This window comes from Chenopodium quinoa, unplaced genomic scaffold (assembly GCF_001683475.1).
Source record: "Chenopodium quinoa cultivar QQ74 unplaced genomic scaffold, ASM168347v1, whole genome shotgun sequence".
NCBI lineage: Eukaryota > Viridiplantae > Streptophyta > Magnoliopsida > Caryophyllales > Amaranthaceae > Chenopodium > Chenopodium quinoa.
The window spans coordinates 2,359,477-2,431,164 of NW_018745003.1; the positions used below are offsets into that span (position 1 = coordinate 2,359,477).

The following is a 71,688-nucleotide window of genomic DNA, read 5'->3' on the forward strand; positions in this document are numbered from 1 at the left end:
AGGCGCCAAGCCACCTGATCAAATCTACAAAACTAATACGACCTGTCCCAACATCATAGCAGGCGTCCGACGGCATCCCTCCGGATGAAATTCGTCGCAGAGAGCAGCTCCCTTTTGGGTGGAACATTGTTCTATAAACTAATTACACGGCACCTATACGACTGTCCCCAAGGGCAACCACGTAGCCGTTTTTGAGACAAGGATAACTCTATCACTAACCAAACCAGTGGTAGCAGTTGACATCTGAGTCAGATGACCGCCTGTATTACTTGGGATAAATGCAGGGGGTACCTATTGAGTTAATAGCCAACAAACATTGGCGAATCAAGGGGTCTAGCCGGCCTACGCCGCCTGGTACCTCTACTTCTCAAACAAAAGTGACGGCGACTGAGTAACTCCAACGTTAACTCATAGTCACTCCTTCAAATTTGGTATGGAACCTAAAAGGTTTGAGTCGTCCGCCTGTTTTAAACAAACAAGGGCACTCAAACCCCTATTCCTACTAGGTAACCTATTGAGTTAATAGCCAACAAACATTGGCAAATCAAGAGGATCAGCCGGCCTCCGCCGCCTGGTACCTCTACTATTCAATCTAAAGTGTGACGAAGACTAAGTAACTCCTATGTTAACTTAATAGTCACTCAAACTTAGTATGGAGCCTAAAAGGTATGAGTCGTCCGCCTGTTTTTAACAAACAGGGACTCTCAACCACTACTCTTGCTAGGTTAACAAATTACGAGTTAAAAGCCAACATTGGCAATAAAGGGAAACAACCGGTACCCGCCGCTTGTTATCCTACTTTTTTAATTCCTTGGCGACTAGGTAATACTATTTACTTGGTCAGACCGATTGAATAAATAGTTCGAATACCGATTGAATAAATGGCCGACTGATCGTCTATCCTGGAAACAGACAACCAGTCGTCCAGGGGCATAGGCGGCGTACTTACTATTTGTACCTGTCTACAACGTTCGGCCATGTACAACAGTCGGTCTAGTGAACAATGGGATATTAGATATGGAATACTTAGACAAATTTGAATCAAAACAAAAATTTGATTAAAAATAAGCCGGTCATTAAAGACCAGCAAAATATTCAAAGCCCCGGCCCCCTGGCCGGGTAAATACAAAGCAAACGGCACGCAGGCCGTGGAAAAAATACATTAAGCTTGAGAAGGGGGCAGTTCAGTATTAGCAGCTGCCGCCTGGTCAGCACTCTTCTTGCTGGACTCGGCTTCAGCTGCACCCTCTTTTGATGCCTTACCCCCAAGTGGCACAAGCGCCACAACCGGCTCTTCCTCCTCCTCCAACGTATCTCCCAACGCCTCTTCTTCAGCAGCCGCCAGGATCTCTTGATTATATGTTTCCGAACACTGGCGGTACGTTCTTTCCCATGAGGCAAAGTCGGCATTGGGGAACAGGCGGCCCCAGGTCATGCGCTGGATTTGAGCGGAGTCTTCCACCATCTCCCGGACGAGCTCTTTCTTCTCTTGCTCGGCCTTTTCCGAGAGCTCTTGGGTAAGACTCTTCTCTTGGCTCACCAGGCGTTCTTTTACGTTGGCCAAAGATTTCTCCATGGCTTCGTAAGAGTGCATTTTTTGGCGAAGAGGTTTCAGCTCGGCCTTAAGATTTGTGACGGTCGCCTCCAGCTTGTCATTCTTCTTCTGGGCCGCCTCTAACTGAGCCCGAACAGCGGCGGTAGCCTGCGCCTGATAATAAAGAATATCAATGGTCAGTACTTCATTTTGGGCAATTTGAAACATTGCCTTATCACAGTTGGAGGCGGCCATAGCTTTTGCGGCCTTTACCTCTTTGTTTTTCCGATCAATCGGCTTGCGAAGGCTGTTAACTCGGAGCAGGGCCTAAGTACAAAAAGAAAACAGGCGTCAGTTTCCAAACAAAAAAGATAACAGGCGTCCTGGAATTCAAATACTCAAAAAAGTATACCTCAGCAAGGACCCCTGCAATCCCATCAAGGTCAAGGGTGCCGGCACCCCTGACCGCCTCCCTTTCAGATGGAGGAACTACTTTGATCATGGACTTGGCTACCTCAACCAAGTCAAGCCCCTGAGGGCCGGCTGCATCAAGCGTAAAAAAGCAAGTTAGACCTAGTCAGGAAGGAAGCAAGTGAGTTTTTACAAGTAATTGTCCATACTTCTAGGCGGCCCCGCCGGGGTTTTAGAAGAAGTGGCCGGCTGCTTCTCAGCCGCCACTGTTTTCCTGGAAGACCCAGGAGAGCTTGCAACAGTCGTCCTCCGGGCCTTGGGGTCCGGCTGTTGCGAGGAAGAAGCTCTTGGAGTGCCAGACTGAAAACAAAAAGAGTTAGTATATGCATAAGACAACTCCTAAAAGAGGAAGAGTTTTCGAAGCCTACCAAGGGTGCCCCCTTGTTGGGGGAGTCGACACAAGACTGTTGCATGAGAGAGGCCCGCAACATGGCCGCCGCAGTCTTGGATGCTGTTATTTTACTCTTGGCGTCAGCTGCAAAAAATGAACAGCAAAGTTAGTAAAATCCCAAGTAAACAAAGCGTGAAAAAACAGAGTATTTGACAGGCCGGCTACCTCTAGAGCACCGACTGGTGAGGCCACAAGCGGCCAAAAAGTACTCGTCATAGAGCCACTTGAAGCTCGGGACGCAGTTTAGGGGTACTTGCTCTCGTACCCCTGAAGTAGAGTTCACCCTAGTCTCTACTTTGAAGAGTCCTTTGTCTAGGATCTCTTTTTTAGCCTTTGGGGGAACAGGCGGCATGCTGCGGCCGCCTGCGAGAAGAGGCGGATCCCTATTCCACTTGTTAAAGCGTTGGTTCAGCTCCGTGTCCGAACCCTCGATGATAAGGAAGGTGTTCCGCCAATCCTTCCATTTGTTCGCCTTACCTCTCGTCATGAGGTAACCCCTATGGCTTGTTAATTGATACCAGCCGGTACCTCCCGACTTAGGGGTCCGGCTGAGATAGTTCATGTGGGCGAAAGCCTCAAAGCTTGGCTCCACCCCGTACATTTCGCACCCGGCCACATAGCCGAGTACGTTTACCCAAGAGTTGGGGGCTAACTGCCATAACCCCAAATCATACCCATCTAAAATCCGCTGAACAGCCGGATGTAATGGGAAGCGCAGTCCAGCTTTGATGGCCGCCACATAGCAGCCAAAGCAGCCGTCATCATAGCTGGTACCAGCCGGCCAGACGACAGTGTCTTCTGGATCCGGCACGAACAGTAAAAATTCCGGGCCCATTCTGTGGTTAGCAATAAAGCTCTCCACTTTGTCTTGCATGGTTGCGATCCGGCCCCGGGGTACCATGCAGTAGTAGGGGGCGTTTTCCTCTCTGTAAGAGGCGGACGGCTCCGCCCAATTGTCCCCCTTCTCAACTGCATGAGAAAGTCTCGCCTCTTGTAGGCGGCTGTTTCTTTCTTCTGAGCCTGGAGAACTGTGGCCAGAAGAGCTGGACTCGGACTCGTCCTCTGACGAGTCCGAAGAGGACGACTCCTCCCTTCTCCCAGAGGGGCCCGCCTCCTCTCCCTTAGAAGGAGCAGGAGGAAAATTAGACATATCAACGGTAAAATGGGAAGGGACCACCTTGGCCCCTCTCTCAGAACTGTCGGCTTGGCAGCCGCCTCGTTTTAATTCTACATCTGGCGCCTGGTCAGATGTTTCACTAATGAGCACCCTTTGGGAGGAGCCGTCTGAGTTTGAGATCATAGCAGTCTTTTTTGTTCTGGCCATCACGTTCTGCATAGACACAGATACAGTCGGACTTTGTATAAAGGGCAAAGATGGGTCCAGAAAAGGGCAGGCGACACTCCTAGTCCTAGATTCAGCCGTCCCCGGTGACCGGCTGATCACTAACTTAGGTCGTGTCGTGTGCTTCCGTGGTGCCATTTCAAAAAATAAAAAGAAAATTAAGAGTAAGAGAACTGAGTTACCTGAACGAGTGACGGTTGATGAAGTTCTGGAAATCCGGTGCAGTCGGCTTGTCATAACAGGCGGTAGGCAGAAAAGGTCCGAAATGTCAGAGCAAGTTCAGGGGTCCGAATGTTCTCGCAAAGTTCTCAAATGTGAAAATGACCGAAGTCAGCACTTCCTTATATAGGCAAAGTGAGAAGGCGAAGGGTCGCTTCCAAATTCAAAATTTGGGCGGGAAAATCTCTCGGCCGTTTGCAAGGTGACACCTGTAGCAGGCCGTCGCCTGTCACCGTGCGACACCTGTCACAGGCGACACGTGACCAGTCACGTGCCACCTGTGAGGGGCAAATGATTAGGGGATTTTTATCCACCAATCACCGTCTGACAAGTGGACCAACCAGGTTCCGCCACATGTCCTTCACGTAGGCCAATAGGAGCCTGCCACGTGTCAATCACAGATGCGTCCTCTACAGACCAATCGAGGCACGCCACGTGTCCACCCATGCCAGATGGGAAAACCGGCCAACAAGGCCCAATCCTGTCTAGAGGCCCGGTCAGCCCTAGGTTTACCCTAAACCTAGAGAGTGGCACGCTTCTCAAGACTATAAATACTTAATTAATCCTCATTAAAGGGGATCAGGAAAAACATCAAGCAATTGAGAGGCAATTGATCAAGCAACTAATCTCACCTGAAGAACGGAACAGAACAGAAACATTGCGGCACACTAATAACCGGCTAATCTCGCTAACAAAGCAGATTACCAACATTAAACACTCTCACCTAGAGAGGTCTTATTACTTTAATTTCCGTATTAATTACTCCTTAATCAGGTACTAACTTGACCGTTGGAGGCGGAGCTCTCAGGAGTCTCCGTTATTTTGCAGGTACAGGCGTCCGGTTCCAGTCTCGGAATTGTAACTCTCCCGCAGGACATCAGAAAACCCCGAAACAACTAGTTTTGTGCCCGGGCGATGCCCAGATGGTTGATAAAAGTTTAGGATAAACTTTTTGGATTGAATGTTAAATACGGTTTTATAATCCCTTTTGATAATTCAAGATATTTAGACATATCGAATTAAATTATAATTTATTAAATTGAAAGTATTTTTAACAAAACTAAAATTATTTTTCCTGATTAAAGCTTATTTTCACTGATTCTCTATTATTTTTGTATATAAATTAAATATATTATAAATGAATCTTATTTTAAAGAACTTTTTAAAACGAATTTGATGATGGAAATTGAATTGAATTATAGGATATTTTTAAAAGTTATGATTAATTTTAGTATATATGAAATATTAGAATTCTATCGATAATAAATTCCATATAACAACTTTATGTTATAAAATCTATTCAAGAATCGCTTACTTATTATCATGTGTCACAATAATACCTATTTATCGCCCATGTGGCTCGACACTTGGCGAAAAATTGGAATGCCAAGTGTCGTTGTTTTGTGGCTTGGTTGCAAAACCGACTTTATTTATTAGTGATATATGGTATTAGATCAGATTAGATTAGATTACGTAAAAATAAAAAAGAGAAATCCAAAAAGATATTTGTTAAAAGGGGAGTGGAATATTAAATAATTTTCTCCTTTCCCTACATAGGAATCTCTAAAACCGAAGCAGCTTTATCGAAGTGCTTAATTAATTAGCCTCCGCTAAACACCACTTCCGTTCTTTTTCACTTCCTCCCTCTTATTCCCTCCTTTTTCTTTTCTTCATTTTTTTTTTTTTTTTTAATTTTTATAAAAAAAAATAGAAATAAAAAATGGGGCTTTTTCAGTTTCCAAAATGTTCAAAAGATGTTGTGTGTTGTGTTGTTTTTATTCAATTCTATTCAAATGGTAATTGCACGCCTTTTATTTCAAAAAAGCTTCACTCTCTTTTTTACTTGCTCTCCTCCTTATGCTGCTAAAGCTTCTTTATCAAAAGTGACCCCCCTCCCCTCTCCTCCTGAATACAGAACTGTGTGCTTCTGGATATTCAGAAAAGCAACTTAATTATTTATACAACTAAACAAACTCACAATATTTTGTATTAGACGATTAGATTAGGAATTAGTTACTTGAAAAATGTTACTCCGTAAGTAATGTATGTTTACTTCTATATGTTAGTACATACGAAGTAAATAAGTAAGGAGTACTTCAATTCATTTTCACAGAAGTATAATGAAAGATAAATTTAGTATGTGAATATATAGTGCTAAAGTTATTATGCAACATATATTAATGTATCACGTACTAGTAATTACACCAAAACCTCGTTGATATGTAATTAATTAAGGCCTTGTTTGATAAGAGATGACTAAATAGCTTTTAAACTTCGGGGGAGCTATAGATAATTTGATTACAAAACCAACTGTTTTTTGTTGTTTGGAAATTAAAAGAAATGATTTAAAGAACTTATTGGAGTTAAATAAGCTAATGTGAAAATTCTAAATAACTCCCTTTTTTTAAAAAAAAAAATTGAGAAATTCTTGCAATAAGCTGTTTTGGTAATTGGTAATAAAACAATTGATTTAATTTAAGAATTAATCAAAGCATATATGGAGTAATACAACTAGTCAATCCTATTAATACAACAATTATGTTAGTAAAACCAAACAACACATAAAGTTTAGTCTATGCAGTTCAAATTTACGCCAAGAAACAGATAAAGTAACTAGTAATGTATTTTGCAACACAAATCATGTGTAATGTGTAACTTTCATACTCGTAGCTATTAGCGTGACTAATACAGTAATACCTGATCTGATCGTAAAACCATTTCACATGAAACCTCCTCTTCTATATTTTTTTAAAAAAAAAAAGCGTAACTTACATATACTCATAGCTATTTGCGTGACTAAGACAGTAATATCTGATCAGATCGTCAAACCTTATCACATAAACCTCCTCTTCTATGTTTTAAATTTAAAAAAAAATTATGCATAACTTACATATACTCATAACTATTTGCGTGACTAATACCTTATCTGATTGTCAAACCGTTTCACATGAAACATCCTGTTCCAGACTTCTATATTTAAAATATGAAAAAAAATAATGTAACCTCCATGATAGTGGTATAAAAAGAAATAAAGAAAGGAATCACTATTTCCAACTTCACTTGCTTCCATTTTATCCCCATAAAATTCCCTTTCACTTGGTTTCAGTGTTAGTGCTCTCTGCTACTCACTTCACTTCAATTCTCCCCACCCTAACTTCTCTAGCTTACCTTCAATTCATTCTTCCTCCATTTCTTCTTCTTCTTTTTTTTTTTCTCCCTTCGTTTTCTCAATCCCAGGTATTACTTTCTTTTACTCTCTCCTATTTTTTCCATTTTCCTCCATTTTTTTTCCTTCACTGTTTGATTTCTCCATCACTTTAATTTGCTTCTTCTCCAAGTTTCTACGGTTAGTTTTTTTGTACTTCGTTTTTTTTTTTTTTTTTTTATACAAATTATCAAATTTCTGTAATTTTAATTTCTTCAATAATACAGTTTTCAACTATTGAAAAACGCAACAATTATTATTTCTGCAAAGTATAATCCATGAATATCCACTGTTTTTTCAGATTTTCAATTTTTCTACAAAAATCAATCAATGATCAGCTATTAATTCAACGGTTTTTAAGCAAAATTTAAATTACTGCACGTATTTTTCGTGTTATTTTTTTTTGAAACAATTGTTCATATTCGATTACTGGAAATATTAATAACGGAGTATTAGATTTAAAAAAGATGATGAATAAATAAAAAAGACGTCGCAATCAAAAACACAATGTCAACTCTGATTTCTGCAAGATCTCTAATCAGTAATGGCTGCATAATACTGCTGCTGCTATAAGTCTAATACTACTAGTACCACATTTCTTAGATTTGCGCTACTTCATACATTTTCTCTCTCCTACTTTTTATCGCATTTAGTTTTCTTCCATTAACAAATTGAATCTCTGGAAATGATACGACTATTTCGACTGGAACTTCGTCGTCTAAGTAGCTGCAGTTTTTGGTGTTGTCTCTGGAAAAGATACGACTATTTCTACTGGAACTTGGTCGTCTAAGTAGCTGCAGTTTTTGATGTTGTTTCAGAGATTGGAGTAGAATATTTATCAAGCATCATCAAAAGAGGAGAAGACTATACGACGTAGTTTCCAACAGTCTAGCTACTTGTTGAGGTATTAATGCTATACGGCTCTGTTGCTGCTGTTGCTTAAGTTTATAAAGCGGAGACGTTAAATCATAGCTAAAGGTTTGTTTATTCTCTTTTTTATTACGGAGTAATATCTCGATTGATGATTGTTATTTTGTGCACGCGCGTTCACCATCTAAATTGCGACCTTTATATTATTATCGTACGTGTTAAAGTGTGTTTTAGTCATGTTAGTTGTTAATTAGTTTAAAATTTATGTGTTACTCCGTAGTCATTTACGGGGTTATTTTGGTGTTGTGGTGGTTACTCTCTTTACAAAAGATTCAAGTATTACTCCGTTTTTTTGTAGTCATTAAAATTTATTTGATGTGTTGTGGATATAATTTTATGGTTTGTTCACAATGTACTCCGTAAGCAAGTCCGGAATATACACGGTTAGACGGAGCCTAGAATTTAAAGGAGTGTACATTTTTGAGGTAATACTCTCTCCTTAAGTATTTGTTTACAAGCTTTAGAAAAAGTGAATAAATTACGGAGTAATAGAATAGTGAAATTTAGGGCTTGTTTGGTTGAAGGTAGGAATTGCAAATTTCTTGGAAATTTGATTTTTATGAAATTGAACTTTCTAGGAAATTTTAAAAAGTATTTGGTTAACCAAGGGAAGTGAAAATTCCGCTTACCTAAGTCCCCCTGGGTTATTTACTTCCTCCATTTTGTGGGAAGTGGAAATTCATGGAAATTTCTATTTTTCATAAATTTGTCAACCAAACAACTCCAAATAATTTCAATTCCTAGGAATTTCAATTTGTTAAAAGTGATTAAAAACATAGTACACCATAACAAACTGGTGAGATTTTGTTGATTAAAGATAAATACAGTACAATAGTTACCGAGTTATTGTGAATAGGATTAATATTTAGGTGCAAAAAATTTGGGTAAAACGAGACTTTTAGTTGGGGACAAAGCAAGTATTATGTGATAATGTGGTACACTAGTTCACCCCTAGAGACTGGGTAACAACTAACAACAGTCCTGTTTTTACTGCTACTACTACCTTAGATTATGTAATTTCATTTTCAAATCTGTAGCTATTTGGTATTTTCTGAAACTTAATTCTAAAATTTTGTTTGTTAGGGATTTGTCCTTTTTTAGATGGGTAATAAAATTCAAACGCTACCATATCTTTTGTAGCAGAAGAACTAGGAAGGCGTGTGCGAGGATATTCTTCTGTTTTGGCATTTATTGAGCTTATTATTTAAACGTGAGAGTGAATAAGAGGGGACAGTTATTTATTTAGAGAGAGATTGAAATGTTTGTGTGTAAACACATGTGTGGAGTGACCTTTTTTGCGTGTTCTTGTGGGTTTGGCTATTATTAGTAGCTTATGCTACGGTTTATTAAACATGCACAAGGTAAAAACTTTAAAAATAAATAAAAATAAAAAATTGGGTTATAATCATGATGCTCCTATACTCCATATTTATTTACTAAGGAGTACTCCTCAATCTCTTTTTATTTTTATTATATCGGGTTCATTTTTTTTTGAGAGTTTTATGAGTTATAATGTTATATGCTACAAACAAAAGGGAACAAAGAAAGTAGTGTTAATTTGTTTTTAAATTCACTCCCTTAGTTGCCGTAAGTTTCATGACTATTACCGTTTGTCTGTTTCTCTTTGACTACTTTGTTTTGGGTAACAGTAATGATCACGAAACCATATTTGGGCCTTTGCGGGTGATGTGGCCATGTGGGTGGGCAATATGCAACTATTGCAGCCTAGTAATTTGTTCGCGGCAAGCTTAAAATCCTAAACGGTGTTGTTGTGAAACGATGATGCAACCGAGATCTAATGTTATACCATGGGTGATACCTTAGCTTGAGCCCTTTCTTCACCACTTCTATGTGGCTCTTTGCATACCAAAAAGAAAATATGGGCCATTTTTTCATGTGAGTAGCCAAAAAGTAGGAGAGAAACACTGCATTTATATCAAATGACAAACAAACCTATGTGAAGTATGTGGAAGATCCTGGGGTAGAATTTTGTCAAGATAGTGGTGTCATATACAGTATAACATGCCAAAAAAATAAAAATGGTAGAACTAAAATAATAAAATAGCTGAGTACTGTATTTTTTTAATATTGAGGGGAAAGGGTTGAAAACTTAAAACTATCTTTTTCTGCATGCTTTGCTGCAAAGTGATTATTGTTTGTCTCACATCATACATGTAGTGGAAGAACCAAGGGTTAGAGTTATGGGCCGTCCTATACATTACTATAACTTTACTTTATGTAGCTAAAATTTAATGTGATATCTTAAATCTTCCTCAGTTACTTGATATAGGGTAACCCGTTTGTTGGAGACTTGAAATTAATACTATGTTTGGTTGTAGTAAATTCTAAGTCATGTCCTCATATTTAAGACTGGCTCATTATTATCTTTATAAAATTCTAAAGCAGAGAAGTCATTTGATCTTTGTATTTTCAATGTCAGCATGTCATCAATCATATTTGGTACCACTCCTTATGATTATAGCTTACTTAACATTGTGGCTTAACAAAGGAAGTTACAACTCTTTCAAATAGTAGATTTTGCCTAATATTTTGGCCGTTAGTGGCCCAGTTATATGTTGGTCGATCCTTGTACAAAAAAGTACCAACTCATTGTTCTGGACTTAGACAGTTAGACTACACGAGACTCATAGAGCTGATGAAGGGAGAGAAAGAGAGAGAGGGGCAGTACAATCCAAGACAGTGGGAGAGAGGGATGAGAGAGACAGCACCAACGGCCCATATAGAAAATTGGTCTCTGGACTTTTGTTTGTAGTTGCAGAACTGGGCTTCAGGCTTAAGACACCAATGACAAAATTTTATGTTGTTTGAAATCCGGGCTTGTCTGTTTTGTTAAGTGTAGGTCCACTTTAGTGGTTTAGCCCGATACGACTGAGTATTATTGTACTTCGTATTAGAGTATAGGTTGAAAGGTGCCTGACTTCATTTAGGAGGTACTCCGTAGTTGATTGTGATTTTTGATTATCTATTGCTAAGCGAAAGTTAGTAATTGGTAGGATGTTCCTGAAAGTTTAATCTTTAAAAAAAAAAAAAAAAATAGGTGATGTTTTCCAGTACTATGTATTAGTTAGTCAATTGTCATGATTGTTGAGACTGAATTTGTGTACCAGGGACTCCATTTGAATATGTATTTTTGTATTAATGTATTTGCTGTAAGCCTCTCACTGACTTCTACACATTAAACATGTGAAAGGACAATAAGTCCAAACATAATTTCATCCTACAGTGTTTACTGTTTACACTAGTATTTTTGTACAAAAAAAAAAAAAATATCTAATGGAAGGATGTTGGCCACAGACCACAGTAATATAATGATTTGTCCTAGGTTAAATCTCATCACATTTCATTCTATTGAAACATAATCCTTTTTTTTTTATTTTTTTTATAATGAAATTGAAACATTATCCTTGTTCCTGTGATAGGTAAATTTCATGCCTAAGGACCTAAGGTCCCTAATTATTTCAAACGACTTGACATATGGTTTTTTTTTTTCTCTTTTGTTCTTAGTATAGTACTCCGTAACAAATTATTATTTTAATCCCGGTGTTAAATGAATAGTGAAATTCATTTTGGTACCGAGGGAGTAACTTTTACTAGGTAGTTGACAAAATTTTCAAATACTAGTAAGTGGAATGGGGAAATCATTCTCTCCTGTCTTATGTGAAAATTTTTTCCCCACTTTACTTGATGGTCACAAACCTCAACCAAAGAATTTCCTGCAAAGGAAAAGGAAAAGGAAAAGGAAAGCAAGAAAATAGCAAACAAAGTTTAAAAAAATATAGAGAGAAGAGTCATCCCATTAAGCAAAAATAAAGCTTTAATTTAGTACACAGTGCTGACAATGCTACAGTTATTGATAACAAAAGCCAAAGGAAGAGAGCAGAAGCAGTAGAGCATCAGCTGAGGAATTGCAGATGCATTGTGTCTGGTTACTACTCAACAAAATTACACCACTACTGCCTATTGTAATTGTGGACCAAATTTATTACTTTCTCTCTCCTCAGTTATCTAAATCTCTATACAACAGACACTACCCTTTTGCCCACTGATATTCCCCTATTTGCTGTATTGCCTCCTTCCGTTTTGTCACTGTTAAACAGATATCAAATTTAAGTCCGGTAAATTTTTATCCTATACTCGGGTGTAATTTTATGTGTTCTCGTATTATCTTGCCCGTATGGTGGATGCTTAATTCGGGTGTAGTATGGACAGCCTTTGAATAATCCAAGGAAGTCTCTCCACTTCCCATACCATAGGGGACCACTAAGCCATTTGGGTTTTTGAAACCATATGATTAAATAATTACTTAATGTAATTCTTTTTGGTAAATCCCCATGGAAAGAAAAGTAAATTCTTCTTCCCACTTTTTTGACCATGGAAAATGGTGTTTTTGCACGGGAAATTCTCTCTCGTGTCCAGTTATTCCCATACATGCACTTTGTGTCACTTCTTTCGAATTATGGGTTGGGGGTAAGTTTTTGAGTAACTAATTAAATAGTAAATTGCATATTATATAGTTTTTGTGAAGTTGGGATTGACGTAGAATAACGTTTAAGAATGTTCAGAACATAATTAATAATATAGTGATATAAAAAATGTAGTTTATGTTCTGGGTTTATTTGTCTTCTTTCTACCAAACAAATCTGTGCTATTCTTTCTTATTCTGGGTCTAGTGAGAAGAAGAAGCTGGTTAGATTTGAGAAGGAGAACTGTTCTTGTTTACTGAGCAATTCTAGTTAAAAATTTCTACTTTTCTGTCAGAAATCAGGTGAATAGTGGTATAATTTCAATTACTATATTTTATATTTTCTCAAATAGGTTAGCAATTGATTTCCAGTTGAAGTAATATACTACCTCTGTTTGGATTTGGTTGTCGTGTTACTAATTCGGACTTAAATGTTTTGCACAAAGGGTTATTTTGCATGATTTGAAGGTTTGCATGTTGCCTGGTTTTTGTTTCTCCATGTTAAAAATTTTCAACTCTACTCAGAAACTGTTCAATTTTCATGTTCTTCTGTTCTTTTGGCCTTATTTTTATGGTGTAAAGTCAGTATACTAATTGCCCTAGTTGCTTTTTTCCTTTGAAACTGAAGCCATATTAATTATGGTTAAGGAAGTAATTTACTGCGCCATTTACTCAACTCTATCTTCTACCTGTAAAATTATCTATTGCATTACTTTAAATCTAGTACTTATAAGTGTTAGAAGACGCAATTTCTAAACTTGTACTTTCTTCTGGGAAACAAAATACTTATGTTACAGAAATGCCGAATCGACATATAAGAGACCCGGAGCAGAAGCATATGATCCCCAAGAAACCTGTGGAAAGCAGCTTAGTGATTTCGTTGCCATCTAACAAGTCTTCCCAGAATGCTAAAGAGAGATTGGAAGATGCTCCGAAAAATGCTAAGCGGAGGAGAGGAAGAAGAAAGACAAAAGGTGCCATTGTTGAAGATTTACCCGCTGACGGGAAACTTCAGTTGCATGCTGAGCCTCCCACATCCAACAAGGGCATTGTGTTCCAACAGAGGCCGGGTTTTGGCCAGTTGGGCACTAAGTGTGTTGTTAAGGCGAATTATTTTCTTGCTGAGTTATCGAGGTCGGATTTATGTCAATATAATGTAAGTTTAAATATCCAGATTAGGGCTGTGCTTTTTAGATGGATAGTATTCATAGTGATGAAGGAAAGTGGTTAATATTCTCTGTCAATTTTCCAGGTTACTATAACTCCTGAAGTAAAATCAAGTAAATTGAATAAAGCTGTCATGGCTGAGCTTGTGAAACTTCACAGAGAAACTAACTTGGGTGCAAAGCTTCCTGTTTATGATGGTAAGAAGAATCTTTACACTGCTGGACTACTGCCTTTTACGACGAAAGAGTTCAAGGTTACATTGCTTGAAGAGAGTGATGGGTTTGAATCAACGAGGTATGCTGATTCTTTACCTCCTGTCCTATTTCTCATGGTTGATTAATTGTGGAAGTGCTGCTAATTTGTTTACTTTTTGCTTTAGGAAAAATGAATTCGAGGTTAAAATCCAGTTTGTTGGTTTTGCTCGAATGCATGAACTACATGAGCTTCTTGCAGGTAAACAGGTTAAAGCACCTCAAGAAGCTCTCACAGTCATTGATACTGTCTTGAGGGAAATGGCCGCAAAAAGGTGTGTGCTTTCTGAAGTTAAATTATTCTGATCTAACACAAATGCACTGCTACTTTGTAATGACTTATTTTTATTTTGCCCTTTAAAATTGGGAAACATGAAGGTATTTACCATTTGGAAGATTATTCTATTCTCCTGATATTCAAAAGCCTCATCAACTTGGTGGTGGTTTACACTCATGGCGTGGCTTCTATCAGAGTGTAAGAGCCACGCAGATGGGATTGGCCCTGAATATTGGTGGGTGCATCTCTTATTTTGCATGTCTATTTAGTTTTTTCAACGAGTTATCTGCTTTATCTTTTTGGAGGCCATTGTCACACCACTATTTTGATTTTTCAGATATGTCAGCAAGCGCATTCATTGAAGCACTCCCAGTAGTTGAATTTGTAGCTCAAATATTGGGGAAGGATGTACGTTCACGACCATTGTCTGATGCAGATTCTGTTAAGGTATAGCGTTGATATCTTATTAACTGTTCCAAATTTGAGCAGGACCTCTATGGCCAGTGATTTAATGAGTTCCCTGCTAATATTTTCAGCATAAAGCACATGTTTAATATTAAGAAAACATTTGCTTATCAATCAGATTAGCTTGTATGTATAATTATTGCAACAAGCCTTCTTGATCAGACATGATATTAGTCATTAGATGCAAAAAGAAAAAAAATAAGCTGTGTATTTCAAAGTATAATATAACTATGCCAGTCCCAGACGTGTTTAAGACTACTACATTATGAAATGGATTAACTGTTGCTTGAGGATTCTAGTCAACAAATTGAAATGTCGATATGCATGAAAGGAGGCTCTAATTGGTTTAGGATATCAACATATAACATATTGATTGAAATTGAAGTTATAATTTGGTTATATGTGATGCTAACTTTCATGCATGAATATGTTCAGGTTAAAAAAGCACTTAGAGGCATCAAAGTGGAGGTTACTCACAGAGGAAATGTACGGAGGAAATATCGAGTGTCAGGATTGTCAGCACAGCCTACCAGAGAGCTAATGTATTAGCCATAATTCTCTTGTATCTTCATTATTGTCTCCTTAGCACTTTGTTCCTAGTTAAGTATATCTTCTTACCCTTTTCCTGGCAGCTTCCCAGTTGATGAGCAAATGAATATGAAGTCAGTGATTGAGTACTTCCAGGAGGTCTATGGATTTACCATTCAATATGCTCACCTCCCTTGCCTTCAAGTAGGAAATCAAAAGAAAGTAAATTATTTGCCGATGGAGGTACACCATAGCTTTAGTTAAGAACATGTTGCTTTCAGCAGCTATGTGAGTTACTGATTCTTTGTTTCTTTATGATAATAGGCATGCAAAATAGTTGGAGGACAGAGATATACGAGAAGATTGAATGAAAAACAGATAACATCTCTACTCAAAGTTACATGTAGACGACCAAGTGACCAGGAAACAGATATTTTGCAGGTCCTCAACGTAGCTCCCCCCCTTTTTTTTCTGCTTCGTAAGGCATTAACTACTGAAAATCATTTGCGTATTTTTCGTTGTACAATTATCTCCCAGAAAATTACTCTACGATGATGATCACACATATTGAGCTGAATGACGTGTAGATTACGTTGATTACATGAGTGATTTTATTGCTTTTTATTGCAGACTGTTCACCAGAATGGCTACAACCAAGATCCCCATGCACAAGAGTTCGGCATAAAGATAGATGACAAACTTGCTACGGTTGAGGCTCGTGTTCTTCCTGCTCCATGGGTTTGTATTCCAGCTCATCCTTTTTTTATTATCTATTCCATGCAATTTGACAAATTTAAACTGAATACGCATTGGAACCATTTTTGTTGTTAATAGCTGAAGTACCATGATACTGGAAAAGAGAAACAACACTTGCCTCAGCTTGGTCAGTGGAATATGCTAAACAAGGTAAGTGGTCTCTATTGTATGAAATTTCATCTATATGGATTTTATTTTTTATTTTTTATGAAGAGTTCATTAAGAGAAAGGCTGTTTGATTTGATGATATAGAAAGTGATTAATGGGAGCACTGTAAGTAACTGGGCTTGCATCAACTTCTCAAGAAGTGTACAAGAGACGGCTGCTCGTGGGTTTTGTCGTCAGTTGGTGCAGATGTGTCAAGTCTCTGGAATGGTAATGCTTCAATTGTTAATCATAAATAGACTCCATGGCTCATTCCAAAGTGGTTCTTATCTTTAAGTTCATATACTCCTGTTGACATTCCTGATTAGTTTTAGAATGCATATTTTACAAATTACCTTTCACTGTTCTGACTGTGCTAAGATTACCTAGCTGAAACTTTAGTCAGTGCTCATGACATGCATGGAATTCTATGATTACATTCATTTAAGTGAAAGATAAAATTAACTTCATAGTTTTTGACTTTTTTTCGTTCTTTGTTGGATAAAGTAGAAGCTTGATTTCTTTAGCCCTTGAGGCTTCTTGAATAAGTTGTTTGAACTGATATCATTCACTTCTACTTTTAGGAATTCAACCCTGAACCTGTAATCCCTATCCATTCTGCAAGGCCAGACCAGGTGAAGAAGGCCTTGAGATATGTATGTAATGCTGCTGCTAGCAAACTTGATGGGAAGGAGCTGGAGTTGGTTATTGCCATTCTACCGGACAATAATGGCTCTCTATATGGTACACCTTCAACGTTTTTTAGTATTATTTACATAGCTACTTTTGATCATTATTAGGTTCTCAGAACTTCACTTCTATTTTCTGTTAGAAATACTAATTTAGCTGCTTTGGATATTAAAATTTTAATTTCAAATTCACTATAATCTATCCCAGATATTTAGTTCTGATGCAAATAAATCTTTGACTGCAAAATGGTAGGACTCATGAAACATATCACTGACTAAAATTTTGTGTTTCTTCTAGGTGATTTGAAGCGAATTTGTGAGACGGATTTGGGATTGATTTCGCAATGCTGCCTAACCAAATATGTCTTGAAAGTTTCCCGGCAATACCTAGCGAATCTGTCCTTGAAAGTTAATGTAAAGGTATGCATGATATTGTATCTTATACTGCTTGAAAGCAAAGCTTTGTGTACCAAATCTTATATGAAGCTAATGTGCAGTTGGGAGGAAGAAATACAGTCCTTTTGGACGCTTTGAGCTTGAGAATTCCAATGGTTAGTGACATCCCAACAATAATTTTTGGAGCTGATGTAACTCATCCAGAAAGTGGGGAAGATACTAGCCCATCCATCGCTGCTGTAAGAAATTCATTTCTTTATTATGTAGGAAAGGTTATGTATTCATATGTTAGATCTATCTAATTGCTTTTTTACAGGTTGTAGCATCTCAAGATTGGCCAGAAGTAACAAAGTATGCTGGCATGGTATCTGCTCAGGCACACAGACAGGAAATTATACAAGATTTGTTCAAAACCTGGCAAGACCCACAACAAGGAACTGTCACTGGAGGCATGATCAGGTTTGCATTGCGAAATCTCTAAACTAAGATTAGTGATGACTCAGCTTAAGATTGTTGGTTTACATCCAGCCAATTTGTGAAGTGCAAACTACATCGAAGAGTAGAGATTCGGTAAATTATGCCTGGCAACTAATTATCCACTCTTAGCACTCCCTAACAACCCAAAGGAATTTCGCAGCTATAGATGAACACGCTCAATTTTACTTTTAAGTTGTTTATCGGATTCTAGGTACAATGACATGGACATGAACACTTGATAAATCATTTTGAACAGAAAATATGCAAAAATTGTTTGATAGCCAAGTCTTACTCTAGGGTTTGTAACAGTGTCTGGTACTAGTAGCTGACTCTTGCATTGTTTACAGAATGCAAAAGTTTTTTTTATGCTTCTTTTTTCTTCAGGTAACATGTTAGTGATGAGCATGAGATTTTTCAATAATGTAAATAACAAAAAATCCGTGATTAACTTATTATTCTAGAGGATGGGTGAAGGTGTGTTCGCCGTGTCGTTGCATAGCATATAGTAGTCAATATGATATCCAGTGCTACATGCTCTTGTTAATTTTTAAATGGTGTGTGTACTAATTCCATGTTGCTGCAGAGAACTTTTGCTATCCTTTAAGAGGGCCACTGGACAAAAGCCGCTGAGGATAATATTTTACAGGTAAGTTACCTTATCTCAATCTCTTAAACAACACTAGAAATGATGAAAGAAGATCTCGATTGTTGATCTTTTGCAAAAAGATGTCTTCAAAAAAAAAAATGGCTGATACCTTCTTAAAAACTATTTTAAATGTCTACCAATTCATCTAATCTGAATTATTACCTGAGCAGGGATGGTGTCAGTGATGGACAGTTCTATCATGTTCTATTGTATGAGCTTGATGCCATTAGAAAGGTATGCCCAAAACTAGATTATTACTCCGTACTTTATAAGCATCATAATCAATGCTTTTCCAGTGCATAACTCTTAGCTTTTTGTAGGCATGTGCATCACTGGAACCCGGCTATCAACCTCCAGTGACTTTTGTTGTGGTTCAAAAGCGTAATCATACAAGATTATTTCCAAACAATCACAATGACAAGAGAAGCACTGACAAGAGTGGGAACATCTTGCCCGGTAAAATCCAGTTCTTTTTAACCCCAACTAATCTGTTTGGCTCAATGCCGAATGATGTTTAGTAACAATAAAATCATGACATTGCAGGTACTGTGGTAGATACTAAAATATGTCATCCAACCGATTTCGACTTCTTTCTCTGCAGTCATGCTGGGATTCAGGTGAGATTTTAGGCGAGGTTAAGGATAAAGTTCCAGCTTTACGTATTTTCTTTAATAATAACAATGGATCACTCCTGATGATTTGCAGGGAACCAGCAGACCTGCACACTACCATGTTCTCTGGGATGATAACAATTTCACTGCCGATGAGATACAATCTTTAACAAACAACCTTTGTTACACGTAAGAAGACCGCCCCCCCCCCCCCCCTCTTATATTCTTATAATTAAAATAGCTCTTATGCATTCTTATTAAATTGGTATTGGTTTTGTTGCTGCAGGTATGCTCGCTGCACACGATCTGTCTCAGTTGGTAAGATGATTGATTATCTTATTTATATAAACTGATGTAATGCAATCATAAGATGCAAAATTTTATCATCCAAAATGCTGTTGTAGCATAAAATTTTGTGTGATGTGAACTGATGGTCTCTTTCTTTCTTACAGTCCCTCCAGCATATTATGCCCATCTGGCAGCTTACAGAGCTCGGTTCTACATGGAACCTGATAGTAGTGATAGTTCAGGGGGATCACATAATTCACGCGCAAACAAAGGCCAAAGCTTCCGCCCGTTGCCAGAATTGAAGGATAAGGTCAAGAATGTAATGTTTTACTGCTAAGCGTAGATTGACAGTAGATTAATCATGTGTATAGTTCCTCGTGTAATTATAGTTGTAGTGACTAGTGAATAGTGCATAACAAATTTTGATAGTTATGAGAAGCTTTTGCTAGTCCTTCAATTATGAATGTATAAGTCATATATCATAGCCTCCACCCAGAGAAAAACATTATATTGAAATCATCGGGATACAGTTCGCAAATCTCCTGAAAAGACAATTGAATGAAACCACACGAAAAGTAACGCAGGCATCACAGTTAAGGCCTTCGATAATCGATAAGAAGGTATAGATGAATGCAGCTTAGCAAAACAAGCTTATGTGAAACAAATACGTAGTATATTGATACATATGGTGAGCACACACATCTTCAAAGAATGAATAGTGAATATAGCATGAGAAGATAAATAGCTCCATCTTTATTCAAATTCCGAGTCTTGTTACCATCTTTTAACATATACTTTCACATAGGTCTAAATCATAAATTCATTATAGATTACGTATGATTAGCGATCAATGTCACCCAAAATAATCGATAATGACACAGTAGAATCAAGTGAAAATTTAACCCTACAAGATTATTGCTAAGTAGCAAACTAGTCGTTCAAAACAGATTCAAATGTTCAATATAGCACATCAATTTTGTGTAAATTAAGTTTAATACTCCATTAGTATAGTATGGAAGATACATGATTAATTCCCATGATTATTTTATCACGAAGTACGTTTTCGACCTAAAAAATAGGATTAATTCCCATGCTTATTAGCTCTTACACCTTGATCTTAAGATTCCAACTGATTAACAAAATACTAATACCAGGACATTTATTTCACCCATACAATTCACGCTTACATCTCAAATTCTAGCACTAATACAAGAATCATTTGCAATTAATATACTACCTCCGTTTCAAATAGAACATGTATAATCGTTGCATATAATATACAACGGGGGTAGTATGTAATGTACTTATTTTTTTAGTACATAAAGGGAATTATAGCTTTCCTAGTCTTTGGATATTCATCCTTAAACTTCTCCAAATACCACTTATGATTAGCCATTGCCCTTGGCACCAAATTACAAAATGTATACAAGAAAAACCCGAATCCAGCCCAAGACCAAGTCATAATAGCCCAGCCCAACCACTCAATAATCTCCCCCAAATAATTTGGGCTACTCACCAACTCAAAAAGCCCACCTCTTGGAATCTTATATCCACCACCTTGGGCCTTCAAGCCCACCAAAACCAAATCCGATTTCACATTTAACACCATACCAAAACCAAAAACCACCATTCCACCGGAAAACCGCCCCCAAAACCACTCATCCAAACCATAATCACAGTAATTCGAGATCCACCTCGTTTGAACATACGAATTCAGCAGATTAAACGAGAAAGCCATTAAAGAAACAGAGATCGGAAAATCGCTGGTGGTTTTCCGGCGAAGACGAAGAGGATAAACGACGGTGCGGTGGAAGTAGTGGAGGAGGAAGACGGCGAGGAGAGAGAACGATCGGAGGGAAGAAGCGAATTGGCCGAAAGGGTAGATTAGGAGAGAGAAAAAAATGGTGGGACTTTCCATGAGAAGCCATGAGAGCCATGAAGGGATTGTGGGGCCCCACCCTGAGCGGCGGTGACGGCCGTATGGGGCTTGGATGAAGTGGAGTGCGAGGAATGTTGGGAGGGCTATGAGGTATAGTGTGAGGAGGCAGAGGTTGTAGATTGTGGCGTCTGCCGAGGCCGAGGGCGGCGACATGATTTTATTGGTATAGAATATAACCTTATTGAATCGTCACCTCGAAAAATCAATCTACATATGTTTTGAAAGCAGAGGAGGTAATGGGGTTTTGCTGTGGTCGGATGGCGAAGATGAAGTGAGTGGGTTTAAAATGATGAGTAGAGTACGATTGGTGCAAATGTATTGGATTAATGTGTTTTCCTAAAGAAAGATGAAAAAAAAATAATTCCCCCATTCTATTAATATTGCGACAAAAATGAAATTATGCATCTTAAACACATTTTATATGCTAAATATCTATAATTGTGTAAGAGTAAAAATTATAAAAAGTTGATATTGTAAAAGTATTTTATGAAACGAATCCAATAAGATCCCACATGACTATATTTTACTTAACATATAAGGTCAAACATAGTGATGAATAGTGCAAAAAGTCAATTATTGTAGTATTAATAGAACGGAGAAAGTATTGTTTTACGTAATATAAAAAAAGGCTTTTAAAGAATTTGAACAATCTTTAATGGTAATTATACGGAGTACTAATTGTGTGACCCATTACTCCATTAGTATGTCGTTTTGAAGTTAAACAGATCGGTGAATTTCAACACTAACTTTGATCTGTTGAATTAAATGTGTTGTGTTGTGTTATTCTATCAGTTTCATAATAATAGCTACATTAGGTGTTGCATAAAGTTTTAGGAGAATTTTAGGGTGGGAATCAAAAGGTGAATTTTATAATATAAATAAAGTATAGCTAGTGTGGATATTTAATTGTTTGTAGGAGAGAAAAATAATAATAAAAAAAAATATAGTGTAAGTGGGGTTGATAGGAGAGAGAAATAATAAAACAGTAGTGAATCCTTAACAAATAAGGAAGTGTTACAATTATTATGAAACGTATATAAAAGGAAAGTGTTGCGATTATTACAAAACGGATAGTGTAATTCATTTAATTAAATGTGTCGAAAAGTCTTGATACTAACCTATTTTTTTTGTGTTCAGTTTATGTCGTGTTGTTGTTTCGTGTCAGCTTTTATCAACTATACACAAAATTGATCAAAGACCTTGTTTACTTCACCTTATTTTTGCTGAATAGAAATTATTTTTATTCAAGTGAAATTATTTTTTTTAAACTTAAATTATTCTACTAAACTTAAATTAGTTTTACTATCTGTCAATAATAATAATAAAAAGTTTTACTTAACTGAAATTATGTTCACTGTTTCTATTATATATATTTTTTAAAGTTATTGATTTTTACTGAGTTGAAATTCTTTTTATTGTATATTTTTTTTAAGGTGGAGTGAACAGGGTCAAAAGTAGGAAAAATATTGTCCAATTTTAGTTATATTTGATACTCCCTCCGTTGGTCAAACTTGACTCACATATCAATCCATGAGTTTGATCATTATTTTATATAATTGAATATTAGTTAGTTACTCTATAGTATTTTAAAATTTTACTTAATTCAATTACATACTTGTAAAAGTAGTCATCTCATTCTCATATACACAATAGTTTTTTCATTATTTATAAATATCTTAGTTAAACTTATAGAAAATATACTAATCAAAGCTAATATATAAATAATGAAAAAGTCAAACTGTGCCTATTATTCTATAACGAAGAAAAATTCCATATATAGATGCGAGTAATCATCTTATATACGGACTAGCATAGTGTTCGTGTGATATACGGTTTATAAATCAAATTATTAATTCCGTAGGAAAAAAAACAAAGATAATTTAATAAGTAATAAAGGGCTCATTTACTAATGGTTGATACAAAAATAAAGAAATGTAATTTAAATAGTATTTTATGTTATTTGCATTTCTTTTAATTTTTATAATGTTATTTTATTAATTGAAAAATAAATGAATAATGCTCCCCATAACTATATAAGAGAAATAGACTGTTTCATTTTCAATCTTTGTAGGGAAAAAACTAAAATTTTCTTGTCACATCATTCGCTTTAGTAACTACAAGTACAATATAACACATGTTTTACCTGTCGCATTCACCAAATTTATATACACAATAATAACCTTATATCTGACCCACCAGTATTGTACATGATGTATTGTATATGATATATGGAGTAATATTTATAGTTACGAATTAATTGATATGGAAAATATTTTAATATAGATTTGGAAAATATGTAAATGAAAAATATTATAGTTATATGATTTGGTGAGTATTTTGTATAATTTATAATAGGTAGTTGATGGCATTGACAAAAAAAATTTTAAAAAAAATATAGAAAAAAAGGGAGAAGGGGGAGTTTTGGAGAAATAATATAGCATCCAGAAGTGATATGTGTCATTCCTGATATATGTTTTAACATATTATATTGATTAATCCCATTGTTGTCAAGATAGTCCCATTTTTTTTTTTTTTTTTTAATGAAGATGGATTTATAAATAAAAGTTATCAAAATCTTATTTCAAAAAAAAAAAAAAAAAGTTATCAACATCTACACAGAGATTTATGTCTAGTAAATACAAAGTACATGACAATTGAAAATTATATAAAATATCCTTTTAACAAAACTACGATCTTTGTTATAAATCGTATATTTTTCATACTCTCTTTCATATCTCATCACGTAGCATTTTACTTGATTCTTTAAAACCCCGTATAACACCTTGTTTATATCCAATGCTAGAGACGTTCACGAAATAAAAACATAATCTCCATAATTTTGGTATTTAGTGGAAAAAATTGGCAACTTTGCATATGCCTGGCATTGCAAGCTGGCACTCGTAATGGTTTGCAAATCTTGAACATAAAAAATCCTTTTGTTGGTTGGGGGTTGGGGGTTGGGGGTTGGGGGAGGATGAGTAGCGTATGAGGATGAATAGGGACCTCAAAAATTTGTAATGGGCTTTTCAAATTTGGAATAATTACCTTAACTCACTTTTATAAGAGTTTTGACAAAATAGGATTGTCTAAGCTATTAATTTGTGTTTATAGATATATATAATAGGTAACTTGATAAGCCATAATATAAAGTAGTGTAGTCAGAATTTAATCAAATGCTTTTCCAAAATGTTTTAATCACCTAATAGTTCTATATATCATCCGTTACATAACATATGTACTCTGTATGTATATGTAATTGTCTAAATAGAGCTTGTGAAGTGCATATAATTGGCCCGAACGATTATCCAAATGTACAATCTATACATATAACACTTGATCACTCCGTAAGTCCGTATCTCTTTGCAGACGAAGTTGAGTTAGGAGCTGTCATAATCTATGTATACAATTGTTTTAGCTGAAACAATTCATTGACAACTTTTAACGTTAAATAAATCATAATCACGTTTTGTATTGTGTAATAAAGTTTACATAATTGTTGAATGCATATAATTTCTTTTAAAAAAAACATATACTTCCTCCATTCTAGTAATATAGCAATAACTGGACTTTTACTATTCATCAAATTTGTTTGACCACAAATTATGATTTATATGTAAAGTAAAATAGAGTCATGTGGGGTCTTGTTAGATTCGTCTTGTAAAATACTTTCATAATATCAACCTTTTATAATTTTTATTCTTATATAATTATAAATATTTAGCATATAAAATGTGCTTTGGGATGCGTAATTTCATTGTTGTTGCAATATTTGTGGAACAGAGGAAGTATTACTTTGTATATATCTAGCAAAAGTCGTAGATTATGAGTGGCTATTTATTTATTCATACATCAATAAAATATTTTTAAATTAAACGATTTTCCATACACTAATGAAAAACAAAAAGGAATAAATCTAGAAATTAGTATTATTTTCTTTGATTAAAAAAAAAAAAAAAAAAACCGAAAATGCACCAAACAATTACAAGCATAATGATGTTACAATAATTAATATAAACTCATACTATGATGACGAGGATGAAGACGTTGATCCATCATTAGTCAAACTAATGCCATCCTTATCAGTCCTCACTTGCCAAGCAGAAGCCGCAATTAACGGGCGATTATGCCACCCTAGAGTCAAGCACCCGTCACACTCTTGTACACTAAATCCTTCGCCCGAGCACAAACTTAGTAACATGTTTGCTTGTTTAAAGGCGTTACGTCCCATATGTAACGCCTTGAAACCGGCTTGTATCAATCGAGCTTGCCACTTGGTTAGTGGCTCGTGTCTTTCGATCCTAGCCGACCCTTCACAACATATTATGTTACATATTTCCCTTTGCATGAACGTCTCGGCTAATGGCTTAGCGGCTTCGAGTTGACAAGCCTCTAGTGAGTCAAACATTGCGGAATAATAATGTAACGCTTCTGTGAAACGTACTAGGAACTCGGGTACGTTATGGTTTGCATCTTGTTCTACCACGGTAACAATTTTCGGGTTTAGACTTTTAATTGACTCGAGAACTTGGTTTATGTTTGTGTTAAGTAGTCGATGGAATTGTAAGATGGAATTAACGGCTATAACTTCTTCGGGACTTGTTTGGAACATCCACGGCTTGATGTCCTCAAGCCGCAATGTTGTAACAACACGAAATGAGAACCTTACGTTAATTGATCGAGCTAGTTGGGCTAGCCTCATCCTGGTTTCGTGGAAGAAATCATGAACATTTGATGTAGATGGGCTAATCGCGGTTAGCCTTAAAGATGGTGGACCGCCGGGCCTTAGAGCCAAGGCTTGGATTAGAGCCGGCCATTGCAAGCCGTGCATCAAGTTGAAGTCGATGATGTGTACATGAGCTTGGCCTTCAAATGCCTCTAATATGGCTTGGTTAGCCGTAAAGTGAGCAAATTTAAGGTAAGGACAAGCCTCATAGAAGTGATGATAGAGTACCTCATTAGACACCGAGCCCGGCCCGGCTACGCTCACGCCTAGGCTCGGCTGGCATAGGCGCCGGCTCAAAGCATCAATGAAGTAGCCGGCTACCTTGCCAATCCCACAAGTTGTATTGACACGTGTCATCATCCCATTGCTCATCTCACCAATAAGCGAATTCGCCAATTGGAACTCGCCACGTTGTAATGCATCAGCACAAGTAAGCAAAGCATGGACTAACCTTATTCCAACATCCTCCTCCATGTCACACACTAGCTGACTCTCTCCACTTAGCTGCTGCCCATCAATCTGGTCCGTCCACGTGTCACCGAACACCTTCATCAACTCGTTCGGCACCGGATCAACATAACTAAGGCCCAGGCCAGACCCGGGCCCTAGAATATGTTCAGGGACGAATGTATTGACCCATGATGTAACCCGATCATAGCCGATCAACTCGTCCATATCGGATACCGGATGTGATACTACGCAAGAGAGTTCATAGGAACTCATCATGACATTACTATTATTAGAAATAATGGGAGTAGTTGAATGGAAGATCTAACATAAATTTCAATAGAGGAAGTTAACCATAGTGTACAACCACTTACTATTTATAGTAAGTGGTTAGAGTAGGCGGGCCGGGTTTAGTGAGAAGCTAAGAAAGAAAGAGAGAAAATTGAAGGGTAGGTTAGGAAAGAGGGAGAATATGAAAATGAGAGATTTGGGAATAGATATTATTGTGCACATAATATAGGCACATATATAAACCTCTACGTGAAATGTATGTGCAGTGTTACCACGTGAACTATGCACTACTTAGCAATTCAAAAAAAAAAAAAAAAAAAAAAAAACTAGTTGAGTTTATAAATGTTTTTGATTATTATCGTTTGGTTTGCAATTGTGTAATTATAATACTCAATAATTAAAAGTAATTTTGATTATTTTTATATACGTGTGTGCACACGTGAGTGTTTTGGGAAATTTTAATAGCATACTTTTTCCGATTTATAAGGTTATTTTCACTTTATTTATGTGGCAGTAAAGTTAATTAAGAGGCTTTGATCATATTTCTTTTATAAGTTATACAGATTTGTGTTTGAAAAATTGAAATTCGCGTTTGAATAATGAAGACCGGGTGATAAGGTAGAAAGGAAAGAGCGAATGAGCCGAGTCTAGTAGTGTGAGACTCAATACAGGCCGGGAAGAGAAAAAAGGCTAAACAAATAATTGAAATAAGGCATAAGACAAGTAATTTGAACAATCCATAATACTAGTAACAGGCTTACAGATGGGGAAGTATTTTTTTTTTTTGTTAATATATTGTTCAAATTAGTAGGGTTGATTGGTTGAGTAAGTGCAAACGTTTAAATCTATAATAATTGGAGTATAATTAATAAATTTTTTTAATATAACTATTTTGATAAATTATTACTCAATAGGTGATGATACTGTGATAATATGATTTATAGGCTAATAGCTAGGTGATGATATCGTGATAATATAAACTAAAAGTCCGTAATAGTTTGTTCACCTTACATTAGAATGTGAAATTACGTTATATTGTACTCTCTCAGATTCTCTTTTTTCATATAATTTGTTTATGAACACATAAATCGTAAAGTCATAAAAGGGTGTAAAAATTACACTTACATTTAGGATGAAAGAAGTAGTGAAAGAAACTCTCTTTATGACTAAAGGTGATTGTGAGATTCAAGTTTAGTGATATTATTACTGATTAGATAGAGAAGTTATAAAGCTTTGTCTACTGAAGTAACCAATCAATTTTGGTCCAATTTATTATCATTATTAGTTTTATGTTAACTATTCACAGTTAGTTGTTAGAGAGTCCAATTCATCATTAATTAAGACGATTAAGCACACATTACTTACTTTGATTGAAAATAGTACTATATTGGTGAAAAAGATTGTGAAAGACAACAATGTCACATTTTGAATTTTTGATTTTTCATTGAGAACAATGTTCTTAACTTCTTTTCATCACTTTCTTAGTAAATTAATTGAATTAGGAAACAAAGGCTAATCATATTAATCTCATTGTTGTTTTTTAAAATGATCATTGTTAAATTTATCAGGAACGATAATTACTCCATAGTTGATTTAACGAGTAGTAATTACTAATCTAACAACTAATAATTTTATTGCCTTCACATAATGAACATAGACAAAAATGGATGATCAATGAGATCGGATGCAATGAAACAAATTACTTAAAAAAGATTAAAATTTACCAAGGTTAAAATTCAAATTAATTAACTTGATGTATTCTTTTATCAGATAAATGAAATACAGAAAGAAAAGTATTGTGTGAATACTGACTAGCTATATATATGTGCAGAATGTGCTACAAAAAATCTGCCACTTTATGAGAAACAAAGAAGAAAATTTGAAAAATACGCTTAGAAATATGATTATTAATACAACATTCAATTTCTAGTTAATTAGTACCATGTCATTCATAGCTCTAATTACAATTGTCACGTCTGACTTGATGATTATGGCATCAATACTTTTATACTTGCCACTTAATTAATAGATTGATGTTAAATCCCAAACTAATGCAATACTTATCAATAATTCCTTACCGTGCGTGACATTCCACAAATTTACTCTTCTAATTTTCATGCACTTTTATTTACAGATAAAATAAAGACGCAATTTCAATTGCAATAATACTTTATATATATCCACGAATTTTCATTGGCCTCCAAAGATTGAGACTTTGAGAGTTGGGACCTTATTGTTACGTAGTTACCTTACCCTTCGGAAAAGGAAAAAAGCTTTACTCATAGGAGTAAATTTAATAGCCCTCTTGATTTAAAGAGTTTTTACATTTTTGCACAAGTGACAACTACATATGACTTAACCTAGTCACATAATCCAGAAGAGGAAGATGAAGATGAAGATGTGGAGTGTGGGCTAACATGACTATATACTTATCATTAGATCTTTAAAGGCCACTTTTACCATTTTTAACTAATTAATCTAGAAGAAGTAATCAAACTAGTTAAGTGGAATCTATCAATATTTTCCATCATAGTATTATATATATTAAGTTCACGTACCTACCAATTAATTATACGATTCTCCATATATAAATATGCATTTATTTAGTTATATATCTATTGATGTAATTGAAAATGTATGACATATTCAAAACTGAAAATGACTCATTAACCACACCCATCAACATAATCTCCACAACTTTGACAAGATTTTAAAGTTGATAATGACTGCTTAATTAGCATACAATGTATTAAAGATGTTAATAATGCAATTACACATATATGTTTTTGATGTATAATTAAGAAGGATTAACCCTTTTTAACGTTTTTAATTTATGAAGATCGAATTAGCGTTTAATGTCCACTAATCTATATATATATATATATATATATTACAACTCAATGGGAAAATATGAGTCCGTCACATGTCATCATGATTAGGCAGATGATGTGGCACCATGTCATACAATTACTATAATTCATTAAGAAAAATAATGAGTTGTTAGCATTAATGTTCAAACCTATGACCTCATGCTTATTATATTTTAACTTCAACCACTATTCCAATGACGCATCTCATATCTACAATGTTTTGTTAAAAAGAGTTAATCATATTCATAAACTTGAAGTCGAACGAAGCAAATTAATAATTTTAAATACTAGATATTGGATAATATATTTTAATGTTCAATAATAATTGGAAAAATATATTTAAATAGTAAGTACTGAAGTAAATGTTGTTGGAATAAAGTAAGGAAATTCAAGGCATCAGGTCTAGCCGCCTGATCGGACGCGTATTGGCCCGTTGGACTTCAACGGTTTGATCTTGGATTCCCTAACTTTATTTCTTGAGTAATTCTTATAACCCCCAATTTAAGAGGATATTTAAGGTGATTAATCACCACCATTATTCACTTGATAAGTAACTCTCATAACCCTCCATTTAAGAGGATTTTAAGGTGATTATTCACCTCCCTTGATGCTTGGGATTCTTCTTCTATGTTCTTTCATGTTTCTCTATAAATTAGAAGAAGCCTTTTTTTTTTTTGGTTTTTTTTTCTTCTGATTTTCACACTTGAAAAATACATCAAGCACAATAGTCTAAACACATTCTCTATTGGGCATAAGTTACTTAACTCAAATCTTCCACCCAAAAGTGTCTTTGTGTGGAAGTGGGTGTGTTAACCTTAGGGAACGTGTCGCAGTACCGGCAAATACAATTGAGCACCTTGGTTGCGAGGGAAATTCGTTTTCAAGTCAGTGATTTGCATCACGACACACCGATATTGTTCCATTATTTGTGATATTATCTTTTTTATCTTACTTAAATTAAATATTTTTATACTATATATTTGTACTAGACTACACCTCTATTTACAACAAATGTAACTAATTTAATCTATATTTGTATTTTATTACATAATTTTTTTTTATAAAATCTCATTTATAATATACATATAATGACTCGGGGCATTACCCGGGCCAAAAACTAGTTTTATTTTAAAAGTAATATCTAGCTAGCTTAGTGTACCTATATATAGCGCGCAATTAGCAAACACATAAACTTATCTTAGTGCTATTATTGGATAATTCTATTTATCCGTACATATAATAGTTATTCTAACATACGGCGAAGTATTTTAGATAATTTCACAAGTTAAAGTCTTAAAAATAGGGCTAGTTTTATTTATTCAATTCCTATCAAGTACTATGTATTCAAATTGATGTTCAACCTAACTTAAGACTTTTTCCTCTAATTAATTTCTTGGGGTTTGTCAAATATTAGATAAATCCTCCAATAGGCTTAGATCATGATTAATATAGGCTCTAGGGATTAATTTGGCAAAATTCTATAAAAATAAACATGAATGCATAGTTTATGAATCAAAATCCGTATTTGATCAAGTCCAAAAAGATGGTGCCATATTAGGGTCTGTAAATTAATGCGTAGCAGTCAACTGGTATAATGTTCATATACTAAACGTTAAACTTCGTTTAACAATATCACCCAAAGAAGGTAAATTTTATATTATTGGTATACAATTGCTGCCAATCAAAAGAGCTTGGAATTTCAAATTAAAAATGTTTTGTATATCAAGCTGGTTATATTGATAACATTAGTTATTACAATACATACATAAAAGACTATGCTAATACTTAGAGCATCCACAATGGATAACTACATTACATCCTCTTGTAGTTTTATGTCGTCACATCATTATTCCCAAACTACAACATTTAAGCTGGAACCTCCACAATAGCAAGCTAAAAAAAAAAAAAAAAAAAAAGGAGAAATAAATGCAAAAAATAAAATCATATTCAATTTACTCATCTAAAGTGTACAACACATGCTTTGTAGAGTTATGTAGTTTCACCAAAACTACAATCCTTGTAGCTCCACAATGGTGAGCTACTAGCTCTAACTATTTAAAAAATTGCAAGCAAGGATCTCTTCACAACCATTGTGAATGTTCTTATTAATTATGTGCTCGTACTTCTTTAGATAAGATCATCCTATCTCACGCTAAATTTTATATAGATACATACATTAATGGTGTATTCTATTCACCTAATTTTCACTTTCTAACCTTATATTATCTGAATCTACTAAACTTGGCGTTATTATTAGAATCTAATAGACAATCTACTTTACATAATTTGTTGTACATAGTTTGTTATATGTCGAAAGTTCAACGTCTATTTAATTTTCAAGGTAATCTAACTGACAATTCAATCTACATGATTTTGACCGATTTGAACTTGAATCAGGCCGGCTTCAAGTAGAGAGAATTTAAAAGCTGTCCTATGCACATTTGCTTAGTGTTTGGCTCGGGTTTGAATGTGATACCTCTAATTAATTAGACTAATTAAATACAAGTAAATTATAAAATGATGACGTGAGAACCAAAGGGAGGTTAATCAAATTTAGAAACAACAATTGCTTTGTTTTCCTTAAAGAAAAACGTTGTGCATGGGACAAACAACCCTTCTTTCTCACCCAACCGTTGTTTCAGCTGACAATACCAAGTTATTCCTTTTATTGTCCTTTGTTTTTAGTTTTTGTAATCCACTTCACTAGTTTACAACTACTAGCAATTATAAATTTTACAAATATTAAGGAAATTAAATTTTTGAAAAGCATAGATATGATTAAATCTAAGGGCCATATAATAAAACAAACTCAAAGAATCGTACTACTTGTAATATTTTGGTTCGATCTAGTAAAATATTGTAACTTGAATCCTAAATTGATAAATTTTATGAACCGATTTTCAAAAAACATAGTGAATTGTATATTTATGTACGTGGAACTCAAAGTTAATTAAGTTAATAATTTAGTAGTTTGAGTCAACTAAATTAAATTAAATAGTGTGTACCTCGTAAAAGTTAAGGAATCTCTTAAATTAGCTCAAGACATATAGTGAGTGCCTAAATTTGCATGATTTTATCCATTTGGTTTTTTATGTTTACGTAAAACTTAATTTTCAATAAAAAACGTTACAATTTTGCCAACCTTGATTATATGGACCTTCATTATGGAATTAAGCTATGATTTGTATCTTCCATTAGTTTTCTTGTTTGGAACCTCATTAAGCATTGGTAAATGTAAGTGTTTCGGTTGAAAACAATGGGACCTTGCCGAAGGTCCACTGAAATGGAGAAGACTGGATTCGATCCAAGCTGTGTTGGGCCGAAGGTTTCCTGCACAGTGAACACACGTAAACTAGCCTCGGGGGTGTTTCCGAGGAAGGCCCCTCCGATGCTAAAGTCAGTACAATGTGTAAAAAGGAAGACACTATGCAAGAGAGTTTGTAGCTTGAGGCTTTTGTGGAGTATTTCTCAATGCAAGAATGAGCATATGAGTTGGAATAATCGGTGTATGAGATAATGCAAGTGATAATGTGTCTGTTGTTGTATGTGATGTTGTATGTGTTAATGTGAGGGCTTTTATACCTCATCATACTTGGAGAGGTTGGGCTTTAGCCCAATTGGCTTACTTTGTGGGCTGACTTTTGACTTTTGAGCAATTGGAGAGTTGAACCTTGACCTTGGGCTTTTAATTGGATCATTTAGTGCTCCGGCCCAATTTTGACTAAATTGGACCCAAACAACTTGCCCCCCAGACCCGATTTGGAAGAATGACGGGTCGGGTTTGATTTAACTCAGAAAAGGAGGGAAGTAAATGATTTAATTGATCCAAAAATTTGAATTTAAACCGTAATTAATGAGATAACAACGGTTAATGATTTGCGGAAGTTGGACGGATAATGGGCAGTTTAATCACAAGACATGTGTTTAATGGTTACTTAGTGGGTACTTAAGAGAAATTAAAGCACAGACTCTTCGTATCCCGTACCTGGAGATATAAACAGAGGCGCGTCATTCTCCTCACTTATTCACCAACACAAACCCAGAATTCTTCGAGAGAGAAACCGAGAATCCGTATCAAAACTTCGCAAATTCCCCCGAGCATTGAGCTTAGAAACTGAGACTTGCCACTACGAACTCGTAAATCGGCAAATTTCGCTTCAGATTAAGGTAAATTCCTTTGATTTCAGTTTATTTTTCTTCGAATTCGAACTCCTTCCCCTTTTCTTTCGACTTTTCTCTTCGAAATAGTCCATGGCAAGAGGAGTTAGAGGTAGAGCCCGTGCTCCAAGAAGAGCAAGGCCGATTCCCGATCCTAGGAATAGGATTGGGACCTGGAATGGTCGAAGGCCGGAGTCTGACCCTGCTGATGGGATTAGGGCGACTCCCCTTTCCTCGGCTCCTCCTCAAAGAACGGATGAGCCGAGTGCTTCTGGACGGGATGATGAAATTCCCGCTGTCCTTTGGGATATCCTCCCTGGGTTTTCAGAGTGGGAGAATGCCGAAGTCGCTTCGGCCATGATAAAGAACCGCCCCTACTCATGGTGGGTAGAGAACGCCGATCAATATCGATTTGCTGAGCAAATTGAGTTGCATTACGGCATTTTTGAAGCTGATGGATATTGATGCCGAATGCCCTCAGCATCCGATAGAATCCATCGTCCACCCCCGGGGTATGTGGGGGTGTACACGAGACAGCTTCAGTATGGGCTGAGGTTCCCTTTGGACGTTTTCGTCCGAGACTTGCTGATCCATTACAACATTTCCCTATGTCAGCTAACCCCCACCAGCATCCGAAGGGTGATGACATACTTATGGGTCTGCAAGTTCTTCAGATACGTGCCGAACCTGCACTGCTTCAGAAAGCTCCATCGGCTAGTGCCAAATATTCAGAGTGGGCACGGAAGCCATGGTTCTGGGTGGTATCGGATTGAGTCCCGGCCCCAATATTTGACCATGTGGCCAAATGACTCTTCAGACAAGGACTGGAGAGGTCAATGGATTTGGGTTAGGGCACCCATAGATCCGGGCCACCCTTGTGTCTTCAGCGCTCCCCGGTACTTAGCTGAGCCTGATCCCGAAATGGGAAGTCTAGGTCCCCCCGCAGATAACGGGGCGGATCCGAACCTGGATCAGCAACATATCTTCGGCAAGCTGCCGAACCCGGGGGGAAGTGGTCGAATGCAGCATATCCCGGAGACTTGGCTCCCCGATACGCATTACGTTTTCCAAGAGAACATGCTAGCAGCTGTTGGCCTCAGCCGAAAGTTTAAGGATGGTAAGCTTCTTCGGCTGGGGCCGAGGCTTTTTAACTACCTCTTTTTCTTCTCTCGCTTTGCTTTTTTATGCTGTGCCAACATATCTGAGCTAAACTTTTTCCCTTTCCTTTTTTCAGAGCGGGACGAGACCAACGTTGGTATTAACTACGCTCGTCTTGGTGTTAACCGAGAGCGAGTTGTAACTGAACGGGCCCCGTCTATCACTGAGCCGAGGCATAGGGAAGTTCATCTGGACTCTTCCCACTTCCAAATTGAGGCTGTTGCTCTGTATCAGAGGCAGAAGCCTTGGTGGAAGAAGAGAGACCCTTGGTTTCAGCTGCTGAACGAAGAAGCTGAAGCTGCCCGCACAGCCGAAGAGGTTGCACGGGTACTTGAGGCTTGTGAAGGAGGAGAAGGGTCCTCCAGAGCTGCTGAAGCCGAAGCTGCAGCTAGAGCAGCTGAAGAAGACGAGGCTTTGCTGAAAACCTCGGTGAGTTTTTAGACAACTTTTTTCTTTTTCTTTTCTTTTTTTTTTTTTTTTACTCACACTCTTCTTCCCCCCTGTCTGTTACAGTCTGAAGAGAGTAACAGACACAGAGAAGGCAAAGCTCCTGTTCGTCCCGAAGATCAAATACAAGAGTCTTCAGACTCAGATATGGACGAGCAGCCCCTTCTGAAAAGGCGCCGAAGGATGGCCATCATCGGCCCTCATGATTTTCAGCAGAGGCCGATGACCATCGGCGTCGCAATAAGGGAACCTGAGGAAGGCAATGGATCGCCGAGGGTTCCCCAGCCAACACCCCAATCTCCTCAAAAGACCCCTCCGCCACCTCCTGAGATGGAGGTGGATCAGAGAACTCCCGAACCTAAGGGAGGGGTCCAAGAAGAAATCAAGGAGAGTGCTGCTGAGCACGAAAATAAAGATGCCGTGATGTCAAGTGCTGAAGGCTTCACGGCAGATATCGCAAGAGAGGTTGAGGCTTTCGTCCTCACCCCTGAAGAAGAGGAGGTCATAGTACTTGACTCCTCTGAGAAGGACGATGCTGAGACAACCAAGGCTAATCAAGCTCCATCGTCGTCCTTCCCTTCTTTCCAGACTCTGCATTCTGGAGAAATGGGTTTCTCGGCCCCCCGAATTCCAATCCCAGATCACATCTGGGACCTCATATGGGGTCAAAACCGAGCAGGAGCTGCAGCCTACTTCGACAATTTTGCTGGCATGTCCGAAGTAGACAGGGCAAGGATCTGGTCGCTGAAGGCCACTGCTGGGATGGGCGAATCCAGTAGATCAGTTCCTGACCCAGCCAGGTCTAACCAACTGCTGATGATGCAGGTAATTTTCCTTCATTTCCTCCGAAATTCAGCTCTATTATTTTTTTTTTTTTTATTACTTATTTTTTTTTTTGTCTTCCTGTTTTCAGTTCGTGCACAATCAGACTCTCACTGTAGAGCTGATTGATACCCTACAAGATAGGGTAGACGCTGCTGTGCACGAAAGGAAGGTGGCTGAAGAGGAAGTTAAGCTTGCTAAGCTGAAGCAAGCAGCAGCTGAAGAGAAGCAGCAGGAGGTTGAGGAGTACGGTAAAAAAGCTGCCGAAGCTCTGAAAACCTTCTGCGATGCTATGGAGATGGAGGTTTTTCCCCCACTGATGGAAGGGGAAAAATTCCTCCAGGAGCATATGGGAGTGGACGTCTCCAAATTCAAGGCTGCTATTGAGAGCCGAATTCAAGAAGGAACTGCTGCACAAGCTGAAGTGCAGCAGCGTCTAGAGGCTCTTGAAGCCAGCCGAATGGCTGCTGAAGAGTTGCTCCTGGCCAAAGACGTCCAACTCTCAGAGGCTGCTGCTGCTGCTGAAGCCCAAAGAGCTAAATTCCAAGAGGCTGAGGATCGACTGCTGATCCAGAAAGTTGAAGTGGCCCAAGCTCAGACAAAGGCTTTCCAAATTCAGCAAGAGCTGAGTGAGCTGAAGGGTTCCTCCTCCAAAGTCGCTGATGAGCTGAAGAAATCCAAGGAAGACTTGGAGGAGACCCAGAAGAAGCTGGCTGATGCTGAGGCTTCACTCAAGGTCCGTGTTTATACCCAAGAGGAATATGAGATGGGTTTCAGAAACGGATTCCGAGTATGCCGAAGAGTCTGCCTTCATGCTGAGCCGAAGCTGGACTGGTCTAAATGTGCTGAGTGGGTCCAGAATCCCGAAGACCCTCACATGAAGTATGCAACTCCAGCTGAAGCTGAAATTCTTAAGGCTGAGGAAGCCGAAGAGGAAGCTGAAAGACTGGAGTTGGAAGCTGAGCAGAGGGAAAGGGAGGCTCGGCAAAGTGCAAAGCCCGCCTCTTCTGCTGCTGGGGCTGAGGCCACCATGGGACTCAACGCTGATCAGTCTGATCCGCCGGCTGAAGCATAGGAACTCGGGCAGTCGTCTTCAGAATCTTGCGGTTCATCATGTGCTTAACTTTAGACTTGCCGCTTTCTGAGTTTTTTGCCTTGTTTTTTGCTTCAGCTTGCCTTGTCGTACAGCAGTTTTATTTTTTTGCTTATGTACGTATTTCGGCAGCTGTTATTTTCCGCTTGTGGGCGGCTGCCGATACTGAATTATTGAACTTGTAGCTCAATTTTTTTTTCTTCAGTTGCTTTATTTTTGAATGCTTTACTGTTTCTTTTCTTCAACTCTGCCGAACATAGCTGCACTGCGTGCTTCTTGCCCCCACAGAAATTGAAGTATGACTTTAGTTGAATAAGCAATTTCTGAACTTCTTCAAAATTGATATCCGAAACACAGGGCCAACTGAAGGCAATGCTTCTGGGATACAAGTCTTACTGAAGATTGACTGTCTGAAAGTTGGATATCCGAAACACAGGGCCAACTGAAGGCAATGCTTCTGGGATACAAGTCTTACTGAAGATTGACTGTCTGAAAGTTGGATATCCGAAACACAGGGCCAACTGAAGGCAATGCTTGGGATATTAGCTTTCTGGGACTAACCTCTTTAGAACAAGTCTTACTGAAATTTGACTTCAGCTGAAAGACCAGCGTTCTTAAAGAAGACGCATATCCGAAACACAGGGCCAACTTAAGGCAATGTTTCGGATAATGGCTCTCTGGGATACAAGGCTCAGTTAAGGCAATATCCCAGGATTGTCCATGGACTCATGTCTTTGGAGAACAGGTCTTACTGATGTTTGATTTCAGCTGAAAGACCAGTGTTCTTTAAAAAGACTGAGTTTTGTAGGCCATCTGAAACCCAGTTACCCGTAGGCGAAGGTTTCAGACGAGGCTGATTTAAAAAGGCTGTTATCCTTGATTTTCTGTCTATCTTTGAAAAATGGATACCCGAAACACAGGGCCAACTTAAGGCAATGTTTCGGATAATGGCTCTCTGGGATACAAGGCTCAGTTAAGGCAATATCCCAGAATTGTCCATGGACTCATGTCTTTGGAGAACAAGTCTTACTGAAGTTTGACTTCAGCTGAAAGACCAGTGTTCTTTAAAAAGACATGAGTTTTGTAAGCCATCTGAAACCCAGTTACCCGAAGGCGAAGGTTTCAGACGAGGCTGATTTAAAAATTTTCAACTGTTGCTGTTATCCTTGATTTTCTGGCTATCTTTGAAAAATGGATACCCGAAACACAGGGCCAACTTAAGGCAATGTTTCGGATAATGGCTCTCTGGGATACAAGGCTCAGTTAAGGCAATATCCCAGAATTGTCCATGGACTCATGTCTTTGGAGAACAAGTCTTACTGAAGTTTGACTTCAGCTGAAAGACCGGTGTTCTTTAAAAAGACAGGTTTTGTCAGCAATCTGAAACCCAGTTACCCGAAGGCGAAGGCTTCAGACGAGGCTGAATAAAAAACCCTCAAAGAGTAGATAGAACAAAGAAAATTTTGAAAGGATAAACAGTTGTAAATTTTATATAAATGGCGGCTCCAAGGCCTGTCATTAGTTCAAAATGTACTTACAAAGATTGTTCTGCCCCGAAGGGTTTACACATGGTATTTTTTCAGTACATCAGCATTCCAGTGATTCTTCAACTCAGTTCCATCCAACTGCCGAAGTCGGTATGTCCCTGGCTGAAGCTCATCATAAATTTCATAAGGTCCCTCCCATGTAGCTGAGAGCTTCCCATGGATTCGGCCTTTCTGAACTGCAGCAGCATTCCGAAGGACAAGATCCCCAATTTTGAGAGGCCTTGCATGGACCCTTCGGTTATGGGAGATGAGGTCTGAACTTATCCCGGGCATATCAGCTGCCGAGAAAGCAAACACATCTCTGTTATCCCGCAGGAGCTGAATAAGTTCACAACGGGTGTTAGGATCAAGGTCCATCCCGATTGTTACACATTTCTCAGCATCTCCTTCGGCCAACTCTGCTGTTTCAGTCTGTTGGTCCATGTCCATTGCTGATGGACTGGACTCTTCAGAATCTGGTCTGCTGCCGATGTCAGCAGGTGTCCCAGTCTTTGTGTTCTTCGGCTGGCTCTCTGAGTCTTTCGGCTCAGATGAAGAGTCAACCTTTTCCCTTTCGGGACCTTTTTCTCTGGGCACTGATCCTTGGGCCGAAGCACTTAGGCCTTTCGACTTTTTTGTGCTTGGCTCTCTTTCTTTTTCTTTCTCCTCCTCATCCTTGTCGTTATCTGGGCGACTACTGGATGGCTTGAGGTAGTTGCACCTTCGGGCGTCCTTCTGGTTGCCCTGTATCCTTTCGGGGAAGCCGGCGTCTGAGACGTAAATCATCAGCTGATGATAAGTTGAGACGACCCCTTGGATCTCGTGAATTATGGGTCTCCCCAAAATCACGTTGTACACTGAAGGAGCGTCGATGACCAAAAACTCAATCATGACGTTCCGGGCTGCCTCATCGCAACCGATGGTGACAGGAAGTGTCACCTTCCCATCTGGATAAGTTGAAGCCCCATTGAACCCGGATACCGGATAGGGTACCGGCGTAAGGTGCTTGGGCTTCAGCTTAATTTGGTTGTAGGCCTTTCGGAACAGAATGTTTGCTCCGCTGCCACCGTCAACAAGGACCTTACTGACGTCGTGGTTGGCCACCGTGGCGATGATCACCAACGGATCCTCGTGAGGGAACGTAATCCCCCGGCAGTCGGCGGCTGTGAACGTCATGTTCGGCACCGGCGACTGGGGAGATTGAATGTCAGCGTTGTTCACCTGGTGAGTCAAAGCTCTAAGGTGACGCTTGTGCTCCCTCCGAGAGTATATTCCTCCCGAGATAACATTGATCGGAGGGAATTTCCCCTCCGGTTTTTTACTGTTTTTCCGAGGGAAATCAAGGTCCTGCCGAGGGTCCTTTGCTAACCTTTCGGATTCTTTTTTCTCGCGGTGATCCGCGATGTATTTTTTCAAGTATCCCTTCCGGACCATGTCTTCTATCTGGTCCTTCAGCTGGATACACTCTTCAGTGTTGTGGCCCGAAGACTCGTGGAACTCACACCACTGATTTTTATTTTTTCGCTGATACCACTCTGGGAGTGGTCTCGGCTTTCGGTAACTCTGCTCCTCCTTCGTCACACTGTAAATTTTGGCGCGTGGAAGAGAGAGCGGAGTGTAGGACTCGTATCTGCCTGTGTATGAGGCAAACCTGTCCTTCTTTAGGTCGCTGGCCGAAGATGGCTCCGAGGCCTTTGATTTTCCCTTTGCCTTATGGCCTTGGCCTTCAGACAAGGGTATTTGCCTCTGTTTCCCTCCCCCGGATTGAGGTTGGGTTTTTTCTTTATTCCATTCTTCGGCTCGGATGAACTTATCCGAAGCACTAAGAGCTTCCTCCAAGGTCTGCGGGGTATGCATGACCATGAAGTCTAGGAATTTTCCTGGCTGAAGGCCATTCTGCATTGCAAAAACAGCTAGCCCCTGGTCCAGCTGAGAGACGCTTGATGACTCGTTACTGAAACGGGTCAGGTAGTCTCGGAGGCTTTCGGTTTCCCCCTGTTGCAGACCCATGAGCTCTGCGGTAGTCTTTTCTCGGCGGTTTGCCGTGGAAAACTTGCTCCTGAACTTGGAGGACAGATCATCCCAACCTGTTATGGAGCCTTGCCTTACTCCCTTGGAGATCCACGCTTGCGCGACCCCCTTGAGAGTGGTTGGGAAATATTTGCACCAAGTTGCCTCGGATCTGGGGCAAAGATGCATATGAGTCTCATACGAGGCCACGTGGTCCTTCGGATCCGTGGTCCCGTCATATGTGATATGCGACGGTATTTTAACCGTGGGTACGCGCTCTTCCAGTATCCATTGCTCGAATGGTGAACTAGCGGGAAGCATAATGGCCTTGCCCTTGTTCCTGGCCGAAGGGACCGCGCTCCGCCCTCTTAGAGAGGTAGGAGTGGTTTTCGTCCCTGGCTGGGAAGTCTGGGCCTCGGCTGCTGGGAACGTGAGGCGACTACGCACGCTCGGTTCCTGGCCGCCGAGTCGGTCAAGGACGCTTCTGCGAGCAGTCTCAGGTTCCCGGCGAGTAGATTCTGGCCGAGAAGCTGAGCTGCTGCTCTTATGCGCTGCTGGTCTTGAGGATGAGGATCCTTTAAATAATTGAGAGTTCTTCTTCCTCTGTTTTTCATTTTTCCAAGAATCCTCCTCCCACTCTTCCAGTTCCCGGAAGGAAGGAAGCTTCCCACCGTCATGGTCTAACTTCCTCCGCTGATGCCGGGTATGCGGAGGAGTTCGATCACGAGGCGGTGGCATATTCTGTGCCCTCATTGCCTCCATGAGTACTGCCAGCGCTCTTGCCACCTCTTCCGAACTGGGCCCCGTCAAAGGGGTCCCCGGCCGAGTGTGTGCATGAGGCCGTGCAGCCGATGGTTGGCTTCGGGACACCGAATATGTCCTATGATCAGACTGACCCCTGCTAGACCGAGAGTGGTCAGGCCTATATTGGGAGTCATGCATTATAGGAGATAGGGAATCCTCCTTGTGTGATCCTCCCCCCGAGCCGGCACCCTTGGGAGAGTTCCGGTCCGGCGAGGGCGATGGTGTAGGGGTTTTAGGCTTTTCGCCCGCTCCTTGACGGAGGCTTTTGCTCTTGCGGTTCTTAGCCATGGCTGCTAAGATACTTGCAAGATGATCTTGGTTAGGAATTTGGCTTAAAGATTTTTGAAAGTCTTCCCCACAGACGGCGCCAAATTGTTTCGGTTGAAAACAATGGGACCTTGCCGAAGGTCCACTGAAATGGAGAAGACTGGATTCGATCCAAGCTGTGTTGGGCCGAAGGTTTCCTGCACAGTGAACACACGTAAACTAGCCTCGGGGGTGTTTCCGAGGAAGGCCCCTCCGATGCTAAAGTCAGTACAATGTGTAAAAAGGAAGACACTATGCAAGAGAGTTTGTAGCTTGAGGCTTTTGTGGAGTATTTCTCAATGCAAGAATGAGCATATGAGTTGGAATAATCGGTGTATGAGATAATGCAAGTGATAATGTGTCTGTTGTTGTATGTGATGTTGTATGTGTTAATGTGAGGGCTTTTATACCTCATCATACTTGGAGAGGTTGGGCTTTAGCCCAATTGGCTTACTTTGTGGGCTGACTTTTGACTTTTGAGCAATTGGAGAGTTGAACCTTGACCTTGGGCTTTTAATTGGATCATTTAGTGCTCCGGCCCAATTTTGACTAAATTGGACCCAAACAGTAAGTAATTATAAACAAAATTATAACATGTTGTTTAATTTTAATAGATTGCAATGTACTACTAATTAGCAAAATCAGATTCCTTTACCAACTGAAAACTCCGATCACAGCCACCAACAAGCTTGTAGATAATCGGCACAATACTTACAGTATATGATTACAAGTTATGACTTAGGGCCTGTATTATATTTCTCTTTAATATATTAAGCAGTATTCTCTTGTTCACAAATTCTTATATGTTTTCAGCCACACCATTAGCTGATGGTGTGACTACTTCACATATAAGCAACTAGTTGAGTTGGGTTGAGGTTATAACGATGATCAAATGAGGTTACCTTGATGGATTAAGGGTAATTACAATGAAAAATGGGAGTTACTTTTCAAAAACAGGTTGAATTATTGTTTTTCGAAGGTAAAATTGTCATTAAATACCTTGTTATTAGGCAATTTGTGAACTAGTACCTTACCTCCTCTTTTTTTTTTTTTTTTTTTTTTTTTTTTTTTTTGTCAATTAATACCTTGAATTAAATTTTGTTTTAATAAAATGCCACCTCAATGACGGATTCCGACCAAAAAGTCAAGGTTTGGCGTTTTGACTCTCATTTTCCCACTGGTTTTTGTCACAATAGAGCGCGTGAGAGCCAACTAATGTAAAATAGGAAATTCAAATCATTTCTACCTTAATTCTTCCCTCTCCTCATTCATTTATCGGTTAAAGGTTATAATTATGTGAACTTTTGTTGTTGTTGTTGAAATTCCATAAGTTGAAGCCCACAAGATTCAACTTTCAATTGGGGAGGCAATGGTAGATTCATCAAATTAGACTTATACAACTTAGGCGCATGAATCTTCAAGCAAGTGCATCACACGCGCACAAAGATGGAGAGAAAATGAAAGTCAAATGCCGGAAACTTGACTTTTTGTCCAAAATCTGTCATTATGGTGTCATTTTTAATACAAAATTCAATTCAAGGTATTAGTTGACAAAATAAAATAAAATAAGGTTGTAGAACTACTAGTTCACAAATTGACTTAAAAATAAGGTATTTTTTTAACAATTTTACCTTTCTCGAATGAAGATATGGAGTTACTTAATTTTTACGAATTGATGTTACTCGTAAAAGGTATTGGGAGTTATATATATATATATATATTTGAATAAATATTGGAGGTTATATATTCATTATAGTAATTTTTTTTTTTTGAAATAAAGTCATTATAGTAATTAAAAAAGGGTTAGTAATAAAATTTTAAACCAAAGCTAAAAATGGGCCTGGATAAATCTAAATCCAACCCAAGAGAGTGCAAAAAATTTGGGCCACGTTATAAAAGCCAAAAAAAAATAAATAAAATCAAACAAGGTTAACTTTCAACAAACTACAAGATATGCCACAACAACTCAGAATTTCTTGTGCATACAGAAATGCAGCAATTTTTGGGAGTTTTGCAAAATGAGCATACTATTCTTCTCTCAACAAAACTGAACAAGAATTAAAATTACTCGGAAGAGCACAATGCTTGCATATTTGTGTTAAGTATAGTAAACCCAACAATCCAAACATGGTTAGTGGTGCCTGAACATGTGGTGAGTTTCAGGTTCGAGTTGTAATACGAGTCAAAGAGGCATCATAAATGAGCAAGAGATCGGAAAGTAGTCTAGCTCTTACAGACCATTCGCCTTCATGCTGTCATGGAAACCGATGGCATGCCAACTCCAGCCCCAAAAGTTGAACACTGCAATATCTGTATGAAACTATTTTGTTTAAACAAGAAAACAAGTTTATAGATAAACGTCTCAAGTTAAAACGCCATATTATGGGCACAAATGCAGAATTGTTTGCTTGCAAACACAAAAATATATGATTGGACCAACAGCTTTACACTAGACAGATGAATACATTTTCTTGAGTTATTGCCTGCATAGATTTACATATCCCACACTGTTGTAGTGACTGTCATGCAACACAGTTATTTATGGCAACATGGATTCTTAAGAAAATTTTGTTGCCATCTGATTCGGAGACTGTCAGAACAATGAAGCAACTAGATATGGTTCATTTTAGCATGGATCATTCGGATTATGTAGTAAAATGAGTAGCTCAAATACATCAGGTAACAATATGAATTAGGAAGGGGATAAAAAATCTCTGATAAATTCAGAACGACCCGACTCCAAACTATGCAGGTTTGCAGCAATTACGCAAATTGACATTAATCATGGTTTCACAGAGTAAACAAGTAATGTTCAACCTCCCATCGTGTGACTATAGGAGCTAGAGAAAAAGTACTCCATAGTAACAAGTATACTGCTCAGGATCAAAGGAGAGGAAGAAAAAAAATCCCGAGTATAAGAACTTGTATTCAAGTTCAGATGTCAGTTCTAACCTAAGCTTGAAAAGCATAGCCCCAAGCCGTGATAATGATGTAAACTAAATCATGGGCAAAGAATAGCAAGAAAAGGATCCAAAGGGCAAATTCAAATAAATATTAGCAAATAAAGATAATTTAAAAGCCAACTAAATTATATTGATCAACGTATAAAAGCAATTTAAGGACATAAATCCCAAAAGCATAACACAAGAACCATTGGAATAGACTTACCATATCCTTTTTTAGTGTAGTGACAAGATTAGAAGAATAGGCAAACCATTAACAGTATCGCAATGATATTGATCCCAAAATTACACACAAAGTCCCATATGAGTTGACTGAATACCACAAGCAGTGATGAATATTTACGATGGATAAGAGATATTTAGAAGGTGGAATGGTAGATAAGAAATAACATGGACATTGGCATAGCATAAGGCCATAAAGCCTCACAAAATTACACATCAAGTCATAAACATTACCACCTTTAATAACTGCTTTCAATATAGGCCGATAAAGGATTAAGCAAAACCTTGCAAAGACACATATACTGATTTTGCAAACCCATTTACTCAAGAAAACTGGGCATAAGTTATAAAATTACATTCAAAGCATACACTTGCGGAAATGAGAAGGCACAATTTAAAATCTCAACACACACTGAGACAATCACGATTGTCATGAAAAATTTCACCTTATCATTAGATTCATGATGGTTGATACAATTAGAGTTACTTTGGCACTCTAAAGATTGGTAGCCAAAGTTCTCTACCTATGACAACAATATGCTTACTGCCAAGATTATGCCTAGTAATAGAGCACAAGTTAAAAAGAAAACTACCAAAGGAATTCATTAATATGATAAGACATCTTTGAATCTACTAATCTAGTCCATATAATAAAAAAATGCTCCTGAATCAGTGATGGTAGAGAGTATGACCTCCAAGAATAACGCCAGAGTAGGCCATCTTCTTCAATGATGAAACAGCAGAAGTACATCATCACTTCAGATCTTGCCTGAGATGCCTTTCTCTTCATCCTTTATAAATTTCTCAGCATCACCATCATTATCATTTTGCTTAGACAGGGCAGATTCACGCGGTGATGAAGCACCAGTGACCGATTGCTGATAGAGCACCCCACCAGTAAGTGTAAAGAGCAAGCAAACAAGACCGAAAGGGCTAGCATGTTTATCCCAGATCATCACATTAATCGAAACAGTGAGAAACTTATTCACCACCCCTGTAACAGTGAAAGCAGTAGCAGAAATTGCCTTCCTAGCAGCAAACCCAAAGAAGCTAATCAACAACCCAAACACACAAGACAGTGCAACAGCAAAGAATGCAGTGGTATTAAACCAATCCCCAGCACCCGAAGACAAGGCATCAAAAACCTCAGTATACTCCCCCGTGATGATCCAAAACACAGGTGCCATCATCAACGACAACACATTGTTGTAAAACACAAAACCCCAAGTGTTCAATCCAAGATTAGTCACCATATGCTTGATATAAACCATTTCAGTAGTAATGGTCACCAAATACGCGACCGCCCATGAATAAGCAGTCAACGTAAACCCCGAATCAGTGGCAACATAACCAACAGCACCACCCAAAATCACAAGCAATGACACAAATGTCAGCTTAGATGGCAAGGGCTGTTTCCTAAAGGTAGTATCAGCAAGGGCAACCAACAGGGGAGTACACGATCGAAACACGATAAATGTATCGACATTAGCATGTCGTAGGAGGTTCGTGTTTGTAAATATAGCAAGGAAGAACACAAATGCAGCAGGCAAAAATTTCTTAGCAATGTCAACAGTAAAAGGATCATGATGCAAAAACCCTAGTTTCCCCAAAATCCAAACCCCTAAAGCAGAGGTTAAATACTGCAAAGAAGTCAACAATCCAGGATAATTAAACTGAGTAATTGCATATTTGTTGATCACAGCTAATAAACTTGAACAAAGAGCATACCCAATTACAAGACTACTAGTTGCATAATATTGCTTTGTAACCTCCAATTTAACAGGAATCATGGTCACAAAATTTCACCTAATCTGGGTTAAAAGTTGACAAATTTCTACAAAATTTGAAATACCCAGATTAAATTTCTTGCTCTAATTGACAAAATACAATATTGGGATTAATGGGTAGATCTTAATTGCTAGAAATCACAACCAAATATGACTAACAAAATCAGAAATTCTCATTCATATAAATTGAAAAAATTAAAAAAGAGGAGAGAGAAAATTGGGGAAAACCTTAGAAATTGAAAATGGATGCCAACATCTCACGTCGGTGATTAGAAGAGAGAGAGAGTGATAGTTAGCTTGAATCAAGGATGGTTATGGAGGACGAGTTGATTTTTCAATTGAACAATTAATACGATGAAACGTCGTCGTTTTGCTGAAATTAAACGTTATACCATGTCGTTTTGGTTGCCGACAGGAAATTTTTATTTTTTAGAAAAATATCTTGCTAATGAGTGTCCCGGTGGTTAGATAACTAATAAATATATTGTTTAAAATAGTATTAAATTATGAATGTATGACAAAATCATACGTCGTTTGGTGTAATTAATGTTAGTTTTATTCTACCATTTCCAATTGGCTTATCTAATTAGCTTTTGTCTTGAGAAAAATAAGAATATGGTTTTAAATGGGACCCACTAAAAAAGAAAAAAAATCAGATCACGTGGTAAAATGGAAAATGGCATGAGATGGGATGGTGGTGTTGTACTATTATAAAATTAATTATTCTGAATTAGTAATTGCTCTGTCCTGTGATCAGTTTGAAGAAATTTCAACCTCTTTTTTTAGCAACTTATATTTCTTCTGTAAATTGAGTCATTTTAGAGATTCATCAGTACATTATTTACAATGTCAGATATTAATGAAATTCAGAAGTTAAGTAATTCAATTTTATGAAGGGATGGGTGGAGTACTGATAATAAGGTCGATGTTTCAAGTATGTACAAGGTGTGTTTTCCACCACGGTGCATGTAAAGTTTATCACGGTATCTTAGTACACTATCGTTGAAATTTCTAAAAAAAACATGATACGAGTTGTCGTATATTTGATTATCTTAGGAAAGATATTAAAAGTTTGATGGCTCATCTTATTGCCAATTGAATTTAGACTGAGATACGGACTAATATTATTTAGCTTTCTAAGTGGTCTACACTCTACATTGATTACATATAAAAGCTTGACATTATTCGTAGCAATGGCTAAGAAGTGGAATAAGTTGAGTAGTGTTTGGTAAAACATTGCACTTCTGAACAAGTTAAGTTCTTATTTTTCTCCAAACAGAGTATGTTGCATGTTTATCTAGGTTTTCCTAATCTAGTGGAACTTTTCATGAAAAGTAAAGCTATGATCCTTATGCTTAACGAAGTATATATAGAGGTATGTCACGAGCTACTAGAATACTTCATACGGAGTATATATAGAGGCATGTCACGAGTTGTTTGAATTATCTATCGGGTTAGAATTAGTCAAGTCTAATCTCAGTAACTGGATCAACAAGGCATGCATATTAAGACCATATTTTTCACCTTTATTTTCAACCTCAAATTATTAGTAATATGTCAAACTTTGACCAACTTAGTTATCTAATTTATGACCTTTACATACATCCAAACACGTATTTACTCTGTATCAAAAAGAGTAACACTTGTGAATATGTCGGACACAATGCGATCTAGCTTACAAACAGCCAACTAACCAAGTGAGCCAACATAACATTGCAAACTTTGAGTCGTTCCATATAAATTTTGGAAATTAACAAGACATATAGTTACATTGCAACGGATATACAATTTTTTAGTAGCCATTGATGAAAAGCCTTCCTGACGAGTATCAAATTGCGCATTGATCTATTCCATCTCCAATTCTCCATAACAGTAATGAAGCTAAATATACATGTTTGGGTCCAATTTAGTCCAATTGGGCCTGGTCACTGAATGATCCAATTAAAAGCCCAAGGTTAAGGTTCAACTCTCCAAATGTGCTAAAGTCAAAAATCAACATCCTCAAAGCCATGTCAAGGTCAGTCAACGGCCCAATCAGCTTGGCCCAGCCCAACTGACTTCCGGGCCCAATCCGCCTCCTTCATTAGCCAAGGTATAAAAGCCAACAATTTGGTCAATTCTTGGTAAGACAATAAAGCCTCAAGCAACTAAACTCTTGCACAGCTTTCTCTCTCTAATATACTGACTTAAGCATCGGAGGGGCCTTCCTCGGCGTCCCCCCCGAGGCTAGTTTACGTGTATTTGTTGTGCAGGAAACCCTCGGCTCCTGCGTCGTTCGGACCGAGACCAAGTTCCCTCAAGATAAAAGGATCTTCCGAGATTCGATTGTTTTCATCCGAAACAATTTGGCGCCGTCTGTGGGGAACGCTACTAAATTTCGCGTCAGTCATCAAACACTCCGGCAGTCGCCATGACTAAGAGTGGAAAGAGTTCCAAGAAGGCTAAGAAGGGAGGAGGCCGGATTACGGTGAGGGAACGCCAGCCGGTTTATCCCTCCCCGGAGCAAGCCTCTTCCGAATCGGAGGCCCCCATTTCTCCGGAAAGGGAAGCCTCAAGAGGTCCTAGCCTCCAGGAGGAGAACACCTCGCACCACACTCGGCAGCCGGGGCCATCCCCGAGACCGAGTGGCTCAGGTGCGAGGAACTCCCCGCCGCGCCATAGCGTGCAATCCAGGTCACATCCGCGGGAGACTCCTCCCTCCGGACCCTCCACCGAGGAAGTGGCCAGAGCAGTGGCCATCTGCATGGAGTTCCTTAAAGCTCAAGGGGCTCCAATCCAGATGCCTGATGATCACCAGCCGAGAAACCTGAAAAGGAGGATCGGTCAGGATGATGGTGGACAAGTTCCACCACATAGAGAGCTCGGCCAGAGGTGGCGAGGGGACACCCGAAACTCCAGTAAGGAGAGGAGGAGGAACCCTCAACCCTCTGACCACTCCGAAGCTCAGAATTCCATGGGGCCCTCCAAGGACCCGGAATTCGCCCGCCAAAGCGTTCACGAACGCTTGGGTTCGAGGGAGGTGAGTGTGCATAGCCGCCTCACCTTCCCAGAGGATACCGGACCCCACCCAACCTTGTCTCAGCCGGGGACGAAAACCACTTCCACCTCTGAGAGAGGAGGGAGCGAGGTCCCTGAGGCTGGGTACAAGGGGAAGGCGGTCATGGTTCCATCGAACTCGCCCTTCCAGAAGTGGATTCTGGAAGAGCATGTGCCAACGGTCAAAATCCCGGCACATATTACTTACGATGGTACCTCAGATCCTAAGGATCACATTGCCTCTTACGAGGGGCACATGTATCTGAACCCGAGGTCTGAGGCTACCTGGTGTAAATACTTTCCTACGACCCTCAAAGGTGTTGCCCAATCCTGGATCACCAAAGGGCTCAAGGAAGGCTCCATAACCGGTTGGAACGACCTCTCCAACAAGTTCAAGAGCAAATTCTCTACGGCCAACCGCCGAGAGAAGACCACTGCAGAGCTAATGAGTCTGCAGCAGGCGGAGGACGAGAGCCTCCGCGACTATCTGACTCGCTTCAGCAACGAGTCATCCGGAATCACAAGCCTGGATCAAGGCCTGGCCGTGTTCGCGCTACGGAACGGCCTCCAAGCTGGAAAGTTCCTGGACTTCATGGTCATGCATCCCCCGCAGACCCTGGAGGAAGCCTTGGAAGCATCGGATAGGTTCATCCGAGCCGAGGAGTGGAACAGATCCAGGTCTCAGTCTCGTCCGAGAATTGAGAAGCCGAAAGGGCAGCAGCCCGAAGTCTCGGCGCAGAGGAAAGGGAAGGCTAAGGCCTCAGAACCGTCCTCTGCTGCCGAGCCGAAGAAGGAAAGACACTTTCCCTACACGGGAAGGTACGATTCATACACTCCACTCTCCCTTCCCCGTGCTAAGATTTTCAGCACGACGAAGGACGAGGGGAGATTCAAAAAACCTCGTCCGTTGCCTCCCTGGCATCAGACGAGGGGAAAGGACCAGTGGTGCGAGTTCCATGACTCACCCGGACATCGCACCGAGGACTGCGTCCAGCTGAAGGACCAGATTGAGGATCTGGTCCGCAAGGGGTACCTGGGCCAATACCTCGCGGACAGGCGCGAGGAGAAAAAAGCTGAAAAAGATTCTCGGCAGGACCTCAACTTCGCTCGGAAGAAGGATAAGGGACCTCAGGGCAAGGAGTCCCTCGACATCCTAGTTATTTCCGGGGGAATCTCGCGAGGCACAGCCAAACGCCAACTGAGGGGTCTAACCCATCAGATTCATCAGGCTGAGCTTCGGCAGTCCCAGTCACCGGCGCCGAACATCCTGTTCACAGCCGAAGACTGTGAGGGGGTGGTATACCCCCACGATGACCCACTAGTAATCATTCTGGGCATCGCCAACCGCAACGTCTGGCGGACCCTCGTCGACGGCGGTAGCGGGGCGAACATCCTCTTCCGAGGAGCGTTCGACCAGCTGAGGATGGGAGCCGAGCACCTGGCCCCCGCACCCTACCCGGTGTCTGGATTCAACGGCTCTTCATCGTATCCTGACGGGAAGATTACACTTCCTGTCGCCATCGGCGAAGGCCGAGCAGCTAGGAATATCATGGCCGAATTTTTGGTCGTAGATGCTCCATCTGCATACAACGTGATCATGGGGAGACCCCTCATTCACGGCATTCAAGGAGTCGTCTCCACGTATCATCAAATCATGATATACGTTTCAGACGAGGGACGCTCCGAGAAAATAAAGGGCAGTCAAAAAGAAGCCCGCCGATGCAATCACCTCAAGCCATCCACGTCTCGCCGAGGCGACCGTGGCGATGGGGAGGAAAAGCACCGGGACCGAAACGCCAAAAAGCCGAGAGGCTCAGACGTTTCGGCTAATGAAGCCCCAGACAACGAGAAATCTGATGGGGGCCAAAAGGCTGACTCCGCCTCAGAGCCGAATGACTCTGATGGCCAGCCGCGGTCAGGAAAGTCTGCTAATATTGATAGCAGGCCGGAATTCGAGGAATCCAACTCTAAGAGCATGGAGACGGATGACCTGACCGAGTCAATAGAACTGACCGTAGGAGATCCGAACAGATGTGTTAGCATCGGGTCGTCACTGGAGCCAAACACCCGTGCGGCACTCGTCCAACTCCTACGGGCCAGTGGAGACGTGTTCGCCTTCTCAGCCGCAGAAATGCCCGGGATTGATCCGGACTTCGTCTCCCATAGGCTTAATGTCGACCCCTCCAGTCGACCCATTAAGCAGAAAAAGCGGAACTACTCCGCCGAAAAGAACCAGAACATCGCAGCTGAGGTCGATAAGCTCCTAGATGCTGGGTTCATTGAACCCTGTCAGTATCCGGAGTGGCTGGCCAATGTTGTAATGGTTCAGAAGGCAAATGGTAACTGGAGGATGTGCGTTGACTTCACGGACCTGAATAGGGCATGTCCCAAGGACTCCTATCCGCTGCCGAGGATCGACCAACTGGTCGACTCGACAAGCGGGCATGCTCTGCTCAGTTTCATGGACGCATTCTCGGGATACCATCAGATCTTCATGCACCCCGAGGACCGAGCTAAAACAGCGTTCATAACAAGTTCCGGGTTGTACAATTACAGAATGATGCCCTTCGGATTGAAAAATGCGGGGGCAACATATCAGAGGTTGGTTGATCAGGTTTTCGCCGAGCAAAAAGGCCGAAACATGGAGGTTTATGTTGACGACTCAATCGTCAAAAGCATAAAAGAAAAAGATCATGTCACGGACCTAGCCGAAACCTTCGCCACCCTCAGAAAATACAAAATGAAGCTGAATCCGAAGAAATGTGTCTTCGGCGTGAAGTCAGGCAAGTTCCTCGGCTTCATGGTCAGCAAGAGGGGGATTGATGCAAACCCCGCCAAAGTACAAGCTGCTTTAGACCTCCCCGAGCCGAAGACAAAAAGGGATATTCAGCGTCTAGCCGGGAGAATGGCTGCCTTGTCCAGGTTCATCTCACGAGCCTCAGACAAAGGGCTCCCTTTCTTCAAGGCGCTGAAGCTCCAAAATTCAAAAGGCATTGAATGGGGAGACGAACAAAAGTCAGCCTTTCAGCAGCTCCGTGAACACCTGGCTCAACTCCCAACACTGGCAAGGCCAGTCGTAGGAGACATCCTATACTTATACGTGGCGGTCAGTCCAGCCACGGTAAGCGCGGTGCTGCTAAGGGAAGAAGAAAAAGTTCAACAGCCGATCTATTTCGTCAGCCACACCCTGACGGATGCCGAGACGCGCTACCCATTGTTAGAAAAAGTGGCTTATGCAGTGGTGGTGGCTGCTCGGAAGTTGCGACCCTATTTTGATTCTCATCAAATAGCGGTTCTAACTGATCAGCCGTTAGAGAAAGTCCTCGGCAAGGTTGAAAAATCCGGTAGACTAGCAAAGTGGGCTTTCGAGCTCACCGAGTTCAGTATCGGTTATCAGCCGAGAACAGCCATCAAGGCGCAAGCCTTGGCAGACTTCTTGGCCGAGTGCTCCTATCAGGAGACTCTGGATGCAAGGAGGAAAATCTGGACCGTCTTCACGGATGGGTCCTCCACCGTGAACGGTTCGGGGGCAGGGGTCGTCATCACCTCTCCCGAAGGCAAAACCTTCGAGTATGCACTAAAATTTTCATTCAAAGCCTCTAACAACGAGGCCGAATATGAAGCAGCCATTGCTGGCTTAGACCTGTGCGTATCGTTGGAAGCCGAGCATGTCTACCTCAAGACAGATTCTCAGCTGGTCGCCAATCAGATCCGGGGGGAGTATGAGGCTAAAGAGCCTTCAATGGCAGCTTACCTCACAAGGATCAAATCGACAATTGCGAAGCTGAGATCTTTCGAAGTAGAGCTGATCCCAAGGGGTCAAAATGCTCAAGCGGACGCACTCTCCAAACTTGCAAGCTCAACTCTGACTGAGTTAAGCCGTTCTGTCTATGTGGAGGTGCGCCGAGAAAAGAGTGTAGCCGAAGCAATATCAATCTGCTGCGCTGCACTCGAGCCGAGCTGGATGGATGACATCCTGGCTTATAAACTCAGGGACGAGCTCCCCGAGGATAGGAATTCGGCCTCCAAGATAAAGCGGATCAGTTCACGATTCCTCGTCTTCGGCGGCCAACTCCTCAGAAAATCCTTCTCCGCTCCATTATTGAAATGCGTGGGTCCAACGGATGCCGACTATATTCTCCGAGAGATTCACCTCGGCATCTGCGGAAACCACATAGGAGGGAGAACCTTAGCCCACAAAGCTCTCAGGGCAGGGTATTTTTGGCCTACAATGATCTCGGATGCAAAGAACATGGTCAGAAAATGCGAGAAATGCCAAAAATTTGCACCGGTAATCCATCGGCCATGCCTAGATCTCCAGCCAATTCTTAATCCTCTTCCATTTGCACAATGGGGGTTGGATATTCTGGGACCCTTTCCCGAGGCCCCATACAAAAGAAAGTGGCTGATAGTCGGAATCGACTATTTCAGCAAATGGATTGAAGCGGAAGCTGCTTCAAGCATATCTGAGCAAACTGTCAGACAGTTCATCTGGCAGAACATAATAACTCGGTTCGGCATCCCAAAAGTTTTTGTGTTCGACCACGGCAGACAGTTTGACAACCTGCCCTTGCGCCGATACACTGATCAATTCGGGATAAAATTGGCTTACTCCGCGGTTTGCCACCCTCAGAGTAATGGCCAAGCCGAAGCCGCAAATAAACAGATCCTTAACGCTCTCAGAAAAAGAGTAGAGGATCAAAAGTCCAAGTGGGTAGAGGAACTTCCGGGAACCCTCTGGTCACTCCGGACAACCGAGAAGGAGGCAACGGGGCATTCACCTTTTCAGCTGGTGTATGGATCCGAAGCAGTGCTTCCAGTGGAAGTGGGCTCAGAAAGCCTACGAGTGAATCTCTTCTCAGCCGAGGAAAATGAGCAGCTCATGAAAGAGTCCCTCGACTTCCTTGACGAGATTAGAGATCTAGCCCGAGAAAGGATGGCTGCACACAAGCTCAGAATGAGCAAGTCCTACAACCGAAGAGTCCATCAACGACCTCTCAGAGTTGGGGATTTAGTTTTGAGGAATGCTGCAGCTGTTCAAAAAAGTCGCATTCATGGCAAACTCTCAGCATCTTGGGAGGGACCTTATGAAATTTATCAAGAGCTTCAGCCCGGTACCTTCAGACTCAAACAAATGGATGGCACCGAGCTGAAAAACCATTGGAATGCCGATGTGCTCAAAAAATACTATGTGTAAATCCTTCGGATAGTACAATCTATGTAAGTACACTGATTTTGTTTATAAAAAGGCCATCGAGCCAGTATTCATTCAGATTGCGTGTATTCTTTAAGTCTTTATGCTTTCTACGGTTTTTCAAAAATTCAAGGTTTCATTCGGCGCTGTCCGGGGTATTGCATAATGATGCCTTGTACCTCGGCAAGCCGTAAAACCTGCCAAAAAAAGATACAAGCCCGAAGTATTGCATAGTGATGCCTTGTACTTCGGAGAATCTGTTCCTTTGGGCAAAAAGGCCATAGACTTATCCGAAACATAGCCTAAAAAATAGGAACTGATAAAGCCCCGAAGTATTGCATAGTGATGCCTTGTACTTCGGATGAATCAGTTCCGGGTGGTAGTTGCAACTCTGAAGTATTGCATGATGATGCCTCGTACTTCAGATAAACTGCTGCCCCGGCATGGTGTTTCGGATAGTTGTTCCCTTGGATGAATTGAAGAAAGTGTCACAAGAGTACCATCTCTAGAGTGAAAACTCTCAGGTGGGAAATCAGTACTTTAAAAACAGATGTAGAAAATAAAGCAAAGTGTTCAAAGATCCTCGGCTTAGCCGAGAAAAATTATCAGCCATTCCAGAATTCAGAAGACCTCATCTTCAGATTTCTGGGGGGCAGAGGGAAATAGAGAAATGGCACAACTGATCTAATACCCTTCAGCTCAGCCGAAGTTTGATACTTATGTCAGTTTTTTCACAAGTTGAAAACATCCGAGTACAAACGGCAAAAAGAAGTCTCAGCAGAAATGATTCTCGCTAGCCGAAGTTCTGCACTTAGCAAATATTTGAAAGATCATTCAAAGAAAGCAGTAAAGTGCGAAGACTGGTAAAGCGAAGAGAAAAAAAAAAATACACAAGAAAGCTGAGAAAGTGAACTTCTTTGAAATAAAAATGTTGAATTACAAAAATAGTCGGCAGCCGCCCACAAGCGGAAAGTAACAGCTGCCGAAATACGTACAGGCAAAATAAAAATATAATAAGCTGTTGTACGATAAGGCAAGCTGAAGCAAAAAAAAACAAAAGGCAAAAATTCAGAAAGCGGCAAGTCTAAAGTTGAGCGCATGATGAACCGCAAGATTCTGAAGACGACTGCCCGAGTTCCTATGCTTCAGCCTGAGGATCAGACTGATCAGCTTCATTGGGCCCAATGGTGGTCTCAGCTCCAGCAGCAGAAGAAGCAGGCTTTGCACTTTGCCGAGCCTCCCTTTCCCTCTGCTCAGCCTCCAACTCCATCCTCTCAGCTTCTTCCTCGGCTTCCTCAGCCTTAAGGATTTCAGCTTCGATTGGAGTGGCATACTTCATGTGAGGGTCTTCGGGATCTTGGACCCATTCAGCACATTTGGACCAGTCCAGCTTCGGCTCAGCATGAAGGCAGACCCTTCGGCACACTCTGAACCCGTTTCTAAAACCCATTTCATACTCTTCTTGGGTATAGATACGGACTTTGAGTAGAGCCTCAGCATCGGCCAACTTCTTCTTCGTCTCCTCCAAGTCTTCCTCGGATCTCTTCAGCTCATCGACGAGCTTGGAGGAGGAGCCTTTCAGCTCGGTAAACTCTTGCTGAACCTGGGAAGCCTCGGCCTATACTTGGACCATTTCTTCCTTCTTGGCAGTGAGCTGATCCTCAGCCTCTTGTAGCTTAGCTCTTTGAGCTTCAGCAGCAGCAGCAGCCCTTGAGAGTTGGACATCCCTAGCTTGGAGCATCTCTTCAGCAGCCATTCTGCTGGCTTCAAGAGATTCTAGCTGATGCTGCACTTCAGCCTGTGCAGCAGCTCCTTCTTGGATTCGGCTCTCGATAGCAGCCTTGAACTTGGAGATGTCCACCCCCAGGTGCTCTTGGAGGAATTTTTCCCCTTCCATCAGTGAGGGAAAAACTTCCTTCTCCATAGCGTCGCAGAAGGTCTGGAGGGCTTCAGCAGCCTTTTTCTCGTACTCCTCAGCCTTCTGCTGCTTCTCTTCAGCTGCTGCCTGCTTCAGCTTAGCAAGCTTTAGCTCTTCCTCGGCTACCCTTTGATCGTGCTCGGCAGCGTCCACCCTATCTTGTAGGGAATCTATCAGCTCTACAGTGAGAGTCTGATTGTGCACGAACTGAAAACAGGGGCACAAGTTAAAAAAGTAAAAAATAATAGCTGAAAGGTTGAGTTCAGAAAGAAATCAAGGCAAGGAGAATTACCTGCATCATCAGCAGTTGGTTGGACCTGGCAGGGTCAGGAACTGATCTGCTGGATTCGCCCATCCCAGCAGTGGCCTTCAGCGACCAAATCCTTGCCCTATCTACTTCGGACAGGCCAGCAAAATCGCCGAAGTAGGCTGCAGCACCTTCTCGGTTCTGACCCCATATGAGGTCCCAGATGTGGTCTGGGACTGGAATTCGGGGGGCCGAGAAACCCATTTCTCCAGACTGCAGCGTCTGGAAGGAAGGGAAGGATGACGATGGAGCCTCTTTAGCTTTGGGTGGCTCAACGTCCTCCTCCTTCTCAGAAGAGTCAATTATTGTGACCTCTTCTTCTTCAGGTGTGAGGACGAAGGCCCCAACCTCTCTGGCAATGTCCGCCGTGAAACCCTCAGCACTGGGCATCACGGCGTCTCCATCCTTGTCCTCGGCGGCACTCTCTCGAGCTTCTTCCAGAACCTCTCCCTTAGGTTTGGGAGTTCTCTGATCCACCTCCATCTCGGGGGGTGGCGGAGAGGCCCTTGGGGGTGATTGAGGCGGTGGCCGGGGAACCCTCGGCGATCCATTGCCTTCCTCGGGTTCCCTTATTTCAACGCCGATGGTCATCGGCCTCCGCTGAAAGTCATGCGGGCCGATGATGGCCATTCTTCGGCGCCTCTTCTGAAGCGGCTGCTCGTCCATACCCGAGTCTGAAGACTCTTCTTGTACTTGGTCTTCGGGACGAACAGGGGCTTTCCCTTCCCTGTGTCTGCTGCTCCCTTCAGACTGTAAAGGGCAGGCAGGGGGAAGAATGTGAGTAAAAAAAAAAAAAAGAAGAAAGACAAAGTTAAGTCTAAAGGCTCACCGAGGTCTTCAGCAAAGCCTCGTCTTCTTCAGCTGCCCTAGCCGCAGCTTCTTCAGCAACTCTGGAGGACCCTTCTCCACCTTCACAAGCTTCAATAACCCGTGCAACCTCTTCGGCTGTACGGGCAGCTTCAGCTTCTTCTTCCAGCAGCTGAAACAAGGGATCTCTCTTCTTCCACCAAGGCTTCTGCCTCTGATACAGAGCAACAGCCTCAATTTGGAAGTGGGAAGAGTCTAGGTGAACCTCTCGGCGCCTTGGTTCAGTGATAGGGGGAGCCCGATCAGTTACGACTCGTTCTCGGTTGACGCCAAGGCGAGCGTAATCAATGCCGACGTTGGTCTCGTCCCGTTCTGAAAAAGAAAAGGGGAGAAGTCAATTCAGTTAGTTCGGCACATCACAAGAAAGCAAAATGAAAGAAGAAAAGAGATAATTAAAAGGCCTCGGCCCCAGCCGAAGAAGATTACCATCCCTAAACTTTCGGCTGAGGCCGACAGCTGCCAGCATATTCTCTTGGAAAACATAGTGCGTATCGGGGAGCCAAGTCTCCGGGATATGCTGCATTCGGCCGCTGCCTCCCCGGTTCGGCAGCTTGCCGAAGATGTTCTGCTGATTAAGGTTCGGGTCTGGCCCGCTATCTTCGGGAGGACCTAAACTTCCCATATCAGGATCCGGCTCGGCAAGATACCGGGGAGCGCTGAAAACGTAAGGGTGGCTCGGCTCCGTGGGTGCCCTAACCCAAATCCATTGACCTCTCCAGTCCTTGTCTGAAGAGTCGTTCGGCCACATGGTTAGGAACGGGGGCCGAGACTCAATCCGATACCACCCAGAGCCATGGCATCCGTGCCCACTTTGAATGTTTGGCACTAGCCGATGGAGCCTTTTGAAGCAATGCAGGTTCGGCACGTACCTGAAGAATTTGCAGACCCATAAGTACGTCATTACCCTTCGGATGCTGGTGGGGGTCAGCTGGCACAGGGAAATGTTGTAATGGATCAGCAAGTCTCGGACGAATACGTCCAAAGGGAACCTCAGCCCGTACTGGAGTTGTCTTGTGTACACCCCCACATACCCCGGGGGTGGACGGTGGATTCTATCGGAGGCCGTGGGCATTCGGCACCAATACCCATCGGCTTCAAGGATGCCGTAATGCAACTCAATTTGCTCGGCAAACCGGTACTGATCAGCATTCTCCACCCACCATGAGTAGGGGCGGTTCTTTATCATGGCCGAAGCTACTTCGGCATCCTCCCACTCTGAAAACCCTGGGAGGATATCCCAAAGGACAGCGGGAATTTCATCATCCCGTCCTGAAGCGCTCACCCCCTCAGCCCTCTGAGGAGGAGCCGAAGAAATGGGAGTCGCCCTAACCCCTTCAGCAGGGTCAGACTCTGTCCTTCGTCCATTCCAGGTCCCAATCCTGTCCCTGGGATCGGGGATTAGCCTTGCTCTTCTTGGAGCACGGGCTCCACCTCTAACTCCCCTCACCATTGACGAATTTCGAAGGAAAAAGTCGAAAAAGGGGAAAGAGTGCAAAGTCGAAGAAAAATGAAATAAAATCAAAGGAATTTACCTTGATCTGAAGCAAAAGTCGCCGATTTACGAATTGGTAGTGACAAGTCTCAGCTTCTAAGCTTAATGCTCGGGGAATTTGCGAAGTTTTGATGCGGGCTCTTGAGCGTTCTTGAGAATTCTGGGTTTGTGTTGATGAATGAGTGGGGAGAGAAGACGCGCCTCTATTTATATCTCCAGAAATGGGAATTCAAGGAGTCTGCGTTTCAATTTCTCTCAAGCACCCCACTAAGTAACCGTTAAACACACGACCTTGCAGTTAAATCGCCCACTACCCGTCCAACTTCCGCAATTATCCACATTAACTGTTGTTATCTCATTAATCATGGGTTAATTACGGTTTAAATTCACATTTTTGGATTAACAAATCATTCACTTCCCTCCTTTTCTGATTAAATCAAACCCGACCCGTCATCCTTCCAAATCGGGTCTGGGGGGCAAGTTGTTTGGGTCCAATTTAGTCCAATTGGGCCTGGTCACTGAATGATCCAATTAAAAGCCCAAGGTTAAGGTTCAACTCTCCAAATGTGCTAAAGTCAAAAATCAACATCCTCAAAGCCATGTCAAGGTCAGTCAACGGCCCAATCAGCTTGGCCCAGCCCAACTGACTTCCGGGCCCAATCCGCCTCCTTCATTAGCCAAGGTATAAAAGCCAACAATTTGGTCAATTCTTGGTAAGACAATAAAGCCTCAAGCAACTAAACTCTTGCACAGCTTTCTCTCTCTAATATACTGACTTAAGCATCGGAGGGGCCTTCCTCGGCGTCCCCCCCGAGGCTAGTTTACGTGTATTTGTTGTGCAGGAAACCCTCGGCTCCTGCGTCGTTCGGACCGAGACCAAGTTCCCTCAAGATAAAAGGATCTTCCGAGATTCGATTGTTTTCATCCGAAACAATACATATACAGTAGATGTTTCTTGTAGGTCATATGATATTATGATGAAATTTTTATTCAGCCACTAATTTTAAATTAATTGTTACAATCTTATTGTAATTTACTGGTAAACTTAGGCCCTGTTCTTTAGAGCTGCTCTGCTCTGTTCTTCTATACTTAAAAATAATAATTAATATTGAATTATTATAATAATATTAATATTTAATAATAAAAATAAATAATTAATATTTAATAATTATAATAATAATAATTAATATTTAATAATAATTATAATAATAGTAATTAAAATAGTAATAATAATAATGATAATAATAATTATTATTATTATTAATAAAAATAATAATAATAATAATTGATTTTTTATAATAAAAATTAATATTTTAAAGATAATAACTAATATTTAAAGATAATAATTATTAATTTTTAATAATAATAATAATAATAAATAATTAATATTTAATTATTATTATTATTATAATTAATATTTAATGATTATAATAATAATGCGACAATAATAGTAGTGATAATAATAGTATTAGTAGTAGTAGTAGTAATAGTACTATAGTAGTAGTAGTAGTAATAATAATAATAATAATAATAATAATAATGCGGTAATAATAGTAATAATAATAATAATAAACTCTCGTTTAGGGGCGATTAGGGCAGGGTAGGGTAGGTTTCCACGTTCCTTTTCCAGCGCTATCCGGCGATTAAGCCAGTGCGTTCTGGTCAGGTGTGGGTTCTTGGTTTTTTGTTGTAGTTTCCTCGTCTTTTGGTGCAGTTTCGGGCTGGATTTGGTGCAGTTTCGGGCTGATTTGGTGCTGTTCTAAGACGAATGTCCGCGTCTATTTCCGGCAATGCAACATTTTCGGTGTAAGGTCTGATCAGGTGTTGGGTTATCAGTTAGGCGAATTTCAGGCGGTTTTTTGGGCGAATTTCAGGCGGTTTTTCCAATGCAATTTTGTAGTGCGTTCTTCTAGCATTTATAGGGTTGTTTTCAGGCGCAATCGTCCCTGTTTCTAGGCGGTCCTATAGGCGGTTTAAGGGTTGGTTTCAGGCGGTTTATAGCACGTTCCGGCAGGGGTTTCTTCTGGGTTAGTTTTCCGGCATAATTGAGCCAGTTGCTGGGCGTTTTGGCTTGGGTTAAGGTTTGTTTTTGTTCTGGTTTTTCTGGTCAGTGCAATGGCTAGTTATACTAGTATTTTGGGTTCAGTTTTCTGGCGGCTTTTCAGAGGTTTAGGCGGCAGGTACTGTGTGGTGGCAGCGTGTTTCCGAGGTGTTGATTTCTGGTCAGCTTGGGTGCTGTTTTTTGGTTCATTTTTTGGTCAGTTTGGGTGATATTTTTCAGCATAAGATTGTTTCTTTTCATGCGGCTTGAGTAGTTTTCGGCGGTGTGTAGCTATGCCGGCTGCTCGGGTGAAGTTTCATTGCCCCTTTGTGGGTCTTAGTTGTTGTCAAGATGGAAGTGGCAACTTACTAAAAGTTCTCTTATCAAGCATCTTTGTGATCGTCATTTTTGTATTGGTGTGCGGGATATCACACGACATTCTCTTACTTCTAATTTGGCTGTTTACACTGAGGCTGAAGTTACTTTTTCGCGTATGGGGATTTGGTTATGTGGGGTTAGCTACAAAACGCATACGCATCATACTAAGTGTCGTCATAGTCCGAGTGAGATTGTGTCACCCCCAGATGAAGGAGATGGTATTTTTCGTTTTGTGCTTCATGGTTTCTCCAAGTCGCAAGCTCCCTCTTCTCCGACTCAGCTTGGGCGCATAGGTGGTTTGGTGCAAGATCAACATTGTGGTTTTGATGTGGCTCTTTTTGATTGTTTGTTCTCTAAGGGGTTTCGTATTGTGAAGTCTATACCTCCCAAGTGTCGTTTGGGGTTTTCTCGGGTTTTGAAAGGTGCCCTTGATAAGGTGATCTCTAGGCCTGATGACATTTCTAGTTGGGTCTCTTTGTTGGTGTTACCTCTTTGTACCCTTAAAACCTTTTTTCGCGGAGCATCTCTGAGTCTAGGTCTTTGGTAAAACGTCGGCATCAAGAAGAGAGTATTTCCAGTGCTATTTGTTCTTGGAGTGCACCAAGTGGTAATTTGCAGCTTTTGAGGGATACTTTGGCAGAGGATTATCCGCCTACTTTATCTGTGGTTGGTGATGAGGACCTTGATTTGGAGGAGCGTAATATCAAGCAATGTCGTAGGAAGATTTGTGACGGCCATTACGCTGCTGTAGTCCGGGTTCTTTCTTCTTTAGGCGTTGCTCCTTATAATGACGCCACTCTCGCTGATTTATAGTCTAAACACCCTACTTCTCCAGCTCCATCCTTGCCTGATATACCTGTTGATTGCCTTCATCTCGTTACTACTTATGCTGTTGTTTTGGATCGGACTAAGAGTTTTCCACGTGGCACATCATGTGGTAGGGACGGTTTACGTGCTCAGCACCTTATGGATTGCTTGAGTGGTGCTGTTGTGGCTGTCTCAGATGAGTTAGTTGACTCTATTTCCGGGGTGATTAATCTCTTTCTAGTTGGAAGATTTCCTATGGACTAGGAAAGTATATTTTTAGTGCTCCTCTCACACCTTTTGTCAAGCCTGGTGGTGGTATTCGTCCTATAGCTGTGGGTACTGTTTGGCGGCGTTTGGTTTCGAAGGTCGGTGCTGGTATGGTTGGCCAGTCTTTAGGAAGTTACTTTGATAGTCTCCAACTTGGTGTTGGGGTTTCTTCAGGAGGTGAAGCGATTCTTCATGTTGTGAATTGATTGATTGAGGATCGTGGTTCCGATGTTGGTCTTTATATGTTGTTGGTGGATTTTCATAATGCCTTTAATCTAGTTGATCGTGCTGTCATGTCACGTGAAGTTCGCCGTCGTTGTCCGGGCCTTTCGCGATGGGTTGAATTCTGCTACTCTAATCCCACTAGCTTGTATTACGGGGACCACACCTTATGGTCGTCTCAGGGAGTGCAGCAGGGTGATCCCCTTGGTCCTCTGCCTTTTGCTTTGGTTTTACAACCCTTGGTGTGTAAAATCAGAGACACTTTTGATGTATGTCTTCAAGCATGGTATTTGGATGACGGCACTGTTATTGGTGACACGTTGGGTGGGGAAGGTTCTGCAGTTGATTATGGAGGAAGGGCCTCGTTTTGGGTTACATCTTAACGTGGAAAAAACTGAAGTCATCTGGCCTACAGAAGACCCTCAAAGCAGGCTTGTGAGTGTCTTTCCACCTAATATTGCTCGACCCTTGCGTGGTGTTAAGTTGCTTGGTGGTCTCGCTAGTTTTGATTCCGGTTTTGGAGGTGAGCTTGTGATGCAGAGGGTGACCAAGCCCATTGCGCTTATGGATAGGGTTGCTAAGCTTGATGATCCTCAGTGTGAGCTGTTGTTGCTTAGGGCTTGTACTGGAGTTTCTAAACTCTATTTTGCTATGCGTACTTGTCCCCCTAGTACTTTTGAGGTGGTTCAGCGCACATTTGACGAGACTCTTCAATCTTCCTTGGAGCGTATCATTGCTGCTTCAGGGCCTGGGTTTGGTGATTTGCAGTGACGGCTTGCCACCTTAACTTTTGCGTTATGGCGGGCTTGGTGTTCCGCAGGTGATGTTCGTCATTATGCTTTTCTTGTTTTGCGGTTACAGTCTGCTCGGTTGCAGACAAAGCTTCTACGACGTGTTGGCGTTGTTGGCTTTGGTAGAGCTTTTGAGGATGCGTTGAGCCTGTTCAATAGAACGGTGGAGTTTGACATTTTGAGTAATCCTAGTGAGGTCGCTGCCCCTAAACTCACGAAGAAATTGGTAAATATATATTTCACAAAGGTTACCGAATCTGCAAAATCCACCCTCTCTTTATCTCCTCGTCAATCGGCATTGTGGAAATCGCAGCAGGGAGATCACACCTCTACTTGGCTTCGGGCGGTTCCTATTTCGGGGTTGGATCAGACGATGAACAAAAAGACTTACCGGTGTGTGTTGTGCTACCGCTTGGGTGTTCCATTGTTCTCGACGCCGTGCTCTGCTTGTTCAAGGGTTTTTATTGGGGTTTTTTTCGATGATCACGCGGTGTTGTGTGCTGGTATAGTGGGTATTAAACATCGGCATAACGTTGTGCGAGATACCCTTGTTGATGTTTGTTATCGTTCTGGGATTTCAGCTAGAAAGGAGGTTGACATTGGGTTGTTTGGAGGGAACGACAGGGCCCTTAGACCTGCAGATGTGTTACTTTATTCTTGGGCACTACTAGAAATAGGTCGATTTCCGACGGACACGTATTTCGTCGGAAAAATCAGAAATTCCGACGGATTTTAATTCCGTAGGAAATTCGTCGGGAATTTCCGACGGAATAAAATTTTCCAACGGAAGTAAAATCCGTCGGAAATTTCCGACGGATTTCATATAATAAAAAAAAAACCCTTAAAACCCTTAAAAAAAAACAAAACTGGTTTAAAAAATCTCGGAACACTCCCCTTCCCTTTTCAGTTCTTATTTCTCTCTCCTCTCCTCTTCTCTCTCTCCGCCTCTCTTCTCTTTCTCTTTCCTCATCTTTTCTCTCTCATCCTCCTTCTCTTCCTCTCTCCTTCTCCTTCTTCTCTTCCTCTACGCCTCTTCTCTTCCTCTCCTTTCCTCTCGTTCTCCATCTCCCTCCTCTTCTCCTCTCTCATTCTTCTTCACTACCACCGACATCAACAACACCACCAACGCCAACATCAACAACAACAAATTTCTGTCATTTTCGCCATCAACATCAACAACACAAGGTTTTCAAGTTAAATTCGACCATGAAAACTCTAAGTTTTCATGGTCGAATTTGGCCTCGTAAACCCAATTTTAAGGTTTTGTGTGGTCGAATTAAGGTGAGTATCTTTTTTTTTAATTAATTTTGTTGTTTTTTTCGGTTTTTTTTTTGGAAAATTTATGGTGCTGGTGGTGGTTGTTGGAGTTCGGATTTTGGTGGCTGGGTTGGCGAGGTTGTGGTGGGTAGATCCGGGTTTTGGTCGGAACTTTTTGATGTTTTTTTGGGTGGTTTCGGTGGCGGTTTTGGGTGGTTTCGGTGGTGGTTTGGGAGGGTGTGGAATGACGAGATGGGTGGTGGTGGTTTGTAGATCTGCAAGGTGGTTGGTGGTTTCGGTGGTGGTATTTGGGTGGTGGAGAGGGGATACGCGTTAGGGTTAGGGTGGTGGGGAGGGGATACGGGTTAGGGTTATGGTGGTGGGTGGGTTTTTCGGTTGGACGTGGTGGTGGTGGGTGGTGTGGGAAAAGGGGTTGGACGTTGTGGTGGTGGGTGGTGTGGGCTGGTGGTACAGGTTAGGGGGGCTTGTGGCTGGTGGTGGGAGTTGTTTTTTTTTTTTTTATTGACTTTTTTTACGGAAGCCTCTCTTACTCCGACGGAAATTTATGTCGGAAGAGGTATATTCCGACGGAATATTTTTCGTCGGAAATTTGTGACGGAATTTCAATTAAAGTAAAAAAAGCGCCGACAAAAATAAATCCGTCGAAAACTAGCCTTCTGACGGAAATTCCCTCGGAAATGGTCGAATTTCCTATGAAGGGTTTTGCGACAGAATATTCCGACGGAAGACCAATTTCTGACGGAATTTCGACTGATTCCGACGGATTATTTCCGTCGGAATCAAGCTATTTTCAAGTAGTGGGGATCATGGTAGCGATGTCTGTGTTGACTTGATAGGGTCTTCTCCTTTGACGCAGTCTGGGTTTTCTGACTTTGTTCCTGGACGGGTGTGGTTGATGCAGCTCATCGGAAGCAAGTCAAGTACGAATCCAGTTGTCGGGCAATTGGATATGGCTTCCTTCCTTTCTCTTTCTCTACACTTGGGGAATTAGAGAAGGAGGCGGTTGTATTGTTGAAGCGGATCCAGAAGTTCTCGAAGACTCAAGACATTGGGGCACGTGCTGCTGCTCATATTTTCACTAGAATAGAGTTTGCTATAGCTAGAGGAGTGGGGGCCCAAATTGTATCTCGGCTTCCCACTAATTTTTTTATAGGTTGTATGACTTTGTCTTTTTTGAATGATAATAATAATAATAATAATAATAATAATAATAATAATAATAATAATTATAATAATAATAATAAAATTTGCTCTGCTCTGCTGACTTCTGCTCTACTTTGCTTTGCTCTGCCCAGAAGTTCAAAAGAACAGAGCCTTAGTTAATGTACGTTTCTTAATCCTTTACATGATAAAAGTACCAGCTATAAATGTAGAAATTTCTAACAAAATTCTTCTGATCTTTATAACAACAAAATGCTGTATTTTGTAGCTATCTCTCTATATATAAGCATTGTCTAATAAGGTAGGAGCTGATTAATTCCTACGTACAACTACTTAATGAGAACAAGCAACAAGTTTAAATCTACTTAAGAAAACAAAAATGTACTAATTAGCACGCGCTAAATGCTAATTAAAAACCCGGGTTGCTACTTCCTAGTCAAATTATGCAGCAGGTGCATAATCATAAGTTCCATCATCATCATCGTCGTCACCATCTTCCCCTGTTGTGCATCTTTGAGAGGCAAACTTGTAGCATGATCTCAAATCATCCTCAAAACCATTGTTGTGGTTGTTGCCCCTCCTCATGCCAAAAAGCCACCAAAATGATTGACATTTCTAGATTACAAATTAATCAAAGATAAAATTATCACAATGAATAAATAATTATATGCTTTTAATTTAATTGCTTAAAACCAACAAAAAAAAAAACTTAGATTTTGTGATGTGTGTTGCATCTTAAATGTTGTAGACTATGGTGCTTATATATACAACAAGAAGTCCAAACACACACAAAAAGGTTGTTAGACATGCAAAGGCACACGAAAAAGCTATGAGATTCTTTTGTGGAATGTGCATTGCTGAAGGCTTAAAGTGCAAACCCTAAGTACTAGGCATATATAGCATCATATGGTCCATATGTCGTATTGTCATCCATCCACGTAAGAGCACCAAGGACAACTCAGTGACACATCGGTTTGGATTTAGGTACGTATATAGTCTTAGGGTTGGATAAAAAGCTATACACAAGGGCTTTATGAGGCAAATTTTGGTCTAAAAGATTAGGCCAGGAAAGCTATATATGGTGTGAGGGGTCATATTGCCCTTTTGTTAGAGGAGGTTATATTACAGATTTTCAGAGTATATCGTATATGCTTTTGTGTCTTGTATTTGTGTATGTTGGTCGTTGGGACCTACAAATTATATCTTGTTGTTGATATGTTGGACTATGATTTGCTCAAGTGCCAAGTGTGCTAAAATAGTAATATATAATTTATTTTTATTTTTATTTTTTTTTATTGGAAAGAGAAGGGCCCTACCGGACTGTAACCTCTCACAGCCTCCCGGCCCGAGTTAACGGGCTAGGCACTTTAAAAGTATGGGGAAAGGTAAGGGAATTATCACCTCAAAGTGTTACTAATGGGGTTTGATCTCACATATATAAACTTTGCCAATAGCCCAAGCTTAGCTTGGTAACTCTTTTTGTTTGAAACTATATGTTGTGGTATAACCATATCACTCGTATATATTTATTTCGTATTTTTAAATTATTTCAATTTTACCTATTTTTCTTTGATTATCTTTTGTGTATATATGCTTAAGAGAAAAAATAATAATGAAGTCATGTGTGGTATTATGATCTATTAGCTAGATTTGTCTTGCTTTATACTTTAAGTTGCAAATATCAAATTTATATAATTTTTTACAAAAAAAACAAATTAAACACTACCTCACTTAATTGTTATCTGTAACTTTAAAAAATTTTATATCTCAAAAATAATAACTTAAAGTTGCAGATAACAATTAACGGAGATAGTATATTATTTGCCAAAATTTGCAGTTGCAACCATGAAACTCTATACATAAATTCAAATAATTTATGTGCTTAATTATACTCTAGATCATTTTGGGTAAGTATAGTATTACATGCATATATATGTTATTTCATAATTAATGGGAGAAACTTTAGAATAACTTATCTATAATTCTGAAGATGATAAGGGCATACAAAAATTTCTAGTATATTTTAAAAGTAGTGATTCCTTATATTTTGTCAGCCTATGGCCTTGATCCGCAAAATGCAGCTATAGAGGTGATTGTTAGTGTGAATTTATGATAGTAGATGTTAGCCGTGGGAATATCTATTATATATAGCTTTAACAAGTTGTTCAGTGTAGGTGTGGGATAATCTTTTATTCGAGGTTATTAATTGTGAAGATATATCGGATACATCATGGGATAAAGTAAGTATATGTCAATGTTCATGTAAGCACGTACTGTTAGAAACGAAGGGCCTATTGGATTAGTAGTTAAGTTTTAAAATGCTCTTTCATTACGTATTAAATACTTTGAAACTAGTATTTTTTGTAATTAAAGTTGCATTTACATATTTATACTTCGTGAGATTTAATGATCAAAGTGTACGTAGGACAGTGTTTGCAGCAAATGTGCATTGATATTTAATTATATGGTCCACGTATGTTACAAGATCTAGTGCATTGAAAATACGAGTGTGAAATAAGAGAAGTTGTAAGATCAATAACTAAACAGCTACTATATATGGTCCACGTACGTTACAAGATCTAGTTCATCTTTATCTCATCCAATTTGTATTTCATCATCTCAAAATTTATGCAGAACATTGTACATATTTATGACATATAATTTGAAATTATAACTAAACTACACCAACAAAAATCTAGCTATTCAACTATTAAGCAGCAGGTGCAAAATCATAGGGAGCATCATCGTCGTCGTCATCATCCCCCTCGATTGAACGAGCCACAACCGGATAGCTACATTTAACATGATTAATGCAATCCTCTTCCTTGTGAGCTTGAAACTTTCTCATAAAAATGGCCATTGAGTTAAGTAGAAACTTTCTAAAATTAGAAATTTTTGAAGAAATCGACTTTGTAAGGTTGATAAGCGAACTAATGAGGATTGTTTGATGAACTTCGAAAGGACATTTAAGGTTTATATAGAGAGCGAGCTTAGAAGTAGATAAATATTCTGAGGCAACGTGACGTCGTTTTGTGGCGCAAGTTTAGCTCGTGTATAAAGTGTGCTTACCCATTGCTCAATTGTGTAAAAGCTAATGCCAAGCTTGCTTGCATATAGTGTTGTTGAATACTTGAATGTTGAACATACAAGAAGGAATAGATACTTACATATATGTAAAAAGGTAAGATTATATTCGAAAGCTATATGCATGTGTATAATATATGTAGTCATCTTGTTGATATTGCTTTTTGTCCGATATTGATTTAAAGGAGGTAGTTTGATTAGTTACAACTAATTAATATTTAACGGAGGTAGCAGATTATTTGATTCTTCACTCTTTATCATATCCTTATTCCCTTGTTGTTGTCTACCATCAAACTCGTTACTTTGTTTGGTATTCGTGTCGAAAATATGAAATAGATGGCCGAATAAATTTGTAGGGTGACTTAATTCAATAACATTATCGATCTATTTCATCATGTAGGCAGATTAGATAACGCATACAATGCAGGTAGATGATGTAGTAATTTAACCTCGTCAATGCTAGACTTTTATCAAACAAGTAAACTTGGTGAAGTTGGTGAGGAACTCACCTTGTGACTTTGAGATCACGAGTTCAAGCCCTACATACTATATTTGCTTGGGAATAAGGGGATTCCCTTACCTTCCCCCTCTATTCTCAAGCATTGTTGTATTGCAACTTAAGACTTACTAAAATTTTAAATGTTCAAATTTTACCCCAAAAAAAGAGAAAAAAAAATAAAAAAAATAAATTTTTGAAATACTACTACCTCCGTTTTTTATTACTCCGTATGTAACCTTGGAGAGTTTAACACGGACTCTTAGACAAAATTTGATTGTGAGTATTAAATGAAAAGAGAAGTTAAAGATAAAGATGCATGTGATGAGAAGAGAGATCGAGAGAAATTAAATTTCAAGTAATTAAAAAGAAAAGAAAACATTTGTTGTAAATAATATGAAACATCCACCATGCATTTTTGGTATGTTGCAACTAATAATATATTAATATTGTATTATGATTTTGAGAGGATTTGAACTTGAAAGCATATACATGCAACATGCACATGAAGTAAAAAGGGATAGTATTATTGTAAATCAATCTCTTACATGCGTGTCAAGCATGTGAGGACATAGGAGATGGAGAGACTGATATAGGGATGGTTAGTCGGTTAGTCCCTCTATCTCCCCCCAAGTGTTGGGGGTTCGATCCTCATCCCCCATATTCTTGTGATAAGGTGGGGGACCCCCTCTTATCTTACCGTATTAAAAAATTTTTAAAAAGAAAACAATAAAAATAAAAAATAAAAAATTATCTCTTACGTGCATGCATGGCAAAATAAAAACTCTAATTATTCCATGCACGTTAGTTATAGACGACTAGTATATATATAAATCTAGTAAGCTATTTTCTTTACTTTTGTTTGTATATTTGGAGAGAAAATATTTACCAAAACTGAAAATTGAAACCGAAAATTTAATTTATATTAGCCTGATGACGTACGATTATCTAAGAATAAGTTAAAGAGGGAGTATAATTACTATCGAATTCAAAACAATCAAATTAATTTATACTCCGTAATTGATTTATCATCAAAACCAAACTCTAAATAATAAATTGGATATCAGATAATGCAGAAGAATCTAATTATGATTCAAATTACTAGCTTGAAGAAGATAAAGCTGATATGATGTACCACACAAAAATTTTACAAACCATTATTACAACTTAAAAAAATACATTAGCTAAGACATATATAAGAGGCCAGGATAAATGAGCCATTTTACTCTTAATTAATGAGCTTCAATTATGAACAACTAACTAGTTAGCACTAATAATTGTATATAGTAGCTAGTAATTATGCAGCAGGAGCATAATCATAAGTCCCATCATCATCGTCTCCATCTTCCATGAAGCTTCTTTGATGAGCATAGGTGTAAACTATGCAATCATCATCAACATCAAAAGCTCTACCATTCTTCAAGTTCCTCGAATCAACGGCGGCCATCAAAATGATAGACATTATATTTTTAGAAACTAAGAATGATTGTTTAAACAATGGACTATAATATTT

The 71,688-nt window shown here is 39.9% G+C and overlaps 4 protein-coding genes across 8 annotated transcripts; 1 reads left to right on the plus strand and 3 right to left on the minus strand.

Annotated features, from left to right (window-relative positions):
- Nucleotides 1-6,585: 6,585 nt before the first annotated feature.
- Nucleotides 6,586-19,761, plus strand: LOC110707864 (protein argonaute PNH1-like). Of its 5 annotated transcripts, none has more exons than XM_021885928.1 (24): nucleotides 6,586-7,303; nucleotides 7,981-8,140; nucleotides 13,373-13,731; nucleotides 13,828-14,036; nucleotides 14,122-14,268; nucleotides 14,372-14,505; nucleotides 14,608-14,717; nucleotides 15,171-15,277; nucleotides 15,368-15,506; nucleotides 15,588-15,704; nucleotides 15,894-16,001; nucleotides 16,098-16,169; nucleotides 16,272-16,394; nucleotides 16,748-16,907; nucleotides 17,151-17,272; nucleotides 17,350-17,487; nucleotides 17,565-17,707; nucleotides 18,309-18,371; nucleotides 18,542-18,605; nucleotides 18,692-18,827; nucleotides 18,915-18,988; nucleotides 19,077-19,171; nucleotides 19,269-19,300; nucleotides 19,435-19,761. In XM_021885928.1, exons 3-24 carry the CDS (start codon nucleotides 13,375-13,377, stop codon nucleotides 19,605-19,607), a joined length of 2,823 nt encoding a protein of 940 aa, XP_021741620.1. In that variant the 5' UTR covers nucleotides 6,586-7,303; nucleotides 7,981-8,140; nucleotides 13,373-13,374; the 3' UTR covers nucleotides 19,608-19,761. The 5 variants fall into 5 exon arrangements, with proteins under 5 accessions (XP_021741620.1, XP_021741621.1, XP_021741619.1 ...); XM_021885929.1 differs by having other exon boundaries at nucleotides 6,586-7,194; XM_021885927.1 differs by lacking the exons at nucleotides 6,586-7,303; nucleotides 7,981-8,140 and adding an exon at nucleotides 12,430-12,580.
- A 536-nt stretch (nucleotides 19,762-20,297) lies between these two features.
- Nucleotides 20,298-21,562, minus strand: LOC110707865 (steroid 5-alpha-reductase DET2). The gene has a single exon (XM_021885932.1). The coding sequence runs from the start codon at nucleotides 21,360-21,362 to the stop codon at nucleotides 20,583-20,585; it is 780 nt and encodes a 259-aa protein (XP_021741624.1). The 5' UTR covers nucleotides 21,363-21,562; the 3' UTR covers nucleotides 20,298-20,582.
- A 3,578-nt stretch (nucleotides 21,563-25,140) lies between these two features.
- On the minus strand, nucleotides 25,141-26,939 carry LOC110707866 (DELLA protein GAI1-like). Its single transcript, XM_021885933.1, has one exon. It carries the CDS (start codon nucleotides 26,656-26,658, stop codon nucleotides 25,231-25,233), a length of 1,428 nt encoding a protein of 475 aa, XP_021741625.1. The 5' UTR covers nucleotides 26,659-26,939; the 3' UTR covers nucleotides 25,141-25,230.
- Nucleotides 26,940-45,476: 18,537 nt separating this feature from the next.
- Nucleotides 45,477-47,227, minus strand: LOC110707867 (GDP-fucose transporter 1-like). Its single transcript, XM_021885934.1, has one exon. The coding sequence runs from the start codon at nucleotides 46,837-46,839 to the stop codon at nucleotides 45,808-45,810; it is 1,032 nt and encodes a 343-aa protein (XP_021741626.1). The 5' UTR covers nucleotides 46,840-47,227; the 3' UTR covers nucleotides 45,477-45,807.
- Nucleotides 47,228-71,688: the final 24,461 nt, after the last annotated feature.

What these genes read in the sequence shown, in the direction of transcription:
- LOC110707864 (XM_021885927.1), top strand. Translation starts at nt 12,445, where the DNA reads ATGGAAAGAAAAGTAAATTCTTCTTCCCACTTTTTTGACCATGGAAAA. An exon ending in CTGAGGATAATATTTTACAG is followed by an intron (nt 18,372 to 18,541) that starts GTAAGTTACCTT and finishes TTACCTGAGCAG; the next exon opens with GGATGGTGTCAGTGATGGAC. An exon ending in GAGTGGGAACATCTTGCCCG is followed by an intron (nt 18,828 to 18,914) that starts GTAAAATCCAGT and finishes ATGACATTGCAG; the next exon opens with GTACTGTGGTAGATACTAAA.
- LOC110707865 (XM_021885932.1), bottom strand. Translation starts at nt 21,362, where the DNA reads ATGTCGCCGCCCTCGGCCTCGGCAGACGCCACAATCTACAACCTCTGC.
- LOC110707866 (XM_021885933.1), bottom strand. Translation starts at nt 26,658, where the DNA reads ATGATGAGTTCCTATGAACTCTCTTGCGTAGTATCACATCCGGTATCC.
- LOC110707867 (XM_021885934.1), bottom strand. Translation starts at nt 46,839, where the DNA reads ATGATTCCTGTTAAATTGGAGGTTACAAAGCAATATTATGCAACTAGT.